Source organism: Nerophis lumbriciformis, linkage group LG08 (genome assembly GCF_033978685.3).
Source record: "Nerophis lumbriciformis linkage group LG08, RoL_Nlum_v2.1, whole genome shotgun sequence".
NCBI lineage: Eukaryota > Metazoa > Chordata > Actinopteri > Syngnathiformes > Syngnathidae > Nerophis > Nerophis lumbriciformis.
In genome coordinates, this window is record NC_084555.2 from 34,038,863 (window position 1) to 34,099,810 (window position 60,948).

The 60,948-nt window shown below is 41.3% G+C and overlaps 1 long non-coding RNA gene across 1 annotated transcript; it reads right to left on the reverse strand.

Moving 5' to 3' along the window:
• Positions 1-33,755: 33,755 nt before the first annotated feature.
• Positions 33,756-60,730, reverse strand: LOC133611300 (uncharacterized). Its single transcript, XR_009815978.2, has 3 exons — positions 60,630-60,730; positions 60,252-60,373; positions 33,756-33,896 (listed from the first exon to the last, which is right to left on the reverse strand). It is a non-coding gene; the product is annotated as an uncharacterized lncRNA (long non-coding RNA).
• Between the last annotated feature and the right edge of the window lie 218 nt (positions 60,731-60,948).

Genomic DNA, 60,948 nt, shown 5'->3' on the forward strand with positions numbered 1-60,948 from the left:
TGAACATTATATACAACCATGCTGTGCAGATATTACAGGTGCTGCCATTCCTGTTTTCTTGTTTACTCGGCGGCTTCCTGTTCTTGTTATGGACAGGAGCTCAACCCTTCTTTGTAGATAGAGCTGATCTTTGACCTCTTGACACAGCTGGAACACCTGCAAGCACTGCACTAAAAACTAGAAAGGTACTTAAAAGTGAGCGCACTTCCATCAAGGTGGAAATATTGCGGTCTGCTTTTCAACACAATATATTCCTGGTAAAAAAAAAAAAAAAACAGGAAAGTGCTCTGTCAAGTCTCAAGCGGGGTTATGAAATAAGCACACTATTCACACCAGGCCTTATTCTCCTGTTTGCGCTTAAGTGTTTTCTTACGCAATTTAAGTTAGCCTGTGCACGTTTCTCTTATTCGTATTCTCCCATTTAGCCTGCAGACACGCCCACCCCACGCAATGAAGGCAGGCCTGTAAATCTGAAAATCAAGAAGCCAACAAATAGAGAACAATACTGTACAAAAGACTGTCTCTGTAACGCTTGTTTTCTTTTTGTGTCATTGGGTTGCTTGAGTGTAGTTCACTTTAACGACACTGGAGGGGGCATTGAACGCATCATTACATCAGCAAGCTCTGAAAGTTACTGTGAACTTCGATGTCGATTGTTTAATTGGCAGTGTGCGTCAATAAAAAATGAGTTTCTTTATATACACTTTAATATCACTTGCTATGTGCTTAAAACTGTATTGTAACTCATTTTGTCCGTTTTATTGTCGTCTAATGGCTGTTTGGCATCAAGTTCACAAGCTAACTGCTAGCTGAATATCATACCCTGGTTGGGGCCTGTTTATAGCACTGGACATGTTTGTTAGCCCCAATTGACAATTGACAATTATTGTTGTGATGCTATTTACATTCTGTTAATCAATACATTACTTTTGGCTGGGATTTTCAAATTCTGTGTATACACAGCTAAGTGATGTATATTTTAACAGCCCTGTTGCAGGCTTGTCCCTATATTTCATTGCACTGTGGTCACTTTGGTTGATTTATAATGATTGTATTTGTTTTGTATAGGAAATCACACACACGCAAACAAACAACTCATGTATGCATATCTTCAATAGACAATTGAACCTACAAATCTGGACTTAGACTATCTAATATTTTTCCTGCACTCACCTGAACGAATAATTGCTGTCCTGACCCAACACCCTGAAGTGATTGCTAATCCATATTAAACCAGTCATAGTCATCACTACAAATACAATATATTCCTTTCGAGATCAATTGCATACTGCACGTACAATGAGCTAACTTTGTACTGTTTAAAAAATACTATGTTCTCAAGTTGGATTTTGAATGGACATGTTCTTAAACAAAATAGCTAAGAGAGTAAACGACTTAGCACAAAAATTAGCCTGCAAGCTGGAGAACTTAAAATGAACTTGAACATACGGCCAAGAGAATATAATGAATTTGTTTCATACAGTAAAACTGTAGATGATAGCTGCAAACAAAAGAAACGTAAATGACGTGTTATTTGCTGGCAGGCACTTTAGGCTAAATAGCTAGCTAGCTAAAATAAGTCGTTAACCAACCCACTAACAAGCTTCAACAATATAAATATAGTACTTTAATAGGTAACACAACGCAAACCGTATGAATACAATATTTGATTCACAACCATCGTATTATTGGTACGGTTTCCTCGACATAATTGTTTTCCTCAAGATTCCGGCAGCATACTGGACAGTAGATATCTGCTCACATACACCACCTTGTGGTTCTTTGCACACACTGCATCTACTCCTGTTATCAGATTCTCACGCGAGCTCTGCCCAGGAAAAGGGGGGCCATATGAATCCCATCCCTACAGTATTTGTCTTTAAATACAATGTTCTAGGCATTTTATCAACCTATTTATTTACAAATAACTGTCAGGTTCAAACACTGATGACATCTATTAAACAGACAAGAAGCAAGGAATCATGCAGAGACAGAGTTCAATTTGGCTCAATGAGGAGAGACGTATTGGGCTGTACACTTAGTTACAGTTCCAACCTACGCTCTAAGGTCCAGTCCCACGTTATCCTCTATTTATTTGGGAGGTCCCTGGTTACATCACTGAGGCTGCTTCTGAAGGAAGGGAGGTATTTTGGGGCGGTATAGCTCGGTTGGTAGAGTGGCCGTGCCAGCAACTTGAGGGTTCCAGGTTCGATCCCCGCTTCCGCCATCCTAGTCATAGTCACTGCCGTTGTGTCCTTGGGCAAGACACTTTACCCACCTGCTCCCAGTGACACCCACACTGCTTTAAATGTAACTTAGATATTGGGTTTCACTATGTAAAGCGCTTTGAGTCACTAGAGAAAAAGCACTATATAAATATAATTCACTTCACTTCACTTCACATTTTCAGCAGCCCCAGTTAGACACAATATGTGATTATTCATGAAATGGAAATGTGCTGACACACGTGATATCGCCCTGTCTCTGCTTTGTCTGCGTCAAGGTACTCGATGTTCTGGACACAAACACTGATACGAGACGACTCGCAATCCAAGATTGCAAGTTGTCCCTTTGCACAGATAAAAAAGTACAACTTCAACACAATTGATAATAACTATAGCAACGGCCTTTAAGCATAAGAGTTGTGTGATAACTTACACATAATTATTCTAACAATAACATAATGAGGTCAGCATAGACCTGATTGCGTAATTGGCCACAGGAAAATGGACTCAACCTGGTGATAGGTTTAGCAAAGATTGACTTGCGGAGACGATTGGCTGTCCTTATTTTATGTGGCACCATTTCTACCATATATGGATAATCAACTGACGTCACCAGTGGAACGTCACAAATGGGGCAAATTCCAAACGGCTTCTTTGGAGGAAGTATGAAGGCACCATAGCCTGTTTTAAAAATATCTCCGTAACACCTCCACGTTTTGTTGTTATTTATTTTTTTGCCAGAGTAATAAAATCATCACATGAGTTGGACTGCAGGGAAGTCCCAAAGAAGATAGGAGTCAGGTGCTAAGGAGGCGCCCCAAGGTGATGGATGGCGTCATCGACTTGCAGTAGAAGTGGTATGATGGCCTGGCATCCCTCTGAAGTGCTCCACTCTGCATTGTGACCAAATCCTGTTATGTTGCCGTTTCATTGTGGTGACAGCATGAGGGATGCCTGGTTTTGTTCTCCCCACTGTTGCTATCCATCATTAAGGAGAGCACAGTGGCACTTCTTGCCGTACACCTACGACACCTCCCACCTCCCTCTCTGTTGAGACATCCTGTCTTTGCCACAATACACCCGCTCCACACCGCTGCTGTTACTTTATCCCTGCTGCTTTTCACAGACTCAACACTCCATTCCACGGGTGCTCGCTTTATGGGCCAGGAGGAGGCATGTGCTGCAGCTCTATTCAAAACACTTAGCTCCCCTTCCCCAATCAATGTGCTACTTAAAGGCGGATGTAATTGGAGCTCAGTCAATGTGCCTGCTGTTGAAAGCATCCTGCCTGCTTTTTCTAACTTGAAACAAAAAAACAAAGAAAAACACACCGACACAAATGTCGAAGCGTCTAATTAAAGTCTCAGTTGATGCCATTCTGGAGCAGTCAATGGGTTGGGGATGTAACAGTGTATTTATTCTAACCCCCTCCCCACCTCCAACACAAAACGTGCTTAGAGCTAATATTTAATTTGTAAATAAACAGAAAAGGCAGGCCTTTGTATACAGCCATAATCAATGAAGCAGAGCAAGATCCTATATGATAATAAAAGGGGGGTGGGGGTGGACTCCCTGCTTATATCGCCACATAAAGGAATCATAATTAGCCAGACGTAATTAGCAGAACATTACAGAATTACTAGGGTGCACAGCCATGTCTTTCATGCTTGTGTGACGAGAAAAACAAGGAGACGACTCATATACGTGCCTATCATTCTGCAAATATCTTATTCACAGGTATTGCCTTGTAATGTCAGATGTAAGATTAATAGGACATGCATATTGCTGCAAAACCCAAAGTCATTCGTACCCTGGACAAATTTGGAGTCAAAGAGCATTTTATTATGTGTTGAATGTGCACTTTTTAGCAGCAAAAAAGTGTCAACAGACTGTAAAATATTACATTAAGTATGGATAGGCCACATGGCCTAAAATCTATATTGCAATATACGATATAGATCACAATATATTATTTGGTATCTAAATGACAGTAGAACCATTTCAAAACAGGTTAAAAAGGCTCCTACTTCGGATCTAATCATATGCGTTAACATCTCAAAGCTATTTTTAGTCTACTCGCTAATTTACTGTTATTATTTGATTACTTTCTGTTATCTACACTTCTGTTAAAATGTACTAAACACGTATTCTTCTGTTGTCTGGATACTTTAGTTTTGGTCGATTCTACAAATTTGGGTATTTAATACCAAGTAGTTATAGGGGCAGTATTGGTCATATCTATGTTGATACATAAAATTCTCAAGATCAGTGAATGAATATATTTTTGATTACAATTATAATCAGACAAAAACACAGGATGGCAGTGTTACAACATCAATTAAATATTGACATTATTCCCTACTACTGGCTCTGATTTTGATCCTTTGGTTTTTGCCCCTAAGCCCTCCTGTTTCCAGGGGACTTATTTCCTGAGTTTGTGAACAATAAAAAAATGACAAAAGATTTTGTGATAATAAAAAATAGCAGTCTAATCACTGTAGTATCGACCATATACTGAAACTATACTTTCAACATTACGTTGAAGACGCGTTTGTTCCCTTGTCGCTGCCAAATTGGCGGCACAAAACTAGCATCTGTCATCAACGTGCATTGTCACGATATAACAATAGTATTAAAAGCTCTATCGTCAACCATATTTTTCTCATTTATATCATCTACAGGTATATTGCGCTACCCAATTGTTAAGCTAATACATACATCATCATTATCATATTGTATGTGCCCTGTGACTGGCTGGCAACAAACCTCTCTGCAAAAGTCAGCTGGGATAAACCCCAGCTTTAACCGTGACCCTAGGGCAGTGACATGTGGTGAGGGTCATGCTTACCTCAGATGGAAACTTAAAGATATGATAGAGCAGGGGTCACCAACCTTTTTGAAACCAAGAGCTACATCTTGGGTACTGATTAATGCGAAGGGCTACCAGTTTGATACACACTTAAATAAATTGCCAGAAATAGCCAATTTGTTCAATTTACCTTTAACTCTATGTTATTATTAATAATTAATGATAATTATCTTTGTGGAAACACTGATCATCTTAATGATTTCTCACAATAAATATATATAGAAACAGATAAATATCAATATGCAACACTTTATTTTTATATTTTTTCTAAGTGCACATTTTTCAAATTGAACATTTTCAAATGATCACTTCTAAGACAGTCTTGTGAAATCACAATATCCCATTTTAACTAGCTAGCCACTAACATTTTTTAACAAATCATGCATTACTTTGCACCATGTTTGTACAAATAATAACTCATGTAAAATACAAAAGTCAACTCTCAAATTTTTAAATAAATCATGTCACAATTTGAACTGGACACCAAATCTGTTATCTGTTTCTTTGTCAGTTAGTGAAGACCAAGTCTTTAAATTATTTTCTTGGATTTTCAAATTCTTATTGAGTTTTGTCTCTCTTAGAATTAAAAATGTCGAGCAAAGCGAGACCAGCTTGCTAGTAAATAAATAAAATTAAAAAAATAGAGGCAGCTCACTGGTAAGTGCTGCTATTTGAGCCATTTTTAGAACAGGCCAGCGGGCTACTCATCTGGTCCTTACGGGCTACATGGTGCCCGCGGGCACGGCGTTGGTGACCCCTGTGATAGAGAGTATTGTAATTCAACAATGTTAGCTAAAACCTTAAAAATGACCACTGCCAAGTATATACCAGGATAGTAATTTTGTTGTTGTTTGGTTATGTAGCGAAATAAAAATAAAAAAAAACTACACAATGGAGCACCACATAACGATGTTGGCGGGTTTGAAAGAGCAAAGAATTCAGCCATTGTTGGTGCTTATCTGGATAAAGATGCACATACTGAATAGTATTTGTTATTTTGGTCACAGTTCTAATGACAGGTGGACTTGTTTTGTGATGTCCATTCCTCTTCCCAGTGCTCTTAGTTTCTTAAGTTCCTCTCCTGTTTGGCATGTCAGGCTACATCTTTACCTCTGCTAATGGCTCTGTTTCCTCACCTGTTCCTGATTGGAAATCAGGAGGGTTTTTAAGCCAACACCGCCATTGTGCTTTGCAGTCTGTGTCTGCATGTGCTTTATGTTTCTTTGCTACTTGTTTGCTTTACACAAGTATGTTTTTACCAATTTTGATTCAACCGTGGTCCACTGCTTTGTCCAAGCTGGTGCTATACCTGATTGGTTATTAATTGATACTTTTATCTGCACATCGCCTTCCATCTCTGCATCCTGTTCATAGAATGAATCTACCATTCCACTCCAATAAATAAGAAGACAACAACAACACTACTAATAATCACGATAAAAATATTACCATTTAAAATATTAGGAATGTATTTAATTTCTCTAATGTACTTGACAGACTTAAGATCTTTTATAAATTATTGGTAGCAATCCTGTACTGGGTCCCTGGCACAGGTGTATGCGTGTCAGCGTGTATGACACAAGCTCAAGAGTTGCGATGTTATCTCATAAAGAAGCTTATAAACGTACAACTATGTGGCATCACATAAAAGGGCCCGCTGATTTATTCCTATTGATCAACCGCTGAGCACTGTGTCAGCATCGCAATGGAAATCAACAAAGCGCCACGACGGGCCTGCTGCACACCAGTCGTCTGCCCGACGACACAGGATTAAAATGGAAATTATGCGTGATTTATCACGCTTCACTTGAACGCAACTCCGCGAGAGGGAGCGCCATGTGTACTGTGCAGAGCGAAGCAGACAGGTGGACATCCAGGAGCACATGAATATTGCAGGAGGAAAGCAAACAACCAGTCCATCGCCAGCTTTGGAGAGCTTTGACCAAACAAGCGCAAGCAAGCTGACACCCAAGTTTACTTAGTGTTTATGTGACATCACATAAGCACAGCTGACCAGGGCTGGACAATGACCCTCAACCTGTCGCTGTATGGTGCCCCAGAGGTGTCATAAAAGCTGGGCAGGGAGCTTTGCATGGGATGACAGAGTGCCAAGCGCTCTCCCACCAGGACCTCATTTCCCCCTGTGAAAATGGATAGCACGTCCATTGCGTAGCTTAGTTTAAAATGCAAAATGTGGACATTATCTGGCATGGAGATTCAGCGGCATCCATCACACTATGCTAATGCGGCCCAGTGGTTAAGATATTCTAATGTAAGCCACCCTGGAGATGTAGAGGAATTAACACAAACAGAGCAGGGCGGCAAGAACACAGAGGGGTCACCAGATAGGACAGGGGGGGCCAACTCCTGAGATGGGTGCTGGCACACGCACAAACACACTCATTCCTACATGTAACAAATTAAACCATTCACAGCAGGAGTCTTCATATAGATGAAATATGCATTGTTAAAAAAGCACTTGGCATTTGTGAAAGATAAATAACAGCCAATCTCTCTAACATCCTTCACGAGCTCCGCCTCCAAATGTATGTCTTTTCCCTGCCAGTGCAACAATGCTGACAACTAGAATTGCTGACTAAAAGCAAAATAATGCATAATGCTACGCTGATTGACAGGAAATATTATTTTGCTGTGTAAGTAACAAAATGTTTTATAATGTAAAGTTGTTGGCATCAAATAATAACAAAAAATGACCATGAAGGGGACCTATTACATGCAAAACCAACTTTTCTTACATATTGGTACCTGTTTTTGTTTATTTAGGATCTGTATTCGTCCTGAAAGTTGAAAGCAAACCATGAAGGTCTGGCTGTCACGAACTCGCATGGCTGCAGTATTTGTGACCCCAAGACACAGGAACCAGGAGGACGGGGAGCAGGTAAGATGATTTTTTATATACTCCAACAGAGAGAAAGCAGTCTTGCATGTAACAGTTCACAAAACATAAAGTCAATCCTCAAGCACTGGGGAGCGCGCAAGGCTGGCATAAATGGAAAACTGCTGATTGGCACCAGGTATGGACCGGCTGCCAATCAACAGCAGGTGAGGGGAAAACAGCGCTGAGCGGGACAAGCAGGAAATATAACCAAAATAAGAGCACTGATAGGAAGTAACACAAAACAAGGAAGCACAAACAGAAAAGAATTGACAGATCGTCACACTGGCAGAGATATTTAGAAAACAATCTTGCCTTCCTTTATACCTCCTTTAAAGTACCTGTTCCGAATTTGCCGTAATTGTGACTCCACCTGGTATCTCCATATAGCGTATGGTAGAAATGTACCCAAGGTTTTTGCGCAAGTCTGCCATTGAGGCTCTAGTCAATAGGCTCACTGGTTCGTACATGCACATGCTTCCTCCGCTGTTGCCATTTCTAATTCAAATTAGCGTATAGGTCGAACTTAAATCCGTCAGTAGACTCCACATTGAAGCGGTAAAAACTACAACATGGACGACAGGGAGAAGAGGCAGGGGAGCACCTAAATAAAACCGCCCACAAAACAGCGCATCCTGCATAATCTTCGCCAAATTTTGACCAAAAAACCCACCATAACATGTAGGGATGTCCGATAATGGCTTTTTGCCGATATCCGATATTCTGGTTTTGTCCAACTCTTAATTACCGATACCGATATCAACCGATACCGATATATACAGTCGTGGAATTAACACATTATTATGCCTAATTTTGTTGCGATGCCCTGCTGGATGCATTAAACAATGTAACAAGGTTTTCCAAAATAAGAGGACAACTTCAACTCAAGTTATGGAAAAAAGTGCCAACATGGCACTGACATATTTATTATTGAAGTCACAAAGTGCATTTTTTTTAAACATGCCTCAAAACAGCAGCTTGGAATTTGGGATATGCTCTCCTTGAGAGATAATTAGGAGGTTAAGGTGGGCTGGGTTGGGGGGGGGGGGGGGGGGGGGGCTGGGGTAGGGGGTAGCGGGTGGTGTATATTGTAGAGTCCCGGAAGAGTTAGTGCTGCAAGGGGTTCTGGGTATTTGTTCTGTTGTGTTTATGTTGTGTTACGGTGCAGATATTCTCCCGAAATGTGTTTGTCATTCTTGTTTGGTGTGGGTTCACAGTGTGACGCATATTTGTAACAGTGTTAAAGTTGTTTATACGGCCACTCTCAGTGTGACCTGTATGACTGTTGATCAAGTATGCGTTGCATTCACTTGTGAGTGTGTCAAAAGCCGCAGATATCATGTGACTAGGCCGGCACGCAAAGGCAGTGCCTTCAAGGTTTATTGGCGCTCTGTAGTTCTTCCTACGTCCGTGTACACAGCGGTGTTTTAAAAAGTCATACATTTTACTTTTTGAAACTGATACCGATAATTTTGAAACCGATACCAATATTTTCCGATATTACATTTTAAAGCATTTATCGGCCGATTCTAGGCAGTCCGATATTATCGGACATCCCTAATTACATGTTAAGTAGACCACAAGGACGTGTTTTAATTATAGAAAACAATCATAATATGACCCATTTAAGACTTGATTGGCCTTCTTGCTTCAAGAGACAACAAAAGGTCACGTGCAGGACCAGAGGTCAATCAATTAGAATTTTCAAAATAAGTTTGCATCACAGAAACAAAGCCTTTTATGACATAGCACAATTGCAGCATGCTATATGAAATGCAAACTGATGAGTCACCATTTTGACACTGCAGCTGGTGCTAGACACGAGAGTTCAAGCTATTAGTTGCCCTGAGGCGTACACTTGCTAGCTGCCTCGTGCGTTCTGCGTTGATTTTGTGCTTGTGTTGTGCCCCTCCTCAAATGAGCTAGTAAGACGGACAATAGGGGGAAGTGTAGAGGGACGACAGTACAGTATGTGATGTGCCAGTGGTAAGTAATTACGTCACGACATGCATGTAAAAAAAACGGAGCGGGGATGGCATACTGACGAAGACATTTTTGAAACCGGTCTGTTTTTGGTAGCGCCTTTGCAGTTTATATTAAAATTATAAGAAGGACACGAGTGTTGCTGGCCTTGCTTTTTCTTTAAGTACACTTTTGCCGTGCACCTTTTTATTTTTGTTTTATTACGTTTTTAGGAGAGTGCGTGATTTTCCTGTATTCTGTATGGAGTCGAGTGTGTCTTGCTCACCGCTCAACAGAACATTTTTGTCAAAATAACACAGTAAGTGTTGTTTATTTAGCTTTCAGTGCAACGGATGCCAGCTGGTGTGGCTGTGCGATAGTACGTTGCTAACATCACTTAGGGCCTTACTCGCCCGTTTGCACGTAAGTGTTTTTTTTATGTGCTTAGAGCTACACAGTCTCTCTTATTCGTATTTTTCGATTAAACCTGCGGATACACCCACCCTGTGCGCATTAGGCAAAAGTGCTTAAGTGTGGAATGAAAACGGGTGGACTTTGCCGTGACGCTTTTCTTTTTGGCTGTGTGAAAATTGTGAAACATGGAGATTTACCAACATTTGTGAATGTAATTGAAATCCATGAAAAAGATAACGCTTTAATTGTCAAAAGGCTGTAGCAATCCAGGCAGTTCTTTCATGGTGATGCAGTGTGTGTATGCACGCTACAACAGTGTCTTCTTCCTTGCTGGATGTGAGTACTAATCTGGAGGTTAATTTAGTTTTACTCCCTAAAGTTATTTGTGATGATAATAGTTACCTTTAGTACAAATGTTTGTAAAGACGTGGCACATCAGAGGTACTTAGTAAACAGCTGTTTGTGTGAGTGTGTGCGTTTTGTGTATGGGCTTGAGACAGTTTGACAGTAACGGTAAAAAAAAATCAATGGAATTAATTCATGATGCTACATTTAATATGTGTCTTCTATTAAATAGTCACATAAATAAATGATCACGGCAGGGATGAAATAATTTTTACGTCCATACCAGGATGTCCAAACACAGCCGAGTGGTTGCACTCACTGGACAACAATGTACATTTTGAGTCTTGATAGTTAATCCATAAAGCCTGAGTGGCATTATGGTGCTTTTATCCTCATCTTAATGAATGTTTCCAGGTGTCTCAATTCAAGCGATCAGAATAGATTTGATACTTTTCTGGAAGTTTCTTTTATCATTTTTTTGAATGTGGCGTACACTGCATCCCAAATTCAAGTGTTCAGTTTCAGTTTATTTCGAACATGCATGCGATAAAATGTAATGCATCACACAATTCCAGTTGTTTCATTACAGCACGTCCGAAAAGTAGTAGGAAGAAGCAGAGCTTATTTAATCCTACCCCTTTTCATACCATAGCAATTTTATGTTTGAACAGTCTTTTAAACTAAATCATATTGGTGCTTTGTTTGATTTCTTTGGGTAATTTGTGAGTGCAATATTATGTTTCATCTTCCAGGTGTGCTGAACTTACTGCAGCCTCAAAGGCGCGTAAGAATCAAAGTACTTAAGGCGCAGGGAGAATATGCACAAGGCCAGATTTGACAGGGAACATCCACATTTAAGAGTTGCTTTCCCCAAAGTGCACATCTTTGATGAAGGCGCGCAGTGACAGACTGAAGGCCCAAACAGATTGGGCGAAATCAAATCAAATCAAATCAACTTTATTGAGTATGTTAGGGAACGTACTCAAAGTGGACGTCCGCAAAGCTCAACTTGTATACCCGCGCAGACTCTCCTCTGCGCACTTGTGTCAAAAAAATCCACTGCTTGGTATCTCAGGGCATTCAACAGATCGCAATCTCACTACTGCTTGGTTATTATGCAGGTTACGGAACGTAAATTAAGTATTGATGACGGATTTTGAATGCATTTTAAAAGTGATTTAGAGGTAGAATGGATTGCTCCCCTTGGCTGCATTGCTAGCCACCAGGAACGAGCCGATTTCTACATGTTAGAATGGAAAAAAAACAAAAAACATATGTCTTCTTGTCTCTCATAAGGATTGTGAACAATAGGCAAAATTCCCAAAAAAGTGCAGGGGGTTTTTGCAACCAGCCGCTGCACTCATACTTGCCAACCCTCACGAATTTTCCGGGAGACTCCCGAATTTCAGTGCTTCTCCCGAAAATATCCCGGGACAACCATTCTCCCGAATTTCTCCCAATTTCCAGCCGGACTTAAGGCACGCCCCCTCCAGGTCCGTGCGGACCTGAGTGAGGCCAGCCTGTCGTCACGTCCGCTTGGCCAACTAAAAAGTAACCACAGAACACTAGTGTTCTGTGGTTACTTTTTGGTTGGCCAACAGTTTACGTTGTATTGCGCACCCTGACGGCAAGTGTGGGAGTCAATTCTGAAGTATGAAGTAAAGAGACATAACTTTGTCACCTCGCCTGGTTATTGACTCCAACCCAGAATATTACACTGCACATACCTACGCTCCTTCAAAGGCTGTGCTACTGGCTGCAAAGCATTGCACTTTCAAATAAAACAATGAGTAGAGAGGAGTGTTATGTGTGTATATGTGTAAATAAATGAACATTGAAATTCAAGTATTTATTTTATTTATATGTATATATATATATATATATATATATATATATATATATATATATATATATATATAATAGGGATGTCCGATAATGGCTTTTTGCCGATATCCGATATTCCGATATTGTTCAACTCTTTAATTACCGATACCGATATCAACCGACACCGATATGAACCGATATATTATTATGCCTAATTTGGACAACCAGGTATGGTGAAGATAAGGTACTTTTTTTTTTTAAATAAAATAAAATAAGATAAATAAATTAAAAACATGTTCTTGAATAAAAAAGAAAGTAAAACAATATAAAAACAGTTACATATAAACTAGTAATTAATGAAAATTAGTAAAATTAACTGTTAAAGGTTCGTACTATTAGTGGACCAGCAGCACGCACAATCATGTGTGCTTACGAACTGTATCAATATTGATATATAATGTAGGAACCTGAATATTAATAACAGAAAGAAACAACCCTTTTGTGTGAATGGGTGTGAATGGGGGAGGGAGTTTTTTTGGGTTGGTGCACTAATTGTAAGTGTATCTTGTGTTTTTTAAGTTGATTTAATTCAAAAACGATACCGATCATTTCCGATATTACATTTTAACGCATTTATCGGCATCTCTAATATATAATAAAATACATACATATATATATATATATATATATATATATATATATATATATATATATATATATATATATACATATATATATATATATATATATAGCTAGAATTCACTGAAAGTCAAGTATTTATTTTTTATATATATATATATATATATATATATATATATATATATATATATATATATATATATATATATATATATATAAGAAATACTTGAATTTCAGTGAATTCTATCTATATACTCCTCCCCCCTTAACCTAGTCCCCCCCAATCTCCCGAATTTGGAGGTCTTCAAGGTTGGCAAGTATGACTGGACTAGATCTGACCAATCTAAGTCTATGAACACGAACTGACGAAGCCTACTCGGCGGAGAGTCTTCCAAGACAAACCAAGCAGTCCAGTTGCGATCGGTTGAATGCCCTGAGATGAATGAGAACCTTCATAGACACACTACTTGGCATGTATTTCTCACATCAAACCGCATTACATTAAATTATATTATGATAATATTATTGTAATAATTATTATAATAATATATTACAAGTATTATTATATAATAGTTACATTATTACCTGTGGCACCGATCTACATTTTACTACCAAAGCATGACATTTTTTAAATCAGGCCAATGTATAAATTAAATGCCTCCACGACTCACCTCGGAGACAATTTGCGACACAATTGATGTGCCTGGTTAAACTGGCTGCAACATTTTGCCCGGAGCAGCTAGTGGCCAGCACTACTGGCCGAGAATACTCCTCTCCCTCCTCTCTTGTGGCATTTAATAGCCGTACATACCACCACCAACCGTGTCTTTGGTTCACTGCTTTGCAAAACGAACAGGTACTGAAGAGCAACTCCGCTTCCTTGTCGTCAGTGTAGTGTGCCATGACAGAAACATGTAAACAAAGCGAAGGGATTGTGGGAAATGTAATGTTTCATAGACATTTCACAGAAAACTACAACGAGGAATTGCGTGCGGCTGTGGAAGTTCTGATGACTGCAGACAATCCGCGCAGAGTCCACACTGCCCACAGTACCCTGGAGTCTGTGAGCACCTTTAAGGGGAACACCACTTTTTTTTGGAATTTTGCCTATTGTTCACAATCCTTTTGAGAGATAAGAAGACAAAAGTATCCCCTCGCCCCCCATTCTAATATGTAGAAATCGGCTCGTTCTTGGTGGCTAGCAATGCAGCTAATGGGAGCAATCCATTCTACCTCTAAATGACTTCAAAAATGCATTCAAAAACCATCAACAATACTTCATTTACGTTCCGTAACCTGTATAATAACCAAACTGGAGTGACATTGTTATTGTAAGAGCGAACACAGAGGAACTTTTTTTCTAGCATAGTAACACATCGGCGTGCTACGGTATTAGCCGTAAAAGCTAACTACGGAAAGAGATAAGCGAGCTTCTCCGTCGGCACAAAATCAGAATCAGAATCAAAAATACTTTATTAATCCCCGAGGGGAAATTAAAATTTTCAGCACAATCCCATTCAAGATCAGACAAACATTATAGGGAGACAGAACAGGATTGCTGACGGATCTGCCAACTTCCGGTGCCCCTTACAAAAAAGGTGAGATACAGGTAAACAAGTGGGGGGTAAGGGGAAAAAAAATAAAAAATAAAAATTAAAAAAATAAATAAATTGGTGTAAGCCTGGGTCCAGACTGAGGCCAAGGGAAAAAACAACTCATAGCCATAGCACACATCCCTCTTACATGTAAGATGGAAACATCAAACATCAAATAACACAAAGGACATTAAAGACATTAAAAGAGCAGAGCTGATGCAACCAGCCACTTCTATATACAGCTATGAATAAAAAGTGAAAGAAACATATACACTGTGGTGGCCTCTGCAGTGTTCCACGCCATCGTCTGCTGAGGTGGAGGGAGCATGGCCAGAGACAGGAGCAGACCCAACAAAGCAACCAAGAGAGCCGACTCCACTCTCGGCCGCCCACTAACTCGGCCAGTGTCCAGTCCGCATGGATGAGCGAGGATGCGTCCAAGGAGACAGAGGTGTCCGATACCTGCTCATTCAGCCAAGACACTGTGAAGCTTGTCCGTCCCGATGCTCAGCGCTAGCTCCGCAGCCTTGTCTCTTCATCCGTATCTCCTCTCCTCCAGTCTCTCCAAACGGACTTTGGTGTGGCAGAGACTCAGCAGTTGATCTTCATGGCCAAAAGTCTCCAGGGAGGCAGATCCAGAGTCCACAAAAAAGCACCGCAGAAGTCACGAAAGTGCCAGCCCTTGTCACACAGTTCCAAAGGGTCCCGGACCAAAAGGCAAAAAAAAAAAAAAATATATATATATATATATATATATATATATATAACACATGAAAACAAGAGGGAACCAGAAAAGGATGACACAAGAGCACAGAGCTCCAGCCAACAGCAGTCACTACAGCGGCACGAAACGCGTTTGAGTTTGTAATGTGCAACACTGTGGTAGGACACCAATTTGTACTGACTGAACACTCATAATACAGCAGGACTATTCAATTGGAGGTCCGCGGGCCACATCCGGCCCACCAAAGCTTTTCATTTGGCCCGCCAAACATCACCCAAATAGGCTTGACCATTAAAACGATGCCCATTTATGCAGTACTCCCGCCACCCCAGAGGGGCGACAATGAGGCATATGTACAACAATGAAGCAGCAGTGGGGTGAGTAAAAGACTACTTATTCAACCCCCCCCAAAAATCTAAATAATTTGTGAAAATCTGACTTTTAACATATTAGTTCCAACTGTGCAAACAATGATCAAAATATGGTAAATATTGTACATATTGTAATGATCATGTCTGTCATTACATTATATATTCATTCACTTGCAGCGTGTATATAAAATGCTGCTGGAGGGTTTTGAAGTTGTTTTAGAGGGCTTTGAAGGCTACTACAGTGACTATTAGCCGCATCTTGCAAGCGTTTTTTATCATCTTTAAAATCCTAAAAAAAAAAAGAAAGAAGTGTGTTCTCGTCTCTCATAATGATTATGAACGTGAGGCAAAATAAAAATAAAAAGTGCAGTTCCCCTTCAAGTTGTGGATTGAATACTGTGAAGTTCCTTCCTTTAAGCGCATGGGAGCATAGGGACCTTGCACCTTAAAAGCTGTGTTGGTCAATGAGTCATCAAGCCAAATTCTTAACCTTTTGGCGAGCGCCGCTCAAATTAAGTTAAAGTTAAGTTAAAGTACCAATGATTGTCACACACACACTAGGTGTGGCGAAATTATTCTCTGCATTTGACCCATCACCCTTAAACACCCCCTGGGAGGTGAGGGGAGCAGTGGGCAGCAGCTGTGGCCACGCCCGGGAATCATTTTTGGTGATTTAACCCCTAATTTCAACCCTTGATGCTGAGTGCCAAGAGGGAGGTAATGGGTCCCATTTTTATAGTTTTTGGTATGACTTGGCCGGGGTTTGAACTCACAACCTACCGATCTGAGGGCGGACACTCTAAAATTAAATCTCAATCAGTGTTGATGTGTGTTTATCGCATTCGAACTTTGCATGCACACTGTTATGGCCTCTTCTTCCTATCATTCCTGATGTTTCAACAGTAGGATTGCACCCGTCAGCCACCTGGTAATGCCATTTTTTCAACACACACATTTCATTAGTAAGGTATGTAAATCATTAATATTAAGAAGTACAATGATTATGAGCACAAACATGGGTAAAACAGGTTAAGTATACTGCAGCCCACAACTGGCCGGTAACCATATTTGGTTAGGGTGTAATAGAACTCTGTGATTTATCTCACACAATCAGTGGTAAAATAATATCATAGTAATGAAATAGAGTTATGATATATTAATGTAATAAAACTAATGGGAATCATTAAACATTAAATAATAAAAAAGTCTTGGCAAGGCAGTATATTCTAGATAAAATAAATATTTGAAGAATTTCAATGAGTGTCCTATAAAGGCGTATTACCTTTGGTTTTGTTTATATTTCATCCTAATTAGGTTGTCTAAGAGGGTAAATGGTGACATTAAATAAGGGCAAAAGTGTACATTGATAAGGCAATAAGGTAGCTTTCTTAAACAGGCATACTCTAATCCATTATGAATGTAGTCTTTGTAGTTGTATTACAGTTGTGCAGCAAACAGGTCAAAATGGCTTACTGCACCTGATCAGCATGAATCTCATACTTGAACAATACGAACACAAACTAAATGAAATACTTATGACCACTTGACTGAAGTTTGCATTTCCATTGCAGCTGTTGGAGCAGAAAACATGCTTTCCCTCCATCCTGCAGAAAGTGTGGAGTGAATGCAGCCTCACGTGTGCCAGCACGCTGCTCCGCCTGCCAGAGCTTTGCAGAACGGCATTATTATCATTATATTAATGTGACATTAATTGCTCTTACTTTTTCACTCCATTAAGTGTGCTCTATCTCTTTGGGAGCCCGGCCAGATGGTTTATCACTTTGTGTGCTGTTGGTAGCACCATTAATGGGCTAAGACGCTGAGCTATAAAATAATTGCGTTGCGGTGTTGGAAATGTTCGGCGTGCTAATTGAAAAGTAATTGTGGAGGTATAGTGCAACTGTCACGCCATAAAAGCCTGTCATAGGAGAGGACGGTGCTCTAGTAAAAAGGCTATTGTTTGCTTTCATACAATAAAGTGGACAAAGAAATGGAGCAACAATCTTTATGTTAATGGGGGGGAAATGATCCATTGAAAGTCGACTCTTATCCTCATCCCTGTTAATATATCACCGCCTGCAGTCTTTTACATGTATGTAAACATCTACACATAGTAAAATTAACATTGTGAGCAAGAGCCAATTAGGTACCAATGACAGTGGTGATGCCATACTTGCCAACCCTCCCGAATTTTCCGGGAGGCTCCCGAAATTCAGTGCCTCTCCCGAAAACCTCCCGGGACAAATATTCTCCCGAAAATCTCCCGATTTTCAGCCGGAACTGGAGGCTACGCCCCCTCCAGCTCCATGCGGACCTGAGTGAGGACAGCCTTTTTTCATGACGGGAGGACAACAGGGTGACAAGAACTAAATCATCCAGACTAGAGATAAATTGTATTATTATGTTTATCTTACCTAAAAACAAATATATTTATTAATTAAAAAACAAAAAAAAACAAATACATTTTTACTATATTTTGCTAAAAACATCAAAATTGAATTGTATTTTTATTTGTATTTTTTCTGACTTCTTATTACATCCAGCCATAGAATTATAGATTAAAATAAACATATTTGAAATAATTAATTTTAAATGATCATAATTCATTTAAAATGACCATATTTAATTATTAAAATAATTGCTTGTTTATCAACAACTTTAGCATTTTATTCATTACATTTTGAAGCTCTCAAAAGCCAAGTTATGTTATATTCCTTAAGATTTATTTATGCAAGTTTGAAGTATCAATTATCTAAACAGTTTTGTTTGCATATTTTCAGGATGTAGATATATATATATGTATATATATATATATATACATGCAGGCCCGGCCCTAACCAATCTGGCGCCCTAAGCAAGATTTTAGGTGGCGCCCCCCCACATCGGCAGTGAAGTGTATATACTCACAAGAAACCGAATAGCTTTGTCTTTGACCTTTTTTTTTTTTACTTACAACTATACCTAATATATAAAGGGGTGGAAAAGTGACTATTATCTGCAGGGCAAACATAGCTAACCAGAAGGCAATAACAATGTAAACAAAAAACAGCTGCTTAAAAGATCTAATACAAAAGTCCCTGAAAAATGTAAGGTGGGAGTACTGTAATTACCTAACGTTACATTATTATTTTCCATAACAATTTAGCCCCCTCCACAATATTAACCCGACGTTAAAACAGAACTAGCTATTTATTGATTAGCAATTGCCGAATCATGTGACATTAGCTTAATGCTAAAAAGCCGGGTTACTATCACATTCTGTAACAGACAAATAATTTCATGTTCGGCTCACCTACCTGCTACCTCTGTCTTTTCTCGTTTCTCCTCCTCTTCTTTTCTCTTTTTTCTTCCCTGGGCACCTGACAGTTTTGGCCGTTTTGACATCTTGTGTTGATTTTTTGATGTGGTGACGTCCAAAAAGAGTCATGATACGGGAAGGGAGGGGGCGTAATGTTGTAACAAATAATATTTCTATTAAATAGGCTTTACTTTGCATTTTAATTAACGTGGGATTATTTTTTGTATTTAGAAATAATAGTACCAACTTTTTTTTTCTTCTTTTTTTTCCTCCAACATTTGTGGCACTGGCGTGGCGCCCCCTGATGGACGGCGCCCTTAGCATTTGCCTATACGGCCTATGCCACGGGCCGGCCCTGTATATATGTATGAAATACTTGACTTGGTGAATTCTAGCTGTCAATATACTCCTCCCCTCTTAACCACGCCCCCAACCACGCCCCGCCCCACCCCTGACCACGCCCCCCGCCCCCACCTCCCGAAATCGGAGGTCTCAAGGTTGGCAAGTATGGGTGATGCCTTCACACTCAGGTGGGAGAAAAGAAGCTTGAAGGTGATGATATAGAAGGAATGAATGAATGAATTATTCTGGCAGACATATATAGCAACACTTCATCACTCTTTGTAATTTGACAGACATGCAACGGCACCCACGGAAAAGGGATAGGGAAAAAAAAAAGCAAGAATGCTTATCCATGTCCCGCCCCTAATTTACAATCAACTCATATGTTGGTTATATAGTCCAAGTTTCAACAGCAGATTTGATGGATACATGACAATTTGAGAACAAGAATAATACATGCTGGATAACACTGTCAATAGCATTGAGCGACCATGAGATTAGCTCCATCTTGCCTGGGTATCTTTCGTCTTATGAAGCCTTGTCTGGTGTGTTATGTCCCTTATTCCACATTGAGTTCTTTTGCACCTGTGTCCCACAGTTGAGATAGTCCAAACAACTAGTCATGTTTTTGATAGTTTCCCAACAACACATGTTTTACAGTATATAGTATTCACACTGTAGTGGCTGCTGTTGGCAGGAGCCCTGTGCTCTTGTGTCCTCCTTTTGTGTTCCTGATGTTTCCCTCTTGTTTTCATTAAGTTTTTTTTTGCCTTTTGGTTCGGGACCCTTTGGGACTGTGTGACAAGGGGTGGCACTTTCGTGACTTCTGCTGTGCTTTTTTGTGGGCTTCTGGACCTACCTCCCGGGAGCCTTTTGGCCATGGATACCAGCTGCTTGGTCTCTGCCACACCAGAGTCCGTTTGGAGAGACTGGAGGAGATGCGGATGATGAGACAGGAAGAACAAGCTTCACAGTGTCTTGGCTGAATGAGCGTGTAGCGGACACCTGTCTCCTTAGACGCATCCTCGCTCATCCATGCGGACTGGACACTGGCCGAGAGTTAGTGGGCGGCCGAGGGTGGAGTCGGCTCTCTTGGTTGCTTTGTTGGGCCTGCTCCTGTCTCTGTCCATGCTCCCCCACCCCAGCAAACGATGGCGTGGAACAACGCAGAGGCCACCACAGTGTATATGTTTTTTTGTGTTGTTTTTACTTTTGTAGCTGTATGTTGAAATGGCTGGTTGCATAAGCTCTGCTCTTTTAATGTCTTTAATGTCCTTTGTGGTCTTTGATGTTTCCCTCTTACACAAATGCTTATGATTGCTATGGCTATGAGTTTTTTTCCCCTTGGCCTCAGTCTGGACCCCCTCTCCAGGTCCCCAGGCTTAGACTGAATTTTTTTTCTCTCACTCCCCCAGTGTTTACCTGTTTTCCACCTTTTTTGTAAGGGCCGCCGGAAGTTGGCAGACCTGTCAGCGATCCTGTTCTGTCTCCCTGTAATGTTTGTCTGATCTTGAATGGGTGCTGATCATCTTAATTTCCTCTCTGGGATTATTAAAGTATTTCTGATTCTGATTCTGAAGTGTTTTCTCGTTTCTGCACAGCACAAAACACAAATATGATGATGATGACAAACAATACAAGCTCTAAGTCGAAATTAATGGGTTTTTTTTAATGGTATTTTCTTGTCTCGCATGCGATTCTGCAATTTGAGCAGGAGTTTGTGCGCTTGTGCACATACATGTGTACTGAAAACCTCTGATGAAGAAATGTTGATTTTTTATTTTTTTACTAACCTTTGATTGATTGATTGAGACTTTTATTAGTAGATTGCACAGTACAGTACATATTCTGTACAATTGACCACTAAATGGTAACACCCGAATAAGTTTTTCAACTTGTTTAAGTCGGGGTCCACGTTAATCAATTCATGGTAACCAACCACGCATTAGTGAGAAAATTAGATTTACTTCAAATAAACTTACTACCTAACACAACTCATAAATTGTCAATGTGTTATACTAGGGCTGTCAAAGTTAATAACCCGTTAACTATAAATTTAAATAACGGCACTAATTTTTTTAACGGGCGATTAACGCGAACACTTCCTTTTTGACCCTCCTGCCGTGCCGTAGCGGGGGGAACTTGGCTGCAGTTCACTTGCTAACAACGGGCCAAATTCCAACAAGTATTTCCTCCGTGCACACACGTCTGCCTCCGTGTTTCACTCCCAGACCCACAACACTTGTTTATCCCTGCCAAAACGGAGTGTTCAAAGACCACAGGAAAAATTACCATCCTAACATACCTTATTTTTCGGACTATAAGTCGCAGTTTTTTTTCATAGTTTGGCCGGGGGTGCAACTTATACTCAGGAGCGACTTATGTGTGAAATTAACACATTACCGTAAAATATCAAATAATATTATTTAGCTCATTCACGTAAGAGACTAGACGTATAAGATTTCATGGGATTTAGCGATTAGGAGTGACAGATTGTTTGGTAAACGTATAGCATGTTCTATATGTTATAGTTATTTGAATGACTCTTACCATAATATGTTACGTTAACATACCAGGCACGTTCTCAGTTGGTTATTTATACGTCATATAACGTACACTGATTCAGCGTGTTGTTCACTATTCTTTATTTATCTTAAATTGCCTTTCAAATGTCTATTCTTGGTGTTGGGTTTTATCAAATAAATTTCCCCCAAAAATGCGACTTACACTCCAGTGCGACTTATATATGTTTTTTTCCTTCTTTATTATGCATTTTCGGCCGGTGCGACTCATACTCCGGAGCGACTTATACTCCGAAAAATACGGTACACATTAACACCAGCCATCTGCACGGGGTTGTCTGGAGCGGAGGCAGCGTGTCCGCGCTGTGGACGTACTTTAATATATTCGATATATACCTGCGGACAGCAATCTTCACAAATTAAGATGACACTGGCGGCTTTTAATGAGAGAAAGGCGGTCAGCAATGCGAAGCAAGTGGGATGTTAGGCTCTCTGCAACTCGAGTCACTTTTCGTCATGGACATGGCGCGACAGAATCTAAACAGAGTCTCTAAACACAAGTACAGTCGCCAATAACACCAGCAATAGATGCTAGATTTGTTGCCAGTCCTTTCTATTACAGAAAAAGTGACTAAAATGTTTCTGGCTGTCTGAAATATTGTGTAAATTCCTTCATAACATGTTCTGGTCGAGTCCTCAATTACAGAATGATTAGCAGACTCAATATAACATGTTATTAATTAATAGAGAAGGTTAAAACATTGTCATGCTGCAATATGAAGCCACCCCACCTGAAAAGTATCTGTCTAGGGTACACTTATTTATGATGAAAAGTTATACCTATTTGCAATTACCGCGATTAATTTTGAGTAATTATATGAACGAAATGTGATTAAACTCGATAAATATTTTAATCGTTTGACAGCCCTAATTATTATATATTATTATAAAACTCTTAAAGAGAGCAATGAATTACCATGGGAAGACATGAGTGTCAAGGATTTTACTACACTCAAACTCAGATACATCCAACAAGAAATTGCTGCTCCTTTAAGATATTGTGTGTGAATTTTGAGATGTGGTGTCAAAATGGCAAAAAAGAACTGTAATAAATGCTGGTTTAGCTATCAGCTCATGTCAGCAACTCCCAGATATCATGCAATAAGGGATCATATTATGAAATGATTTTTGTCTACACTTAAAACATTTCCTTGCGGTCTACATAACATGTAATGATGGTTCTTTGGCCAAAAATTTGCATAGATGATGTTTTACAGACCATCTTCAAGCTGCTTTCTGATCGTATCCTATTGTGCGCGGTCTTATTTACGTGCCTCCACTTTGACTTTGTCTTCTTCTTGTCAGATAATTTGTAGTCTACTGACAGATTTGGATTAGAAGTATTTGCTACTTTGTATTAGAAATGGCAACAGCTGAGGATGCATGTGCATGTACGAGCAAGTCTGTTCCACAACAAGAGGATAGAGAAAAAGAAGGAACGTGTTGACTCCAGCGTCGGACTAAAATGTCAAACTAGCGCAAAACTCTTCGGGTACATTTCTAACATAAATGGAGCTATCGGCTGATGTCACACTTGGGAAAAACGTCGCAAATGGGCCAAAATCCAAACGGCTCATTTAGAGGAAGTACGAAGTAAGACCAGATTGTGTAGGTGAAGTGAAGTCATTTATATAGCGCTTTTCTCTAGTGACTCAAAGCGCTTTACATACTGAAACCCATTATCTAAGTTACATTTAAACCAGTGTGGGCCGTCCCAAACTTTCGTGTATTTTTACAACATTACATCTGTACAAGGGAGAATACTGTAAATGAAGCTTGGATATGCTGTACTTTCGAGAAATCAATGTACAACTGGAATAGAATGCGAGAATACTTGCAATATTTTGTCTTCATCATGAAAACTTTTTAACTGCAAAAGTTTTTTTTAAATTTTAATACTTCAATAAATTTTATCACAACAAGTACCTTAAAAAAATAAGGCATTTAAAAAACGGCCAGCGATATCCTGGGGACACAGATTACTGTTAATGTTAAAAAATGTGCTCTGCACTTGAGTTGAATATGCAAATGAAGCATCATTTGTTTGCTCTACGGAAATCCTGTCATTTTTAAATTTACAAATACAAAAGACACAAAATATTCATGACAAATTGATAAAATCACAAGCGGATAAATGTTATTGAAAAGATAAGTAATATGGCGAATTTGCCGCAACCTTCTAAAGAAGCTGCTGCGAAATCAACTATTTTGGACAGCAAAAATCACAAAAAAAAGCCTTTGAAATCTGGGTAGTACTGCTTAAATGATAAAACATACAACGAACAAAACAAAAGCAATGCCGCAAATGCAAATAAATAGACGTTATTTCCCCAGAGAACTGAACATTTTTAAAATCCGATGAACCACACATTTGAGATGTGATTACCAGTAATCATGATTAATCGCAGTAAATTGCTTGCTTACATAATTTAAATTAACTTGAAAAAGACCACAGATGCAATTTAACTGTCAGGATGTCAGAGTCAAAGTAAAAAAAAAGCATGTAATTTTGTGCTCAAAACCTGGTAAGAGTATTATCTAGTAACCTTTAGGTGTATTTTGAAGTGGAATTTGCCACAAAGTACACCAGTCGGAGTCTCCTCACTTCGGCGTATGACCTAAACACTGACCGTGTAACAAACTGTGCTGCCTTTCAGGTAACCATCCGCGGTTCAGGTAAAGGAGCATGTGGGGTCAAAAAAGATTAGGCGTTTAATCTGTGCTGATACATGTTTCATGCAATATTTTTTTATCACATGAGTAAACTAGTTTAGTTTGACAGCCCTACTAATAATAAATAAAAAATGCTGATGGAACACATGAAAATAAGAATTATGTTTCAACCAATCAACAGGCTGCAGCTTGCTAAGCTCCACCCTCTCACACACATTTTACAGATAAAAGACTCATATGTCACATAAATGCCTTGACACTCTGCACTGGAATAAATCCACACCCTTGCACATTATTTGACAAATATGGTAAAAGACATAAGACATGCATGATTAACATTTAAGTTCAGTTAACTCACCCCAAATAAATCTCAGCCCAGAACGTTGTGTCCATTCTTTTATTGACAAATGCTCGTTGTTTACGACGTCGTCGGGTTAACGAGAGGGCCGGCGTGCGCTCATTTAGGTCGTCATTATGAAAACAAATCAGCCTCTCGCTGCTTATCAGCCCCTTATCGACTCCCTTTCTCGCCGCTGTCTCCTGGCCAATCCAACATATTGACACCCATTGACTGGGACTTGAGGAAGAACAAGATGGTGAACTTGTCTAACGCGTATCAGGGTCAGGGCAAGGGCTGGAGGGCTGGAGGGGTTTGAAGGGAGGAGGGTGTTTGTTTGTGTCTGTATGAGATCCAATAGTGCTGTGTGTGCTCCAAATGAATGATTTGGAATTAAAATGAGGCCTGGAATTGGAAAGATTGATTCCTGCTGTTATGAGGCCAAATCTTTTGGGGCTTTTTGGTTTCTTCACTGTGTCCTCCTAAGAAGTAGCATCCTCTGCAGTGGACATACAATAAATCAGTACCTGAGGGAATTTGCGATGTCACAATCATGCTAATTCACACAAATGAATGCCCGCAACATTTCAACCAATCAGCGTAATTTTGGTCAATCAAATTTGTGGTCACTCAAATTGGTCTCTGAACATCGCTTAAACACGCACGTCAAATGTCTAATCAAAACATATTTTAGTTTTTTGTGTAGACAAAGCAGGAACAGCGTGAGTATGTGCTTTTACTGCCATCTAGTGTCTACTTTTGAGTCTGTGTGGTGTAAAACGAGTAAAACAAATAGTATTTGTCATATTATGCAAAACCAACTTTTCTTACCTGTTGGCACCTGTTTTTGTGTTTGGAAACCCCATAACTCCCCAAAAATGTGAATCCAAACCTTGGAGACGTAGCAGAGAAAATAATAAAACACTCTTTCCAAATGAGCCATTTGGAATTTGAGACTTTTGTGACGTATTTTGCCATAGCTACGCCAGCAGATATCTCCATTCATGGCAGAGGTTGACCCAAAGAGTTTTGCGCAAATCCGCCATTTTTATGCAGTTGTATCCAATGTTGTAGTCAATTAGTTCCTTCTGATTTACGGTCTTGTTGTGGGACAAACAGGCTTGTACGTGCACATGCATGCCAAAATCCTCTGCTGTTGCCATTTGTAATAAAAAGTAGAGTACATTTCTAACTTATATCTGTCAGTAGACTTGATATGGAAGGGCTAAAAACTACAACGAACCTGAAGGGGTGGAGACACAGTCGAAGCACATAAATAAAACCACCCACAAAACGATGCATTCTGTCAGAAGGCGGCTTGAAGATAATCTGTAAAACAGAATCTATGCAAAATTCCGATAAAGCCCCCATTTACTGGTACATATTATGTAGACCACTAGGGAGTGTTTTAAATGTTAAAATAATAATAATCTGACCCCTTTAAAATATTGACAACAAATTCATAAAATAAATTGTTGATTTAATGTTATTGAAGATAAGCCTCAAAATAGGGCTAGGGGATATATCGATGTACTCGATATATCCCGGGTTTGTCTCTGTGCGATATAGAAAATGACTATATGGTGATATTGGAGTATACGTTCTCACGCAATTGCTTTTAGCTGCGGGGCATTAAACTGCATGCGTTTCTCACTCTTTCCTGTCTCTCCTTCTCACAGACTTAAAGCGCACCTTCTTACATACGTCACATACTGTCACGTGAGCAACGTCACACGCTCCCGTGGAGCAGACAGGTAGCGACATGGTAACGTTAGCTGTGATGCTAACAGCTAACGGTGTGGTTTGAGTGGTAATACGAGAGAAAGAAGGTGCGAATCTGGTAACAAATGAAGAAATAATTAATTCCCAAGAAAAACAGCACGGGGTCCATCGTCGGAAGGTGGTTTGGCTTCAAGCGGGAATATGTCTTTACATCATGTCAACATCTCCGTTCGGTGCCACACCAACTAAATGCCGAAGCAACTATTTCCACATCAACACCGTAGGACATATACTATTTGATATGTAGTTCATTTTTATGTGACACTTATTGAACTATCTTATGTGTCATCATGCACAAAAGTGCGCTTTATTTGTTTTAAACTATTGTAGTGGCGTTCTGTACAAAAAGTGCACTTTAATATAGTGTTGTTTTGAAATGTCATCTTAGTGACATCATTCACAAAAGTGCACTTATAGCTTGTTTTAAAATGTCTCTGACAATCTTGCGCTTTCTGTTTTGGAAATGACATGAATGTTTGTGCCACTGCTTAATAACTGTTTAATAAATACAGTTTTGCTAAATTGACTTAGTTGTGATTTCCCTTTCTGCATGAAAGTTTAAAATGAGCATATATTAAAGCAGTATGAACAAGAATGTTTTAATGTAGACACATAGAATCATCATACTGCTGTGATTATATGTATCAAGTGCTCATTCAAGGCTAAGGCAAAATATCGAGATATATATCGTGTATCGCGATATGGCCTAAAAATATCGAGATATTAAAAAAAGGCCATATCGCCCAGCCCTACCTCAAAATATTGCAACTTTTGTTGCAACTTTCCAGAAAAGCTGCCACGAAATCAGACTTTTAAGGTTGCAACAATCACAAAAAAAGCTTGCAAAATCCTGGAGGGTCTGATAAGTGGACAGCATAGATATTTGACCAAAACTAGCATCTGTAGGTCCAACATACAGCTTGAACTACACCTCAACCCTTCACCTATTATTTTCCCTCGGTCTTGCTCACCTTCCAAAATGAGTCCAAAAAGGAGGAGTACGACACCAAGCGTTGCCTGACCCTCTACAAATTCCTGCTCAAGGGCTTTAGTGGGCAGCAACGGTATTCCAGACTAAAGTGAAAAGCATGCCTCCATTTGGCCATCTCAGTAAGGCCAGTCATGAGCAGTTTAGAGGGCCCCCTTCGTATCCAGCATCAACCTCCCACCTCCACGGTGCACCTTTCCCAATCAAAGAACTCATCATAAGCCCAGTGGAAGAAGAGGTGGTCACTGTGGTGGTGATTGTATCCATATAGGGTGATCATACTAATGTAATATTGATTACACCCAGTCACCAAGGCACCAGGACAATTGGCTTCGAGTCAGCCCCCATTGGCTGGCTACGTGATCCATGCAGCGGCCGATTAAAAAGCATGCCTCCCTATGCTCGTCTTTGTGACATGGGGCGCCCCAGACGACAGCGCCAGACAAAGTCAGAGGACAACATCTAAATGCATTCATAAACATCCTCCTCAAAGAGGAAAGCTCTACGCCGTCGTAAATCCCCCTCTTTTTCGCCTCACAATTCCCTCCCTGCCGCTGCAAGCGCCGCCGCTGGCCTGTCAGGCTTCAGAGGAAGTATAAAGAAGAACGTATGTGAAAATAGAGCGAGGTGAAGCGTGCACAAATGTGCAGCTCACAGAAAGTAGTCCCCTGTGTCTGCATGTGCTGCACCGCACAGCCATGAGTGCAGGCGGAGAGAAAGAAATGACTACCGTGAGCCAAAGGATTTGTTTGTTCTCACACTGGAACCACTTGCGCATAATGGGAAAATATGTTTCTCCCGTCTGCTTTACTTTTGAGTTGACGTCAGCATGGATTCCAAATCTCTGAGATTCGGTTGTTTGTGGGGACAGCTGTCCGCTTCCATCCAGCAGACCACACAGAAAGCAGTTGTTAAATATTCGGAGAAGAAAAGAGGGGAAGAAGACCATTTTCCTGAGGTCTCAGTTGCTTGATCATCCACGTCTATTTTTGATTCAAGTGAGTGATTTGCATAGAAAAGTTCATAAGTATAGGACATAAGGATATGGCCATAAAAGGCAGCAGTAAAAATTGGAACTATGACAGAATATTAAAAGAGGCAGTAAATTGTAGGAAAGGGAGTGACTCCCTGGGTTTGGAGTGCTAATCTCTGGCTAACTGTACACAGAGAATAAAACATCTCCTGCAGAGCCCTGACAGATAGGCTTGTCTCTCACACTCTCATCCTGGCTGCATTGTTAAGATTTAAGATAATGACACAATGACTTTCACATTGATGCCGACATTGAATCTTTTTAAGAGGCCTCCCGCCGCAAAGCCGCGACGGCCTGTCAGCTGCTGGCAGTGAAAGAGTTGAATGTCGTTTCCTCATGTCAGGAAGAAATTGTTCGTAACATCGGGCCCTCTCACTTGTCTCAACTCATTTATTTCAGCCAAGGTCTGCGGATATAAATAAAAGGAAATGTTAGCGGCACATTTAAACCCAGCGCCGGCCTTGAGAGTGGTAATGTAACCACATATCATCAAAAGTGCTGAATCTCCTTTTGTCACCACACATGACGTGCGATTCCTCCAAACATATTCACTCCGCTTACCATTCACACAAATAAATAATCAGGAAAGACTGGGGACAGTCTCTTAACATCAACCTCTACGGTAAGAGTGTCCATCAGCCTCTTAAAAGGCCTACTGAAATGCGATTTTCTTATTCAAACGGGGATAGCAGGTCCATTCTATGTGTCATACTTGATCATTTCGCGATATCGCCATATTTTTGCTGAAAGGATTTAGTAGAGAACATCGACGATAAAGTTCGCAACTTTTGGTCACTGATAAAAAAATCTTGCCTGTACCGGAAGTAGCAGACGATATGCGCGTGACGTCACAGGTTGTGGAGCTCCTCACATCCGCACATTTTTTACAATCATGGCCACCAACAGCGAGAGCGATTCGGACTGAGAAAGCGACGATTTCCCCATTAATTTGAGCGAGGATGAAAGATTCAGCGATGAGGGAAGTGAGAGTGAAGGACTAGAGGGCAGTGGGAGCGATTCAGATAGGGAAGATGCTGTGAGAGGCGGGTGGGACCTGATATTCAGCTGGGAATGACTAAAACAGTAAATAAACACAAGACATATATATACTCTATTAGCCACAACACAACCAGGGTTATATTTAATATGCCACAAATTAATCCCGCATAACAAACACCTCCCCCCTCCCGTCCATATAACCCGCCAATACAACTCAAACACCTGCACAACACACTCAATCCCACAGCCCAAAGTACCGTTCACCTCCCCAAAAGTTCATACAGCACATATATTTCCCCAAAGTTACGTACGTGACATGCACATAGCGGCACGCACGTACGGGCAAGCGATCAAATGTTTGGAAGCGTACTCACGGTACCGTGTCTGCGTATCCAACTCAAAGTCCTCCTGGTAAGAGTCTCTGTTGTCCCAGTTCTCCACAGGCCAATGGTAAAGATTGACTGTCATCTTTAGGGAATGTAAACAATGAAACACCGGCCGTGTTTGTGTTGCTGAAGTCGGCCGCAATACACCGCTTCCCTCCTACAGCTTTCTTCTTTGCTGTCTCCATTGTTCATTGAACAAATTGCAAAAGATTCACCAACACAGATGTCCAGAATACTGTGGAATTTTGCGATGAAAACAGACGACTTAATAGCTGGCCACCATGCTGTCCCAAAATGTCCTCTACAATCCGCGACGTCACACGCTGACGTCATCATACTGAGACGTTTTCAGCAGGATATGTCGCGCGAAATTTAAAATTGCACTTTAGTAAACTAACCCGGCCGTATTGGCATGTGTTGCAATGTTAAGATTTCATCATTGATGTATAAACTATCAGACTGCGTGGTTGGTAGTAGTGGGTTTCAGTAGGCCTTTAACATAGCAAACTGAACAAAGTGGGTCCTCCATTAGAACAAAAGTCGGAAAATCAACTAATAATTAGTCAAACAGAACAATAAGTTAACAGGTGTGTTTTGCTTTCTTGTTCTGCAAAAAGACAGGTGTGATAATAATTATGGATATGCCGATGAATCGGCCACCGATCAGTATCGGCCCATTTGTTTGAAAATGTATGTGACTGCCATTGCTGATTAATGCCTTTCAATGTTGACCACAAATGCCAATACCCTCTAGCTAATACTGTATTTATTTTAGTACCCGAGTTGACAAGCTAGCAGATAATTTTGTATCTCCATACACAGCATGGAACCGCTCCCCTAAACAGGAACTGCACTTTTTGGGGGATTTTGCCTATCGTTCACAGTCATTATGAAAGACATGAGGACGGATGTATTTTTTTTTTTATGCATTCTAATTCATAAATAAACATAAATAAAAGTCCGCTTACAGCGGAGCCAATGGGAGGTCCTTAATTCCGCACATAAAACCCAACAACAAACTATCCAAAAAGCTCCAACAATACTCCATTTACCATTCATGACTTGAATATCAAGCAAGTATTATTGATATTGTTATTATAAGCGCTAAGGCAGACAAACTATTTATAACGTTGCCGTGATAACTAGCATGTGTGCCAATGTTTCCATCATTGAGTGATAAGGTGCTTCCTCTGCTCATGAAAGTTTATTGTAGATGATAAATCATGCTACCCACCTGTATAGTATAATAATAAGGACTTATTCTGACAAGTTGGTACACTTTGACATCCGATTTAGACCCGGGGATGACGAGAACGCCGCAAAAAGATGCTTGGTTTCACCCCCTTTTCTTTGTGAGGATTATGAGTAATTTTTCATCTAAAACGGGAATATAACAAGATTCTATCAGTCGGCATCCTAATGACAGTAGACCTAGTACAGTAAGTGATGTTTTATTACGTTTGTTGGCTCTCATGAAGTCTGCAGTGAGCAGTAATCAGTGATGTGGGAAAAAAAGTGAATGTTGTGATGCGTTTAAAAAAAATTATGCGCCGTGTATGCTTAAAGTCATCAAAATACATAAATATTAAATGTTATTAGAAAATGGATGGATGATTAATGTGCCCGTTACTACATTACATATATGCCTGCATCATGTACATGAAGCCTTAATGGAGGCGTTTGGATTTATAGGCAGAATAGAGCGACTCCCAAAGGCTCCATCGTAAGCAGACTTTTGATCGCATTTATTTTTAATATTTTGAATGCATAAAAAATATATATTCGTTGTCATGTCTTTCATAATAATTGTGAACGACAGGCAAAATTCCCCAAAAAGTGCAGTTCCCCTTTAAATAAATGATAAATGATAAATGGGTTGTACTTGTATAGCGCTTTTCTACCTTCAAGGTACTCAAAGCGCTTTGACACTACTTCCACATTTACCCATTCACACACACACATTCACACACTGATGGAGGGAGCTGCCATGCAAGGCGCTAACCAGCACCCATCAGGAGCAAGGGTGAAGTGTCTTGCTCAGGACACAACGGACATGACGAGGTTGGTACTAGGTGGGGATTGAACCAGGGACCCTCGGGTCGCGCACGGCCATTCTTCCACTGCGCCACGCCGCCCCCTTAAGTTAGTAATAATCACCTACTGTACGGCAAATTAACCGCATTTTATAATAGCATCCTTACCACTGGATGAAGAGGCTAAACGTGTTACAAACAAAGAGCAAGCAAGAGGAAGCATACTAATCTAAGCCAATTTTGTTTAGTTATTGTGTAATATTGACTTTGTTTTGTTCAAACAGTTGTATGTAATAAAATAGAATAAGTCAATTGTTAAAATATTGTGTTGTTATTGCTAAACTGTCAATAGCACTCATAATAAATACATGGAAAGATTCCCGTCTGCTACATTCAGGAAAACATTGCCATAACACATCTCGTACCCCGTAAACTAGGGCTTCATAATAAAAGCATGCCAGCAAAATAACACGGTTATAACACAGTAAGAACCCTAGTCCTTATACCAGTACCACTCTCACCGCATATTTTTTTACAGGGGTGGGGATATGCTTTAGGGCTGCAGCTATTGATTATTTTAGTAATCGAGTAATCTATCTATTGGTTTGTTAGATTAATCGGATACAACACACTTTAGAACCTCAATGCATACTTTAGTGTAGTTGAAATGAAAAATATTTTTTCTGGTTGTCATACTCTTCATTCTAATAAATGCCCGTTGAAACTGTGCTTTTAACATGTGTACATTAATAAAACAATTTTTTTAAACGCTCCACTGTTCGCCACCACAAAGACGTCAGCACCCACACACCACCACTCTTATGTGCGCTCTATTGCAGGAGCTTTGTGGAAGCTGTGTCCCCCTACTTTTGTTCGGGCACTCCATGTAGTCCAGATTCCATCAATTTGTATTTGTTACTCTCAGTAAACAATCAATCGAAGCAACAGAATGTAAATCGAAGCTTCTTTCTAATCGAATCAGTTAATTGTTGCAGCCCTAGTATGCTTATTTACCAAGAAATGTCCCTTATTTTCAAATACATATTTTGACAGGTATGATTAGAACACACCCATTAATTCTAGCAACGTTTTCAATACAATTTTACTAAATACAAGTATTGTTCAGCAAACATTTACAGTCTTCTTTTAAGCAACCTCAAAGCATGAGTAACTTTACTTTATTGGAATTGTATTATTCATTGATTCCTGTAACCACTTCCCTCCACACTCTGATAACAGTTCGTTGACAGAATGTTATTCATAAAATATTGCTCTTGTTTAACGATGGCGACAAATGTATTAATCTAATCACTTCACTTTATAAATGTCCCTTTGTTTTGAAATTTTAACAACTTGGACTCGCACTGAACAGATTTGATGTTTTTATGGAAAAAAAAATACAAGGACAGTTAGGAAGATGGACCCCTTTTGCAGCCATAAAAGCTTTCATTCTTCCTATGGGTGCTTTGAGAACATTTGTGAGGTCAAGGGTCACCAAGTTTTTTTCACACCAAACTCATCCAACCGTGCCTTTAAGCTTTACAGGGCCACGGTCCTGCTGGAACAGGAACAGCCTGACCTGAAATGTTGGAAGCATAAAATAAGGGTTTCTTGATTATTGAATGCAGTTCAACAGGTGGTCCACAGGGGGCGCACGTCTCATTATAATATGTATGGCATTACACACAAGGCTTGAATCCTCAGCGGCATCTGCCTTGTGGGTTTTCGCTTTTTTCCTCTCTGGGTTTCTGCAGAAAGACTACACATTTAAAATAACTAACATGTTGGCCTTCAAGGAAGAAAGAAGTGCTGGACCAGTGAACTTCTTTTAATGTCCATTTGTGTTCTTACTTAACACAGGGGACACCCCTGTGAGAGAACCGCAAACTGGCAGCTCTGTGGAGCAGGACGACTTAATTGAGCTATCCTGGGAAATCTAATTACAATAATGCACAGAGGATTGTGGGATATTCCCTGTGCTTCTGTTCTAACACCTTGTCCCACACATGAAAGGATGGGCGGAGGGTGAGAGGCATGGCGGTGGAAAAAGACACAATGTGCAACAACTGTAAAACATTTCATGGGAGATGTTTTAATCAGGATTCATGGGCCAGTAAAAAAATGAAACAGCCGCACAGTGAGAAATGGGCCTGGTCAGGACGAAACAATGACAATGTTATTTTATTTGAAAACAGCAGGCATTTCCTTTGATTTCAATGGGTTTATGGCTTCTCCAATGTGGCGTCACGTGAAGGTGGACGGCTGACAAAGCACAGCCGTATTAGCATGAGAACATACTCAATTTGCTATTGCAGCGTCCAGCTGGCGTATGATCATTGCCACATCAGCGTGCAGCGTCATTGAGCAAATCACCTCAATTCAAAGTGACATTTGCAGTGGAGCTCCTTGTTGCCAGAGCCTTATTGTAACAAGCTACACACACACACACACACACACACACACACACACACACACACACACACACACACACACACACACACACACACACACACACACACACACACACACACACACACAAGACTTAACTTGTAAGGATTTCTGAAGCAATCTATCCTCTGACATGCTCATTATTGACATCCTTAATTCTGCACAAAAGTGATCTAACAGGGCTGCCGATATGTTAGCTTGGCCTTTTTCTCTCTCGCAAAAAACAGAGCAAAACACATCAGAACCGTGACCATAGCTATCTGCTGTTTATTCGCCTGTGCCTTTCAAGCAGAACCCAGCTGTTATAATGATGGGACTCTGGTTACATTCACACTGCAGGATATGATGTCCAATTCAGATTTTTTTATTTATTGAATTCAATCTTTTTTTCAGTCCCTCCAAGATTTTGTAGGCTTTTTTGTGGGATGCTGCTTGAAATCATGGCAGCTTTTTCACAAAGTTGCGGCAAAAGTTGCAACGTTTTCAATAAAATTAAATACAGTACATATCACTCATTTACAAATGACTATCCTGTTTTATTGGCTATAACTCAGTGGTTCTTAACCTGGGTTCGATTGAACCCTCAGGGTTCGGTGAGTCGGGCTCAGGGGTTCGGCGGAGGTAAAGACACACCCGACTCATCGTGTAAATAAAAACTTCTCCCTATCTGCGTATTACGGATACGGCAACAGCAGAAGTCAGACTGATTTGCAGGTGTGTAATTTGTTGTGAGTTTATGCACTGTGTTGGTTTTGTTCTTTGAACAAGGTGATGTTCATGCACGGTTCATTTTGTGCACCAGTAAAAAAATATGGTAACACTTTAGTATGGGGAACATATTCACCATTAATTAGCTGCTTATTAACATGCAAATTAGTAACATATTGGCACTTAACTCGTCATTATTAAGTACTTATTAATGCCTTATTCGGCATGGCCTTATTATAACCCTAACCTGCTAACCCTGGCCCTAACCCTCTAACCCTAACCCTAACCAAATAACTCTAAATTAAGTCTTTGTTACTTAGAATATGTTCCCCTAGTGTCCAAAAAACTCTAAATTAAGTCTTTTTACTTAGAATATGTTCCCCATACTAAAGTGTTACCAAAAACATATAACTTTGTCTTGAATTTGAAAAAAAAAAACATTTTATTTTTCACTAAGGAAGGGTTCGGTGAATGCGCATATGAAACTGGTGGGGTTCGGTACCTCCAACAAGGTTAAGAACCACTGCAATAACTAATAACAGTAACAATTAATCATTATTATAAATATAAACACCATAAAAGGCTTTCTTATTGCTCGCTGTCTGTTCTGTCGTTCACAAGCTGCAGACATTCTCTGAAGTGTTTGTCCATCTTAAACGTTCATTTATGTTCCAACACATTTACCCCTGCACGTTAAGAACATTTGTGAACTGTTGAGAGTGATCTATAGCGGTAATTTGCGTTGGTAAATAAGGTGCATAGAGAGACTTTCATTACACATCAACTCTCCCGTCCAAAGGCAAAACCCAGTAACTCAATTTTGGTCAAAACTGAGCTGATAATAATTTTGGAGTTACTAGGTGATATGCTGAACATTCTGAACGAAAATTGCAGGCTGGAATTGCGGATACCAATTAACATCAACAAAGCAGAAATCAAATCTCTGTGAATGGATGGGACTTTAATATAAAATAGATTGGTTTTCGTTTGTTTGATCAAAATCAGCTAGAAGTGAGTTACTAGGTTCTGCTTTTGGACGGGAGAACTTCTCAGGCCTGTAAATGCTGCCTCTTTGCCAGTTCAGGATTGTAAATGAGAACATGTTCTTAATTGCCTTCCCCTGGATAAATAAAGGTTAAATAAATACATGTAAACTAGGAAGTGAGGACGCCTGTCCTGCAAGACAGAGGTAACCGGCCATTGGGCGTACAAGGAGTTTCCTGGTAGGGTCGATCTATAGTAAGCTAATGGAGAATGTTGTGTAAGTGTAAGTACAAAAGTACATCAATTGGGCGAGTTGGCTCAGTATCTGCGCAAGATTACAGATGTGCCAACATGTACATATTTTATGTACCCGTCGTCACACATTTCCAACCTAAATAATATTGTATTTAGCGTTCTGTTTCACCAAGGGTGTCCAAATAGCTTCCCAAGGGCCATGTTTGGCGAGCAGCTACTTTGTTATTGGCTCTTAACATGTTCTGAAAATTAAATGAATTAATTTTAAATGAGGTATATTGAATTTAACACAAACAACTATTTGCTTTATGGCCTATAACGCAAGGGGCAAGGGCAACCATTTTTTCCCCGAAACAGATTAGCTCAAACGTTTGTCCCAGTTCTCTCTTGATGCCATCAGGGGTGTAGCACCACATTCTGGGCCCCCATTAAAGACTCCTAATGGGCTACCCATCCCGCCTTAAACCCAACGTTGTTGCCCCATACACACACTTGCTATCTTTACAAAAAAACTTGAAATATTTTGACCAAGTATTTTTTTTTACATAACTAAATTTAATTGACACTATTTTGCATGTTTTATGTTTTCTTATGCATCACTCAGTCTTAGTATTTTATCTGTTCTAATGGCTAAAAGTTTATTGTTTTAATTACTGGTTTGTACTGGAGCACTTAAATATTTGTTTAAATGAAAAGTGCGTAACAAATACAATATTGTATTATTATTTATTATTTCTGACGGGCGTTGTGGCGCCCTACTCTGTTCTGCGGTCCTTGAACGCACCTTAAAAACACCTAGGTCTCGTATTCCTCTCTTGACTAAGGATGCACAGCTTGTAGGATCAATGTGCAATAGCTTAGTTTCTCTGACAACAATGTATTTATATACGTTTAGAATAGGGTATGTCGTTTCTCAATGGCTAAATATGTTGATGTCTCTTGTTTTCATGTTAGCATTTTAGTTAGCGAGCTGGTGCCAGTCAGTCCGTGAGTTAATCAAAGTGCAGTTATTAATCACGTTGTTTTGATAATTTTAATTTAAAACGCTAATACTAACTGTTTTATCATTACCCTTTGTCGTTACATCCTTAACTGATACATATTAGATTATCATCTTTGAATGATACCAATCATAACACTCCATCATTAATATAATTATATTATTAGTGCATCTTCTGGGGGTTAAAAATTTCCCTGTCTTTAAAAAAACTAGTGACGCCTCTCTATGTAACTTTAATCGAGGGTCTTTGAACGCACCACAGTTATGTGCAATGAGTTGCAAAAGGGAAACTTGTCAGTACATAACTTTCTCCAATGCTGCCACAGGTAAATTCATTATACTTTGATCTTTCTTTTATCACCTAATCCTTGTTTCAAAATGCTGGAGCTGTGTTTGAATGCTTAAAAGTGAGTTTTGATGACATTATGACGCCATTAAGGGTTTCGTGTTCACAGCTAGTTTTGCCGCTATCATTTTTACTTTGATTCAAGCAATCATGTTACATTTTCACTGCACATATACTGTACATCATACCATCATGTATAATGTTATTATAATTTGCATATTTAAATGACAAAAAACACATCTTTAAACTTTACAAATGCCCAAGGACCCCCCTGTGCTTGAGGCAACGGCCCCTCTTACCCCTCCACTTCGACGCCCTTGGGTGCCACACTTAATTTGGCATATACACTATATTGCCAAAAGTATTTGGCCACCTGCCTTGATTCACATATGAACTTGAAGTGCCATCCCATTCCTAACCCATAGGGTTCAATATGATGTCGGTCCACCTTTTGCAGCTATTACAGCTTCAACTCTTCTGGGAAGGCTGTCCACAAGGTTGCAGAGTGTGTTTATAGGAATTTTCCACCATTCTTCCAAAAGCGCATTGGTGAGGTCACACACTGCTGTTGGTTGAGAAGGCTTGGCTCTCAGTCTCCGTTCTAATTCATCCCAAAGGTGTTCTATCGGGTTCAGGTCAGGACTCTGTGCAGGCCAGTCAAGTTCATCCACACCAGACTCTGTCATCCTTGTCTTTATGGACCTTGTCATGTTGGAAGAGGAAGAGGCCCGCTCCAAACTGTTCCCACAAGGTTGAAATGTCCAAAATGTTTTGGTATCCTGGAGCATTCAAAGTTCCTTTCACTGGAACTAAGGGACCAAGCTCAGCTCCGGAAAAACAACCCTAAACCATAATTCTGATCATTTGGATGGGTGGCCAAATGCTTTTGGCAATATAGTGTATGTTTGTTGTATTTTAGAAGCTCACACACTCAGCTGGGTTCTGTGTAAAAAGTAAAGGCGGCTTATTGCTGGACCTTTTGTTAAGCTGTAATGCATGTTTGTTTCTCTGTGTAAAAGGAGCTGAAGACAATAGTAAAGCTGCACTCAGGCATTATTGACAATTCAACCGCTTTACATTTCCGCGCTTCCAAACACACTGAACTGAGGAAACATTAAATAAAAAGTGTTTGATTGCCTAAAATAAAATGTATCAGTGGAATTGTCTGTGAAAATAGAGGAGCATATTAAATATGATTTGTGTATGCTTTCCTGTGGAGTCAATAGGAGTGCATGTGTGTTTGAGCAAGGTCAGAAGGACACCGGGGTTGGCAATTGGGGAGCGGTGAGCTACGAAAAAGAGGTTGTGGGGGTTGGGCTGGCGTGGCGGCTGCGCCTGTGCCCAAGGCCAAACCCACACAGACGGACACCGTATTGAAATTAGCAAATGGACTGCATAGTGTCGCTTGCTGCCCCATTTGTGCTCCCCTGCAGATGATATACACACACATGCACCCAGCCAAGGGACGCCGCACTTTTCTAAAGGGCAGCCGTGTGCAGGGGGAGGTGGTGCCGGGGTAGGCGGAGGTGTGTCTAACCTCCCTATGTCCTAAAATGAAATGGGTAGGCTCTTATTTATTTACAGCATGTTTTGCACTCATCTCATAACACTGTAAATTACCTGCATGGTCAAGGTCCACCCCCTCTTCCTCACGAGAGAGCCGAGGGACAGTAAAGCATTTGATTCATTCAGGAATCACATGTGATCTGTCCATTTCCATATATCACGCTTTACAAGTCATATTTTAAATACAAAATCAGGTTTGTGAATATAAATGTGTAAATTATGAGCTAGGCATGTGTGTGTTTGTGCACAGTGGTCTGTAGGCCCTCGACAGTTTTTCGCTGATATTTATGATAGTTCTGCAGTATATCTGGAAAAAGGACAATAGATGTGTGCTGTCCCTTATGCAGTCTTTGGAAGCTGATCTAATACTTAAATTATAGCTTCTTACGGCACTATATATCAGTACATTACAGAATAAATTACTCCATGTTGGCTTATAATAATTAGCACTTTAAAAGAATAAAATGAGACACTTATTTTACAGCAAACCAAACTGTACGTGTCTTTCTGTGTGTGTGCGTGTGTGTACGAAGAGAGAATTCCATCATAGGGAATTCTCGCGGGGCTGACGCTGCTAGTCTCTAGCTACAAGAAGGCGGAGGGGCCTTCCTCCATTATGGCAAACAAGTGCATTTGCTTTAAGGCCAGTGGAGATTTCTAACCTTTGCTTGACACGCTGCAAAAGGTCAAGCCCATCTACAGCTTCCCTCCGGAGTTGAGCCGGACCATTTCCCCCAGCACCTTTGGGCCTCTATAAAATCCTCGGATGAAGGTATCCCAGTCAGGGAGAACGCAGGACACTCCGGCAATGTCCACACAAATATGATGCTTTTTGAAGTGTCACACTTAATTTACTGTCAATCACCAAAAATAACAATGAACAATACAAATACTGTCTCTTTTAAGGCTACTATTATATTTTGGTACAATATTTAAGTGTATTTCCCATGTATTAATTTACTCGTGGCGGGTCACCACAAGTAAAACAAAAAATTAAGATGGAAAAAAAAAAAAATATATATATATATATATATATATATATATATATATATACATAATATATATTAACGCGATAACGTGATTTCCCTCCATTGCGACGTGACCGGATGACTGTGTCGCCTTGGAAACGTTCGAGACGAAAGTAGCGCGCTTTGCAGATCGCAGACTTTCTCACTAGCGCCAATGAGGCTACGGTGTTGCCAGGGTTTGTTTGTTTGTTTTTTAGCAACATAACTCAGTTATGGAATAGATTTTTATCATTTTCTTTCAGGAAATGTCCAAAAAAACTATTCCTCTCATCTGCTACGAACACACTTGACTTCCTGCTTACAGTGTTCTACGCCATTGTCAGCCTCGCGCTGCACAGAGCATTCAGACCAGACCAACAGTAAAGCGGCCAAAAAAGAATTCACAGCAACATTTTTGATACCGTCACGCGTCACGGCATTATTGTTAATACTTTGAAACCGTAATACCGCCGTATCTATAAAACCTTTACACCATTAGTAAATTGTCTTGCACAAGAGCACAAGTTGGTGACTAAGATGGCGGAAGCAGGCATCAAACCTGGAACCCTCAAATTGCTGGCACGGCTGCTCTACCAACTGAGCCACACCGCCCAATTGAAATTAATTTGTGCCATTTCTGTCACATTTAGCCATCATTGTGTGTGACCCCAAGATGCAGAGAACGTGGTGAGGTGCAACAAGTCTTTATTGTGGAACACACAAATGTAGGTACTCACAAAATAGAAGTGAGATCAAAGGTAAATAAAAGGTGACTGTTCTAGAAAGGTAACAAAAAAAAAATCAAAGAAGTAATAATTACAAAAGGAGATACAGCGTGTACTCTTTGTTGTTTTTTCCAAAAACAACTATTGACCATAATTCTCCGATATTCCTGGGTGTGATATACATACTGTACTTTTGACTACACCTGCACTTGAGAAAGCAATAAAAACTGTAGACATCAAATGTCCTCAAATATCAGATAACTGCACACTCAGATGTTGCAATAGTCTTAATAGAGTTGAAAATGGTGTCTCAGTTCTCGGTAATAACGCTGCAATGAGCCTGTGAGGCTTTTACTCCATTTGATGGACGTTTCCCTCCTTATCAGACTTTCTTATCTCCCTTCATTATTTCCAAAGCAGTGTTTAAATTGGAAAAGCCCATAAGAACGTGTAAATACATGGCAGAGGCAATAAAACAGTGAGAAAAGACCCCTCCTCAAAACACACACACATTGTCCATGGTTGGAGGTAGATACATTGTGGAGATAGTTAGAAATATTTCTGTTCCCTTAGTGAGCAGCACAGATAAAGATACAGCGAAGTGAATAAATCTTAAAGGATGGAGAAAAACACTTCACGTGCACTTATAGTGTGGGTGGTATTGTTTATTAGCCAGCTAGCACACCCCTTTCAAGTGTGCACAAACACATTGTTTGGGCTAAAAGCAGCCATTTCTCAACAGGCTTGAAGAGTCGTGGTAGCGTCTGCTAGGGCATTTTTTACTCAGAGGCCTTAATTGGTCAAAGATGACTTCTTGTTTGATGTTTCATTTTACGTTTTATCATCCAATCCAGATTGTCCCCTGACTTGGACTACAGGATAACAGTTAAGAACTACTCATTGTATCTCGCCATCTCACCTTTCACTGTGTCTGTGGTTGCATAAGAGTGTGGTGAAAGTTCCGGAGCAGAACGGCGGGGACAAAGGTCCGTTGATGTGCCATTAGGTTTTTCAGGACAGCTGCTCAGCCATGCATTAAGCGCAGAGGAGAGCAGCCATGTAACCTGATAAATGCACTTAAAACAGTGAAGATGGACAATGAGAGGGCGAAATCTCACACGGCCTGCAGTCGCTGTGCCTGCGAGGCACTTTGACAGCCTATCGATCTACCAAAAAAGTCGTGCAGGGCGGGGCTAGAGGTGTGGGGTCATGTGGACCAACTGTGGAACAGGTACGAGGGAACAATACATGAAAACAAATGCCTAAAAATTCTCTAGCAAAGCATGTCCGGCAGTTTCTCCAAGTTCTTTTGTCGCATGTACAAATGGCCCCTTTGATCAGGTAGTGAAAGACGGAAAAGTCAATATGGAAGAAGCTTAACAGCATGTTCGCCCTCTCCATGGGAAATTTTAATACAAAAAAACATTACTAAACATGTCCTGGGTTCGATCCCCAGGCTTGGGGTCTTTCTGTGTGGAGTTTGCATGTTCTCCCCGTGACTGCGTGGGTTCCCTCCGGGTACTCCGGCTTCCTCCCACCTCCAAAGACATGCACCTGGGGATAGGTTGATTGGCAACACTAAATTGGCCCCAGTGTGTGAATGTTGTCTGTCTATCTGTCTATCTTGTCCAGGGTGTACCCCGCCTACCGCCCAAATGCAGCTGAGAAGGCTCCAGCACCCCCCGCGATCCAGAAAGGGAATGGATAGATGGATGGATTAATCAGTGTTATTTACACAATGAAGGAAAGAATACAGTGGTACCCCACCTAATAGATACTTCGAAATATGAGCCGTCTCTCGGCTATTGGTTATGCTTTAAAGGGGAACTGCACTTTTGTATTTTATTTTGTGAGACAAGAACACACGTGTCTCTCTTTTTCATGAATTCTAAATCGTAAATAAACACCAGCAGTAGGTGGCTATCAATGCAGCTAATGAGGATCCTGTTGCGCTTGTAATGCGAAAGCAAGACAACTTGAAGTATCTTTGACACACAAAAACGTGTGCGCCGTTTATTCATCAAAGAGAATGAATGACCGCTTACTAGGGGTGTAACGGTACGTGTATTTGCATTGAACCGTTTTGGTACGGGGGTTTCGGTTCGGTTCGGAGGTGTACCGAACGAGTACACATGCTAGCAGTGACCGGGCTAGGACAACATGTAAAAGCCAGAGCTGGAAGACCCTCCTGCCATGCTACCGCTCCCTCACCTCGCTCGCCCACACACTCACCTCACATGCTGTCACATATTAAAGGGCCACACACACACACATACGCTACTGTCATAACACATTTGAAGCGTCGCCACCGCATTCAAGCAGCCTCTCCTCGGCGAGTCAGGCAGGGCTAAAGTAATACCAGGTTTGGTTTGGTGGCCACGGATGAAGCGCTGGCTGTCCAAAGTCGGGACCCGGGGTGGACCGCTTGCCTGTGCATTGGTTGGGGACGTCTCTGCGCTGCTGACCTGTCTCCGCTCGGGATGGTCTCCTGCTGGCCCCACTATGGACTGGACTCTCACCCCAATATGGACTGGACTCTCACAATATTATACTACATCCACTCGATGTCCATTGCACCGGTCGCCCTAGGGGGGAGGGGGTGGGGGGCTGGGGGTCCCCACATCTGCGGTCCTCTCCAAAGTTTCTCATTGTCCCATTGGGTTGAGTTTTTCCTTGCCCTGATGTGGGATCTGAACCGAGGATGTCGTTGTGGCTTGGCAGCCCTTTGAGACACTTGTGATTTAGGGCTATATAAATAAACATCGATTGATTGATTGATTGCTCTCCATGGTGAATGCTACACATTACTTTTACAAACCCCGTTTCCATATGAGTTGGGAAATTGTGTTAGATGTAAATATAAACGAAATACAATGATTTGCAAATCCTTTTCAACCCATATTCAGTTGAATATGCTACAAAGACAACATATTTGATGTTCAAACTGATAAACATTTCTTTTTTTGCAAATAATCATTAACTTTAGAATTTGATGCCAGCAACACGTGAAAAAGAAGTTGGGAAAGGTGGCAATAAATACTGATAAAGTTAAGGAATGCTCATCAAACACTTATTTGGAACATCCCACAGGTGAACAGGCAAAATGGGAACAGGTGGGTGCCATGATTGGGTATAAAAGTAGATTCCATGAAATGCTCAGTCATTCACAAACAAGGATGGGGCGAGGGTCACCACTTTGTCAACAAATGCGTGAGCAAAATGTCGAACAGTTTAAGAACAACATTTCTCAACAAGCTATTGCAAGGAATTTAGGGATTTCACCATCTACGGTGTGTAATTTCATCAAAGGGTTCAGAGAATCTGGAGAAATCCCTGCACGTAAGCAGCTAAGCCCGTGACCTTCGATCCCTCAGGCTGTACTGCATCAACAAGCGACATCAGTGTGTAAAGGATATCACCACATGGGCCCAGGAACACTTCAGAAACCCACTGTCAGTAACTACAGTTGGTCGCTACATCTGTAAGTGCAAGTTAAAGCTCTCCTATGCAAGGCGAAAACCGTTTATCAACAACACCCAGAAACGCCGTCGGCTTCGCTGGGCCCCGAGCTCATCTAAGATAGACTGATACAAAGTGGAAAAGTGTTCTGTGGTCTGACGAGTCCACATTTCAAATTGTTTTTGGAAACTGTGGACGTCGTGTCCTCCGGACCAAAGAGGAAAAGAACCATCCGGATTGTTATAGGCATAAAGTTGAAAAGCCAGCATCTGTGATGGTATGGGGGTGTATCAGTGCCCAAGACATGACTTACACATCTGTGAAGGCGCCATTAATGCTGAAAGGTACATACAGGTTTTGGAGCAACATATGTTGCCATCCAAGCAACGTTACCATGGACGCCCCTGCTTATTTCAGCAAGACAATGCCAAGCCACGTGTTACAATAGCGTGGCTTCATAGTAAAAGAGTGCAGGTACTCGACTGGCCTGCCTGTAGTCCAGACCTGTCTCCCATTGAAAATGTGTGGCGCATTATGAAGCCAAAAATACTACAACAGAGACCCCCGCACTGTTGAACAACTTAAGCTGTACATCAAGCAAGAATGGGAAAGAATTCCACCTGAGAAGCTTAAAAAATGTGTCTCCTCAGTTCCCAAACGTTTATTGAGTGTTGTTAAAAGGAAAGGCCATGTAACACAGTGGTGAACATGCCCTTTCCCAACTACTTTGGCACGTGTTGCAGCCATGAAATTCTAAGTTAATTATTATTTGCACAAAAAAACTAAAGTTTATGAGTTTGAACATTACATATCTTGTCTTTGTAGTGCATTCAATTGAATATGGGTTGAAAAGGATTTGCAAATCATTGTATTCCGTTTATATTTACATCTAACACAATTTCCCAACTCATATGGAAACGGGGTTTGTAAATTACTTCATTACTTTACTACTGCAATTATTATAGTATATTATATTGTATTGTTTTCCATACAATATTTCTGATCTAAAATTTAGTTTTTCTTTTTAAAAAGGGATGTTTTAAATGTGGGTGTTTGTCGGGGGTGGGGCAAGCACAAATCAAAATGATTTAAATGTATCTGTGTTGGCCCTGCGATGAGGTGGCGACTTGTCCAGGGTGTACCCCGCCTTCCGCCCGATTGTAGCTGAGATAGGCTCCAGCGCCCCCCGCGACCCCAAAGGGAATAAGCGGTAGAAAATGGATGGATGGATGTATTTCAATTGCAGATAGTGTTTAGACTTACCAGCTATGTCAAAGAACCAACTGAGCTTAAACTTTAATGTACTACTGAACTTTCATCTTAAAACAGCACATCAATGATACAGAAAGCATAACAGGCCTACATTTATGTGGATGAATGCAGTGTTGCCAACTTGGCAACTTTTTTTGTAAACAGCTACTAGCGACAAATCTAGGGACTTTTTCCAGTGTTATTGGAGACTTTTTTGTCGTGAAAGCGCGCAGCTGTTACCGTACTTTCCTCAACAAGCAGTGACGGAGGCTGATGTGAGCCTCTTCCCCATTCCAAAGCACTCACAGGCGGTCAGCTGGTGGTGCTGCTGTGCGAGCAGAGCAGAGAGCCTCACGGGGCGGGAATTGTAGCGGTTTACACAAATCATTTGCCGTCTGGACTTTTATGATGCGTTCCATTTGTACGGGGAAGTCGGAATTTCCGATTTTCTAGCCGGAAGTTTTGACTGGAATTTTAAAATGCAAATATTTATTTACTGTCTCACTTACAGTAAATAAATCACTTAATTTAATTAGCCTACTGTACACAGCCTCAATCACTTGCTCATCTAATCTGTGTGTGTGTGTGTGTGTGTGTGTGTTTGTCACTGTGACAAAAGTTTAAGTTTTTAAGCCTCCGGACTGCAAATGAAATGTGCATGTACAAAGCTGCCACTTTTTCCACCTTGGTTTACAGAGCTCGAAGATCTCTATGAGGAACCCAGATTTCCCTCGCCCGGACACGGGCCAGGCCCGGAGGTGGGGCACGATGGCGAGCGCCTGGTGGCCGGGCCTGCCCCCATGGGGCCCGGCCGGGCACAGCCCGAAGAGGCAACGTGGGTCCCCCCTCCAATGGGCTCACCACCCATAGCAGGGGTCATAGAGGTCGGGTGCGATGTGAGCTGGGCGGCAGCCGAAGGCAGGGCACTTGGCGGTCCGATCCTCGGCTACAGAAGCTAGCTCTTGGGACGTGGAACGTCACCTCGCTGGGGGGGAAGGAGCCTGAGCTAGTGCGCGAGGTGGAGAAGTTCTGGCTAGATATAGTCGGATTCACTTCGACGCACAGCAAGGGCTCTGGAACCAGTTCTCTCGAGAGGGGCTGGACTCTCTTCCACTCTGGCGTTGCCGGCAGTGAGAGGCGACGGGCTGGGGTGGCAATTCTTGTTTCCCCCCGGCTCAGAGCCTGCACATTGGAGTTCAACCCGGTGGACGAGAGGGTAGCTTCCCTCCGCCTTCGGGTGGGGGGACGGGTCCTGACTGTGGTTTGCGCTTATGCGCCAAACCACAGCTCAGAGTACCCACCCTTTTTGGATTCACTCGAGGGAGTACTTGAGAGTGTGCCCCCGGGTGATTGCCTCGTTCTACTGGGAGACTTCAATGCTCATGTTGGCAGCGACAGTGAAACCTGGAGAGGCGTGATTGGGAAGAATGGCCGCCCGGATCTGAATCCGAGTGGTGTTTTGTTATTGGACTTTTGTGCTCGTCACAGATTGTCAATAACAAACACCATGTTCAAACATAAGGGTGTCCATATGTGCACTTGGCACCAGGACACCCTAGGCCGCAGTTCCATGATCGACTTTGTAGTTGTGTCATCGGATTTGCGGCCTCATGTTTTGGACACTCGGGTGAAGAGAGGGGCGGAGCTTTCTACCGATCACCACCTGGTGGTGAGTTGGCTGCGATGGTGGGGGAGGATGCCGGACAGACCTGGCAGGCCCAAACGCATTGTGAGGGTTTGCTGGGAACGTTTGGCAGAGTCTCCTGTCAGAGAGAGTTTCAATTCCCACCTCCGGAAGAACTTTGAACATGTCAAGAGGGAGGTGCTGGACATTGAGTCCGAATGGACCATGTTCCGTACCTCTATTGTCGAGGCGGCTGATTGGAGCTGTGGCCGCAAGGTAGTTGGTGCTTGTCGTGGCGGTAATCCTAGAACCCGTTGGTGGACACCGGCGGTGAGGGATGCCGTCAAGCTGAAGAAGGAGTCCTATCGGGTTCTTTTGGCTCATAGGACTCCTGAGGCAGCGGACAAGTACCGACAGGCCAAGCGGTGTGCGGCTTCAGCGGTCGCAGAGGCAAAAACTCGGACATGGGAGGAGTTCGGTGAGGCCATGGAAAACGACTTCCGGACGGCTTCGAAGCAATTCTGGTCCACCATCCGCCGCCTCAGGAAGGGGAAGCAGTGCACTATCAACACCGTGTATGGTGAGGATGGTGTTCTGCTGACCTCGATTGCGGATGTTGTGGATCGGTGGAGGGAATACTTCGAAGACCTCCTCAATCCCACCAACACGTCTTCCTATGAGGAAGCAGTGCCTGGGGAGTCTGTGGTGGGCTCTCCTATTTCTGGGGCTGAGGTTGCTGAGGTAGTTAAAAAGCTCCTCGGTGGCAAGGCCCCGGGGGTAGATGAGATCCGCCCGGAGTTCCTTAAGGCTCTGGATGCTGTGGGGCTGTCTTGGTTGACAAGACTCTGCAGCATCGCGTGGACATCGGGGGCGGTACCTCTGGATTGGCAGACCGGGGTGGTGGTTCCTCTCTTTAAGAAGGGGAACCGGAGGGTGTGTTCTAACTATCGTGGGATCACACTCCTCAGCCTTCCCGGTAAGGTCTATTCAGGTGTACTGGAGAGGAGGCTACGCCGGATAGTCGAACCTCGGATTCAGGAGGAACAGTGTGGTTTTCGTCCTGGCCGTGGAACTGTGGACCAGCTCTATACTCTCGGCAGGGTCCTTGAGGGTGCATGGGAGTTTGCCCAACCAGTCTACATGTGTTTTGTGGACTTGGAGAAGGCATTCAACCGTGTCCCTCGGGAAGTCCTGTGGGGAGTGCTCAGAGAGTACGGGGTATCGGACTGTCTGATTGTGGCAGTCCGCTCCCTGTATGATCAGTGCCAGAGCTTGGTCCGCATTGCCGGTAGTAAGTCGGACACGTTTCCAGTGAGGGTTGGACTCCGCCAAGGCTGCCCTTTGTGACCGATTCTGTTCATAACTTTTATGGACAGAATTTCTAGGCGCAGTCAAGGCGTTGAGGGGATCTGGTTTGGTGGCTGCAGGATTAGGTCTCTGCTTTTTGCAGATGATGTGGTCCTGATGGCTTCATCTGGCCAGGATCTTCAGCTCTCACTGGATCGGTTCGCAGCTGAGTGTGAAGCGACTGGGATGAGAATCAGCACCTCCAAGTCCGAGTCCATGGTTCTCGCCCGGAAAAGGGTGGAGTGCCATCTCCGGGTTGGGGAGGAGATCTTGCCCCAAGTGGAGGAGTTCAAGTACCTCGGAGTCTTGTTCACGAGTGGGGGAAGAGTGGATCGTGAGATCGACAGGCGGATCGGTGCGGCGTCTTCAGTAATGCGGACGCTGTATCGATCCGTTGTGGTGAAGAAGGAGCTGAGCCGGAAGGCAAAGCTCTCAATTTACCGGTCGATCTACGTTCCCATCCTCACCTATGGTCATGAGCTTTGGGTTATGACCGAAAGGACAAGATCACGGGTACAAGCGGCCGAAATGAGTTTCCTCCGCCGGGTGGCGGGGCTCTCCCTTAGAGATAGGGTGAGAAGCTCTGCCATCCGGGAGGAGCTCAAAGTAAAGCCGCTGCTCCTCCACATCGAGAGGAGCCAGATGAGGTGGTTCGGGCATCTGGTCAGGATGCCACCCGAACGCCTCCCTCGGGAGGTGTTTAGGGCACGTCCCACCGGTAGGAGGCCGCGGGGAAGACCCAGGACACGTTGGGAAGACTATGTCTCCCGGCTGGCCTGGGAACGTCTCGGGGTCCCACAGGAAGAGCTGGACGAAGTGGCTGGGGAGAGGGAAGTCTGGGCTTCCCTGCTTAAGCTGCTGCCCCCGCGACCCGACCTCGGATAAGCGGAAGAAGATGGATGGATGGATGGATGGATGGTTTACAGAGCGAGATGCAAATGTAATATTTCTCCGCTGCCATGTCAAGCTAGTATAAATCACTGCAACGTCCCATTTTCGTCATTCATGTTAATAAGCAAGTGATTAGATTTGGTTCGATAGTGAATATCACAACCCTCCATTCTTTTGATCAAATGTGATACTAAAACATTTAACAATGCAGAACAAAATTGATTAAAAAACAACTAAGAATCAATAGAAGAAATATAATTTGCAGTTCTAATCATAGTTATTTTTTTAAACTCACTTTTGTATCTCTCCTACAGCATCCCTTGCAATCAATTATGCAAATGAGGCTATGACGTCATCTAGCGACTTCGAGCGACTTTTAGGACAATCAATAACTACTTTTCCTTGAGGAGTTGGCTGGATGATTGTTTTTTAGAAAAACACTTTTTGTTAACACAACAAAATAACATGATGCAGAAGGTGTTAGAATAAAACGTTAAGTGCATAGTCTCTTTGCTCATGCATAATGAAACCAAGTTAATATAGATTCAAAAATGTATTAAAGTTCATTGTGATTAATCAAAATTAATAAAGAGTTACCCTGCGATTTATTATATAATTTTTTTAATGGCTTTACAGGCGGAATGGGTTAATCACAATAACTACATTGCTAGCCACTTCTTGCTAGCGTTTTTTTTAGAATAAAAATACATAAAAAAAAGAAAGACATGTGTTCTTATGTAGCTTTTGTACAAGCCAAATACAATACAATTATATTTAAATAGGGGACAATATTATTTTATAATATTTTTTGTTTGACAGCACTCAGTGGCCTAGTGGTTAGAGTGTCCGCCCTGAGATCGGTAGGTTGTGAGTTCAAACCCCGGCCGAGTCATACCAAAGACTATAAAAACGGGACCCATTACCTCCCTGCTTGGCAATCAGCATCAAGGGTTGGAATTGGGGGTTCAATCACCAAAATGATTCCCGGGCACGGCCACCGCTGCTGCCCACTGCTCCCCTCACCTCCCAGGTGGTGATCAAGTGTGATGGGTCAAATGCAGAGAATAATTCCGCCACACCTAGTGTGTGTGCGACAATCATTGGCACTTTAACTTTAACTTTAAAATAAGGAACACAAAGATACGCTAAGAAAATAGCCCACACCTCTGCTTTGTGCTGTAGGTCAGCAAACTGTGGTCTGTAGGTTGGGACTCCGCAAATGTATTAATTAACTAATTAAAGTTATGACATAAGGTTAAAAAGTGCATTTTTATAATTAAAAACCACCAGATCAATAAATAAAATCATTCTGAGCTAGTAACTCCCACTAACATTAGCTATCTAGCAAGAGACAAAGTAACCTTGTTTTTCTAACCATGGGTCTGAGTAAAGTGACTATGAAGGAAAATGCTGAGAAAAAGCACAAGATATTCATTGAATTAACAAAATAAAATATTGAAAAATATGGTCAAGGTGTGTTTGTAGTCGACTTGGCGAAGCAGTTAGTTTATCAAGGCTAGTCTGAACCATACTGAAGCAGAATAAGCTGCTAACGTTGTGGCAAAGTTAAAATGATATGTAAAGAAGAAAGCTTGTGTGTTTAACAGAAAAGCAGATCATTAAAAAGGTATCGTAAAATAATTCTGCTCTCGAAGGTAAATACTGTACTTTATTAAAGTTAAAGTACTTAAAGTACCAATGATTGTCACACACACACTAGGTGTGGCGAAATTTGTCCTCTGCATTTGACCCATCCCCTTGTTCATCCCCTGGGAGGTGAGGGGAGCAGTGAGCAGCAGCAGTGGCCGCTCAGGAATCATTTTTGATGATTTAACCGCCAATTCTTACCCTTGATGCTCAGTGCCAAGCAGGGAGGTAATGGGTCCCATTTTTATAGTCTTTTGTATGACTTGGCCGGGGTTTGAACTCACGACCTACCGATCTCAGGGCGGACACTCTAACCACAAGGCCACAAGGTTACTTCACAAAACTACTGTATTTGTTTTGTAGTAAATGGGTTATACTTGTATAAGGCTTTTCTACCTTCAAGGTACTCAAAGCGCTTTGACACTATTTCCACATTCACCCATTCACACACACATTCACACACTGATGGCGGGAGCTGCCATGCAAGGCGCTAACCACGACCCATCAGGAGCAAGGGTGAAGTATCTTGCTCAAAGACACCACGGAGGTGACTAGGTTGGTAGAAGCTGGGGATTGAACCAGGAACCCTCAGGTTGCTAGCATGGCCACTCTCCCAACCGCGCCACGCCGTCCCCTTCTATTCTATAGTATTGTTTTTTTTAAAGAATATTCACTGTCTTGAGGTTAAATTTTCTTACTAAAAGGCATTTTACATGTGCTTTTGGGGGCCGGGGCACTAGTAACTACTAAGATAAGGTACCAATGTACAGTATAGAGTTTGGTTTTATTATGAAAAGTGACAGAAGTGCAAAATGTGGCATGTGTCCTTGGCAACAAATGTATTAAGCCTGAGGCTGAACGAACTCTATTACAATGTTTGCTTTTCTGTTACCATTATGTTAAAGTTGAATGTTGACTCTGACTGTTCCAGTCTTGTTAGTCTTCATTTTCTGTAAGCTTTAAGATTGGTTAAGGTCTGAAGTATTTAGGTCGAACTACTGCAGGATTTCCCTAACATTTAATTGATTGTGGCGTGGCGCCACGGCAAAATAAAAGTTGACACACCGTAAAAATGAAGGCATTTTACGTGAAAATACATTTAAGTAATATATTTGATGAATTAATAGATATAGCCTATTATTTAAGTACTATTGACTAGTGATGCACCAAACATTTGGCCAACGAAGTGCTTTGACCACCGATACAGTACTGCCGAAATGGGATGTTGTGTGACATTGGCAAGACACACGCCATTGTCTGGAGTGGAGGCAGCATGTCTGGGACGTGGACGTACTTGAATATGTCTCAGATAAATCAGGGCAGAAATCTACAAAACATGCAATGTGCAAATATGAAAAGGACAGTGGCGTTCATCTTAAAGTTAAAAGTTAAAGTTAAAGTACCAATGATTGTCACACACACTAGGTGTGGTGAAATTTGTCCTTGCATTTGACCCATCCCCTTGTTCACTCCCTGGGAGGTGAGAGGAGCAGTGGGCTGCTGCGGTGCCGCACCCGGGAATCATTTTTGGTGATTTAACATGGCGTCACATTAGTGCCAAAAATCCGAGCGCATAAAAACTGTTATCGCGCGCTGATTCTCCACTTCGTGCGCGCGCGACACCCTTTTGCGCGTGCGTGGTGCCTTTTTGCGCGCGCGCGGTGCCTTTCTGCGCGCGTGCCGTCTTGGTCTGTGCGCGCTCCGTGTACTCCTGGCATCTCTCCTCGCGCTGTCATGTTTCTTTTTGGCACTTTGGGGGTGGGTATGCTTAGACGGCCCCTCCTTTCTGATTGGCTCTGAGCATTTTTCATATGACCAATCATTCTCCAGCGTAGCAACGTTGTAGCCATCTTACCTCGGACAGCTAGCCTCAATCATTACATTGATGTCAATGGTACATGTACTAATTAAATTACCATAACTTGCTCGATTTTCGACCAATTTACAAACGGTTTGCCTTGATACAAATCTTATTACATGTAGATATGACATAGGATGCTGTACCTGTTGAAAAAACCTCTTTCGCTTTAAAAAAAAAAAGACTTAATTGTGCAACATAGTTGTGTAGGGTCAGTGTTAGTCAGTTCTCTGATTATTTTAAACTGTTTCAGAATACATTATTAAAAGCTATTTTTAACATTTTAAAAACAAAATTCAAAGATTATTTCATTAATTTTATGGCTGAATCAAAATAAATTCCATAAATTAGAAAACAAATGTGAAAATATAAAATAATGTTATGGTTGTATGTTATTGCTGGTGGACCAGTTCTGGCTGAAAGATGTGATTATGGTGTTTGTTGTCTTATTATTTATTTGGGTCACATTTTGTATTACTCTGTATTGTGTTTATGTGGTATGAAATAACCTTCATCAGCGCGCAACATTTTTTTATCCACTTCTTCCTCTGTAAATCTTGATACATATTGACGATGACCCGCCCTGCTATACTTCTGATTGGCTCTGAGCATTTTTCAGCATTTTTCGCCTGACTAATCAGAAAGAAGGGGCCGTCTAAGCATACCCGCCCCCAAAGTGCCAAAAAGAAACATGACAGCGCGAGGAGAGATGCCAGGAATACACAGAGCGCGCACAGACCGAGACGGCGCGCACAGAAATGCACGGCGCGCGCGCAGAAAGGCAACGCGCGCGCGCAGAAAGGCACCGCGCACGCGCAAAAAGGCACCACGCGCGTGCAAAAGGGTGTCGCGCGCGCGCACGAAGTGGAGAATCAGCGCGCGATAACAGTTTTTATGCGCTCGGATTTTTGGCACTAATGTGACGCCATAATTTAACCCCCAATTCCAACCCTTGATGCTGAGTGCCAAGCAGGGAGGTAATGGGTCCCATTTTTATAGTCTTTGGTATGACTCGGCCGGGGTTTGAACTCACAACCTACCGATCTCAGGGCGGACACTCTAACCACTAGGCCACAGAGTAGGTGGGGCCTGGTGTCTGTGGTAAGACCGAGGCGCCGGTGTTCTATCGATTTCGGCAACCCATCAATTTGGCCAACCCACCGCTCCTGAGCATGCGTGCGCATGCGCCCAAACGCAAATATTTCAACTATTTTCCTTAAACAAAATACTCATCAAAAACAGCAGCTCTCTCGTGTGGACTCCTCATGTAGACATACTCCACAAGTAAGTAGTCATTTTAAATGACAAAACCCAAAACCAGTAAAGTTGGTACATTGTGTAATTTGTAGATAAAAACAAAATACAATGATTTGCAAAAAAAAAAGTTATATTTCATTGAATAGACTGCAAAGACAAGATATTTAATGTTTGTACTGAGAAACGTTTTTTTTTTTCCAAATAATTATTATCTTAGAATTTAATGGCAGCAACACTTTGCACAAAAGTTGGCACAGGGGCATTTTTACCACTGTGTTACATGGTCTTTCCTTTTAACAACACTCCGTAAATGTTTGGGAACTGAGGAGACCAATTTTTGAAGCTTTTCAGGTGGAATTTCCCATTCTTGCTTGATGTACAGCTTAAGTTGTTCAACAGTCCGGTGTCTCCGTTGTGGTATTTTAGGCTTCATAATGCGCCACACATTTTCAACGGGAGACAGTTCTGGACTACACGCAGGCCAGTCTAGTACCCGCACTCTTTTACTATGAAGCCACGCTGTTGTAACATGTGGCTTGGCATTGTCTTGCTGAAATAAGCAGGGGCGTCCATTATAATGTTGCTTGGATGGCAACATATGTAGCTCCAAAACCTGTATGGACCTTTCAGCATTAATGGTGCCTTCACAGATGTGTAAGTTGCCCTTGTCACAGATGCTGGCTTTTGAACTTTGCGCCTAGAACAATCCGGATGGTTCTTCTCCTCTTTGGTCCGGAGGACACGACGTCCACAGTTTCCAAAAACAATTTGAATTGTGGACTCGTCATACCACAGAACACTTTTCGGTTTTGCATCAATCCATCTTACATGAGCTCGGGGCCAGCAAAGCCAGCAGTGTTTCTGGGTGTTGTTGATAAATGTCTTTCGCTTTGCATAGTAGAGTTTTAACTTGCACTTACAGATGTAGCGACCAACTGTAGTTACTGACAGTGGTTTTCTGATGTGTTCTTGAGCCCATGTGGTGATATCATTTACACATTGATGTCGCTTTTTGATGCAGTACTGCCTGAGGGATCGAAGGTCCGTAATATCATCACTTACGTGAAGTGATTTCTCCAGATTCTTTGGACCTTTTGATGATACTACGCACCGTAGATGGTGAAATCCCTAAATTCCTTGCAATAGCTCGTTGAGAGAAATGTTCTTAAACTGTTCGACAATTTGCTCACACATTTGTTCACAAAGTGGTGACCTTCGCCCCATCCTTGTTTGTGAATGACTGAGCATTTCATGGAAGCTGCTTTTATACCCAATCATGGCACCCACCTGTGGGATGTTCCAAATAAGTGTTTGATAAGCATTCCTCAACTTTCTCCGTCATTTTTGCCACTTGTGCCAGCTTTTTTTAAACATGTTACAGGCATCAAATTCCAAATGAGCTAATATTTGCAAAAAATAACAAAGTTTACCAGTTCGAACACTAAGTATCTTGTCTTCGCAGTCTATTCAATTGTATATAGGTTGATAAGGATTTGCAAATCATTGTATTCTGTTTTTATGTACGATCTACACAACGTGCCAACATCACTGGTTTTGGGTTTTGTATATTGCATCCATTGTATCTTCTACATGTACATGTTTGTTTTAATCGCCATTTAAACAGGAATATTGATATTGGAGACAATTACAGTGTGAGGTACTTCACATTGCATACTAATGGACACTAAGCATTTCGACAAAGCGTGAGGAAGTTCACATTTGACGCAAACAATGGGAGCTTTCATTTTCTTTTTAATCACCGTTTAAACACAAATATTAATTATGTAGTCAATTACAGCGTGAGATAATTCACATTGTATATTAACGGAAAATAAGCAGGTACACAAATAGAGTGAGGAAGTTCACAAATCGACGTTTTGAAACTTATTTATGTTTTTTACATAATCTCATTGAAAGAGGTAATAATTGCAATTATAGAGTGGGAGTGTTATTTGTTATACAAATCGGCATTTTGAAAGTTAAAGTAGCATTTTTTTACGTGGCTGCATAATTCAATAGACACCACTATCGAGTTACGCAACTGCTTGTTTTGACAGAACACCGCTGGTGTGGCTCCTCCAACCGTAGCACACACCTATCCCCGCTTTGCCCACCCAGCCTGACTGATCCAGTCCTTGGAGGCAATCCTTGTCCGAAAGTTAGGGATCCAACTTACTGAATTCCCTTACCCGCCTTGTTTTGACATACCAGAGGCTGTTAACTTACAAGCCTTGCTGGGGACAGTGGTGATTGCCCTAAGACTGCAAGAGAAGCTCAGCTTCCCTTAAACTATAAAAAGTGGTCAACTATGTATTCTCTATTGTGTTTGTCTATTACATTAACTAAATATGCGCAAGAATGCATTGAACTTTTGGCCAGAATCAGCTACTATGGCGACAGACTTTCTTCTAATTCATTGTGGTACAGTAAAAGTGCATTGACTGCAACTGTTTCACTGCAGCCAAACTAGACAATCATTGGATAAATGCTCGGCTTTGTCCCGCAGACGGACGCTGAGCGTCTCTGGATGTGAATGAGAAGTGGGCTCGGCCTCGGCTGGCCATGATGCCGCTTGATAATTGGAAGAAGGCTGAATCTCTTTCTGATTGACGGCAAAATGAGAGAAACAGCAATTTTGAAATATAAAACAATGCCAGAGCATTTTTCAACTTTTATTTCGTGTTCATATGGAGAATTTTACAATTCTTTGTGTGAAGTTTTATTTGTAAAATTTAGTATCTGTATATATTTCATATGTTATTGGAGACTGTGTTCAGGTTTAGAGAGTAGCTGGAAACGAGCTTCCCCTACTTGAAAGACCAGCAGCTGCCACTGTTATACACACATATTAACAAATGAAAAAAATAAAGCAAAACGATATGAGAAATCGAAATAACAGATTTGTTTTTATATGTATGTACATTTTTAAAACCTTTTTTAAAGAAAATATCAACGATTCTGCAAATTAAATGATGGTGTCCTATTGGATCCGCTCTCACCGCCACAAGTATATTGGCAAGCAAGGGGAAACACTGCACTGTATGAGTAATTCCTCTGGCATCTTGTAAAAATGGCAGAATGTACTGTATTTATTATTTAGTCAGCATAAGGTGTCCGTGGTCCCAAAAGTTTAGGAATGCCTGATTTATAGGGGACAAAAAAATGCAACCAAAACATCAACTACATAATATGAATTTCCCTGCAGTCTTCTGTAGGTGATGTCAGCAGGCTGATGCAGGCCCACCCACATTTTGGAGTTAAAAACTTCTTAGAAAATAAGCCTAACATACCTCATGTGTCTAATATTTGGGGAGGTGGGGGAATTGTACCTATAGATATAATTTTTAGGCCTAGAACTATGAAATGCGTGCAAATATTTTCAGCACCAAAGGGGCCCTCTAAAAGAGTTATATTATGATTTTTTTTCTACATTTAAAACAGTTCCTTGTGGTCTCCATAACATGTAATGGTGGTCAAGATTTTGTGTTATGTTTTACACACCATCTTCAAGCCGCTTACTGACTATATCTTCAGGTGGGCAGCCTTACAGTATTTGCGTCTTCTCCCCGTCAGCTATGTTGTATAGAGAGATATAAGTTATAGACATAGACTTAGACGTCCTTTTATTGTCATTGAAATTTGAACTTTACAGTACAGATCAGAACGAAATGTTGTTGCATTAGCTCGTTGTAGTGTAGGATAAAAGAGCAATAAGGTGCAGATATAAATAAATAAATTACTGTACAGATAAACATATTGCACTTTTGCATATGCATCTACGTTTATGGATGTATGCTATATTGTCTTTATATTCCAGCGAGTTAATCCGTTTTTGGGGTGAATTGAGGGGATTATTATGATGCATTCAAGAGTTATAACTATATGCTACTTTGTATTAGAAATGGCAAAAGCGGAGGATGCATGTGCTTGTTGGAGCCAGTCTTCCCCCACAAGAGGATAGAGAAAAAGAAGGAACTTATTGACTACAACGTCGGACAACAATGGCAGCCTGGCACAAAGCTTTTCAGGTAAATATCTACCATATATTGACAAACACGCTGTCACCAAATGGAAAAACATCACAAATTGGGCAAATTTGAATGTAAAATTTGGGAAGTAAAAAGGAAGGCAAGATTGTTTTATAAATAACTAAGCCAGTGGTTCTTAACCTTGTTGGAGGTACCGAACCCCACCAGTTTTATATGCGCATTCACCGAACCCTTCTTTAGTGAAAAATAAAATGTTTTTTCAAATCAAGAAAAAGTTATATGTTTTTTTACTGGTGCACAAAATGAACCGCGCATGAACATCACCTTGTTCAAAGAACAAAACCAACACAGTGCATAAACTCACAACAAATTACACACCTTACACACATTACCATGAATTGATTAACGTGGACCCCGACTTAAACAAGTTGAAAAACTTATTCGGGTGTTACCATTTAGTGGTCAATTGTACGGAATATGTACTGTACTGTGTAAACTGTACTGCTTCATATAATGTATTCTCTTCCTTTGCAATCTGCTAGTAAAAGTTGCAATCGATCAATCAAACAACCTGCAAATCAGATGGAAAATTAGAGGGAACATTGTTTGGGGGTATTCATAATATGCCGATAGGGAGAAGTTTTTATTTATACGATAAGTCGGATGTATCTTTACCTCCATGGCGGAGGCTCCGCCGAACCCCTAAGGCCGACTCACCGAACCCCTTGGGTTCGACCGAACCCAGGTTAAGAACCACTGTTCTACGCAATGTCTCTCCACGGTTTGAGTTGACATTTTCAGGATGTATGCAGATCCCAAAAACAGGCACCAATGGGAAAGAAAAGTTGGTTTTGCATTAAAAAAATCCCCTTTAAGCAGGTTCTGCTATAGAAATAAGTGTATGTGCCTTAAAAACAAGGGGATCAACATAATAAGGGGTCAAAACTATTCCGACAAAGAAAGGATGAGAAGTGTGAGACGGAGGAAAGAAAAGAGAGAGAGAGTGGGGGTGTCCCACTCTTGGTTTCTGTGCCAGCGGCTCTCCTGGGCCTCGGCGTGCTCCCTTTTCAAGCCAAGTGTAATTTGAGCGTGGTCTTGATACAAAGTGTGTGCAGCAGCTCTGTTCAAAGCCAATCAGTCAGCCTGACGTGTAATCCTTTCCTCACCATCATCATCTGTGTTGCTTTGGGAATAATGCAAGGCACGGGCCAAAGCTATAGCTCGCTAACAAGAAGCTGTTTGATTTGCCAATGCAGGTGAATGATGGACTCGTGTCAGGATGATGGAAGTGGAACACATATTTGTTCCTTTTCCCCCTCGAACTATCCCCAATGTTTCCATGTTGAGGATTATAACAATTAATTGGCTAGCCAGACATTATTTCAAAAAGGGAAATTGGCTCATGTAATTAAATAGAGAAGGGAATACTTGAACTCCCTGGAAAATCATCTTCCTGCAACATTACAGCCCCTCCATGGCAGCTAACGTGTGTGTTCCCCGTGACAGATCCATCTTCAACGCTCTTGCTGCAATGATGACGGTCATCGTGTGGCGGGAATGAAAACGACTTACTGCCATCATGTCTGCTTTTTCTCTCTCTTCCTTTGCTTGATTAGAACACAAAGAGTGGATGCCCAGGATGAGCTCAGGGTCATATGGTCACTCTTCTGACTTCTGGTTTGTGGTGAAAGTGCCTAAAATGTAGCAGATATTAAATGACAGTCAATGGTAACAACTTTAAGTCAATAAAATGACTGGCTTAACCTAATTTTGCATTTAAATCCGTCGTCATTGGCAAAATTGGCAAAAGTCGCACACAACCATTAACAAACATGGCGTAGCAATGATTAAAAGGCAATGTATCCTCACGAAAATGCTGTTTTGACCAAACTTAAAGTTAATTTCAATTACAACATGATATATATAAATAAAAGTAAATAGACAAATTACCTCCTTTAAGATGAATACTGTCAAAAAGCGTTGCGTTCTCCCTTAACATTGCAGTCAACGACTAAAAGGAAACCAGTATTTGTTAGGTTTGGCTGTCCTACTCCACTCCTGTAGGGGGCAGTAAATAACATGAACTATGGTTCAATATTACATGAAACGAGTTAAACGTTATATAATTCTGTTTTGATTATTCTAAATATTACAACAATAATTTGCTATTTGGGCAGTACCATTTTTAATTCTACAAGAAAAAAAGCCAAACATTTGAGCTTTAATTAAGACCACTTACAAGTAAAGATAGTCATTTTATAATTTGTGA